At 38.8% G+C, this 72,089-nt stretch overlaps 2 protein-coding genes across 2 annotated transcripts; one reads left to right on the top strand and one right to left on the bottom strand.

Moving 5' to 3' along the window:
- The first annotated feature begins 25,235 nt into the window (after positions 1-25,235).
- LOC110715240 (protein RRC1-like) lies at positions 25,236-59,246 on the top strand. Its single transcript, XM_021893809.1, has 18 exons — positions 25,236-25,619; positions 26,182-26,260; positions 26,343-26,478; positions 26,644-26,689; positions 29,085-29,145; positions 29,230-29,373; positions 30,094-30,204; positions 30,378-30,543; positions 32,651-32,763; positions 32,880-32,948; positions 33,800-34,021; positions 35,047-35,105; positions 35,223-35,307; positions 35,520-35,657; positions 49,327-49,551; positions 49,654-50,441; positions 51,215-51,381; positions 58,960-59,246. Exons 2-18 carry the CDS (start codon positions 26,186-26,188, stop codon positions 59,244-59,246), a joined length of 2,892 nt encoding a protein of 963 aa, XP_021749501.1. The 5' UTR covers positions 25,236-25,619; positions 26,182-26,185.
- A 2,735-nt stretch (positions 59,247-61,981) lies between these two features.
- On the bottom strand, positions 61,982-66,174 carry LOC110715233. The gene is made up of 3 exons (XM_021893803.1): positions 66,006-66,174; positions 65,672-65,912; positions 61,982-62,350 (listed from the first exon to the last, which is right to left on the bottom strand). The coding sequence occupies exons 2-3, from the start codon at positions 65,890-65,892 to the stop codon at positions 62,260-62,262; spliced, it is 312 nt and encodes a 103-aa protein (XP_021749495.1). The 5' UTR covers positions 65,893-65,912; positions 66,006-66,174; the 3' UTR covers positions 61,982-62,259.
- Positions 66,175-72,089: the final 5,915 nt, after the last annotated feature.

Raw genomic sequence — 72,089 nt, 5'->3', positions numbered from 1 at the left:
AGCTACCTCCTGAACAGCGTCGTCGCGACGACACGTAGCCACATTTCGCATCCGCACGAGCTGGCTCTGGAATGCGTCTATGCACCTCGCCATCGCCGTAACCACCTCACGCGAGAACTATCAAAGAAATAAAGTCAGTAAAATGCAAGACAAATATGAACAAATAGCAAGTAAATAACTCACCCGAGTCTGGTGGCGAGGAATCGATCGCTCCACAAAGAGCTGATCCTCGAGAGCCGGAGGAATCATCTTCTCGATAAGCCTGTATGTCCCTTGGTAGTGGATGGAAATACGAGGGGGCACGAACTCAGTAGGCCCAGCCTGACAACAAAAAAGCAAATCAAAGTGAGTAAAATATTACTTAGGGGCTACTTAGCGAAAGGTATAAGATAAAAATCATATCGCCGCCTCCTCAGACAGAACAGGGGCCGGAGCTAACAACGGCATCAACTCCTCCTCGTAGCACCACCCTGGGACAGCATGAGATCGCCAAGAAGTACCAACAGGCGACCTCTCCGACATGCTGAGCATCCTCACGTCATTGAACATGTGACGTGGTGGAGGAGCTGGGACGACAAAGATCTCCGATGAGTGCTGAATAGCAACTCTCTCTCCTAGGTACGCCGCCGCCCCATATGTCCCTAGGAAGAAGCGATACTCGGCAGTGTACTGCGCAGCCAGCCCAGGAACAACCAAACTGCCCCACGGCCGGTATAACACCTCAGACTCCTACAAAGAATGCCTATGAGATAAAGATCTACCAAAAAGCAATGCAAAAATGATAACTATGCAAAAGATCATATCGAGAGGATCTGCTCTCGAACATGGGCGGTAGTCGCCCGGATGTAGCGGCCTCCCCAGCAAGCCCCAACAAGAAACTCGCGTGGTGATGGCCTCACCGACGCGAGTGAAGGAAAGTACTCGTAGAACCAGATCCACAGAATACAAAAGATATCAGCAAATGCTAACAAGAACTTAAAGCCAACTTTTGTGAGAGACAAAGTATACCTCTACGACTCTCTAGAAGCCGGACAGAGCGATGTCTACCGTGTAGGACCGGTGTCGACAGGAGTCTCGCAAGGCACGAAGCAAGTCGGCATATGCCAGGATGGCCCAGTCATAAGTCCCGATCAGGTGAAGATCGCGGACAGCAAGAAGGCAGTAAAGCAGCGCCCTACTACCCTTGGCATGAGAAAATGTCCCTGACAGCAAAATAAGCACAAAGATGCGCACCCGCTGCTCTCAGGTGGACGCATCATCCTCGAAAGCTGCCTCCAGAGTCGACCAGCGAATACACTTGGTGCTGAATTGTGATGACTCCACCTCAGTACGTGCCCGATCAGCAATCGGACCCAGCAGCTCATCAACCTTAGGAGAGTAGGCGCTGATGGTGCTGTCGAACAGTAGCGCAGTAGAACTAAATTATAGTCACGAAATGAGACTGAAGTCGGCCGGGGTGACCATCATCTCACCCCAAGGAAAGTGAAAAGTGTTAGTGGTGTCCCAGAAGAACTCCACTAGAGCACGGACTAGGCGCTGACCTCCGCCTAAAGAGCTCATGGTCTGCGTGGCTTGAAACAGGGCAGTCAGCCCACAAGACTCCCAAAGAAGTCTCAATCCATCATCGACGCCGAAGAACGTCCTGTACAGCTTGCCCATGGTGTCGTTGCCCGAGCCATGGCAACGCATCCTACCAACTGTGATCCCGCGACGCACCCTCTCAGAAATGTGGTGGTCAGGGGCAAAGTACAAAGTCCGCTCATCCCACTCAAGGAAGGGACCAAGAGAGGTGGATGGGTCGGCGTCCTCCTCAGCGGGCTCATGCTCCCGTCGTGTGTCTCGGGACCGTGAACCCGAACCTCGCTGTCTAGCCATACCACATTGTGCAAAATTGACAAAAATTAAGGTTCTATGGTATCTAAGGTTCGCCTAGCCGCATGATACTATGCTCGCAAAAAACAGAGTACGTAGTACTAAAATAGAGCACAATTTCAATTCAAGCATATATGGCTTTTTTCAAGAACCCAAACAATTTCTTGCAATACTATGATAATTATTGTGACAAATTGGACAAGAATTGCTAGCAAAAATATCAAGAACAAGCCACATTGTTTTCCCGACCTTAAGAGGTCCAACAATGGTGAATTGTTCGTTTCTTCACCAAATTGAGTCAAACAAGTCTCAAAATACTCCCAAGGCAATAAACAAACATAATCAAGAAATTTCATGGCATAAAATTCAACAAACAAAGCGAATTAAGCAAAAGAAGTTTTGAATTTTTCAAAAAATCGTGAACAAAACGCACAAATTCAGCAAAAACCGGAGTGAGTTTAAAGAAAACTTACATATATCGGGAAAGTAGATGAATAAAGCTTTGATTTGAAACAAATTTGAGCAAATTTGGTTGAATAACGAGTAAGTTAGAGCAATTCGAATTCCACGGCAATTTTCGAAGAAAGAAAAACAGCAGCAGCAAAAATGACGAAGAAAAAGGATTTATACAGAAATCCTGATGCTGGCTCCAAACGACAGCTTTGTCGCCAGGTGACAGAGTGCAGCGTGTGGAAACAAAGCAAAATCTTGGCGCCACCGACGTTGCAGCGACGACATGGCTCTAAGCCACTCAGGATGGTTATATAGACCTCGTACAGCAATTTTAGGTTCCTTGGTACGCCAGTTAGCCCATATAAGAAATTTGACATGATTTAGTAATCGACTTAATTACAATCACATTAAGTGATTGACCTGATGAATGATCGTCTCACTTGGCTTAAAGCGCCTAAACATTGGCTCACTATAAAAGCACCGACATAATGGTTCAATACAGCAAAGGCACCGACATATTGGTTCACAATTCGGAGGCACCAAAATATTAGTTCAAAAATTGCAAAGCGCCTTCACACTGGCATAGCAAAAGCAAAGGATCGACAGGCGTTGGTCTTCGATAATACTCTTCAGGGTATTGTCGCAACAAATAAGGATAGTTTCAGGCAAAGCAATCTTCGATCGTGTTCCCTGGCTTGCGGAAGATGGTCACAAAGCGTTAGAAGGTCGTTTCAGGCGAAGCAATCTTCGATGGGGTTCTCTAGCTTGTAGAAGTCTATCACGGCGGAATTGGAGGCAGTTGCAGGCGTAGCAGTCTTCAGGCGGTATTCTCTAGCTTGCGGAAGATCGTCAAAACAAAGAGCAGGATGGCGTTCCCTAGCTTGTGGAAGGTTGTCAACAACAGCAATGCAACAGCAACAAATCGGTTACCTTTAGAGACGTGTGCTCGACGGTGCAAGATTGCAGGTATCGGCGTTACAAGAATGATTTGGGATCGTAGAATGTTCTGAATCATTCTCCGTCCCTATCGATACTTTGACTTTTATTTTCGAAACTTGCGTTTCTCCAAACTCAGTCAAAGTGGGGGTTTCTGTAAACACCCATTTGTGTCTCCCCAAAACCAAACCCAGTGATGAGTACCTTTCACGTTGAATCATAATATAATGAAGTGAAAGTGTGGAAAGTCTAGTGTTGTAGTTAGTTTTTATTTCTTTCTCTTTGTTTTTGAAAACCTATTTTAAGAAAATAGCCAATCTAGTTTAGTTTGGTCCATGGCAAGGGTCCAATAATGGTGTAATTGGGTCGGGTTCGAAAAGAGTTTTCCAACAATATATTACAAGCCCAATTCCGATGAATAATGAGGAAGTTATGGTCAAATTACTAAACTGGGCCCGATTTGATCTCTATATGCGGCCCAATGATCTAGAGGAGGACCTATTATGATTTATCATTCCTAATGTGATTAGGATTGATTATAGTCTTCTAGAATCTTCTAGAAGGTTTTTTTGAATCCTAATTTAATTAGCATTGATAAATTGACTTTAATTGACTTTTAAGAGTTTTATTTAGAATAAAAGAAGTGTTTTTAAGGAAAATACAATTTTTCCCTCTCGTACGCTTAAATTTTATCAAAATAAGAAAAAGCGTGGAAAATTAATTGCAGCGCCATACGACAGATCTGTTGTCCGGCGACAGGCGCGTGTTTCACGCTGCAGTCGTGTTTTATTCTTTTCGAAACTCTAATTTGTTTTTTATCGTATCTGGCTGATTTTCTCTATAAATAGCCTCCTAAAACCTCCGTTTTCAATCATCAATTCTCAATTCTTCCCTACCAACTCTCATCAAGAAATTATTGATTACTCTCTCTCTCTCTCTTTTCTAAACTAGCTTTTCTCATACACCATACCGCATTCACAGGATCTAGACACACCTATCCAAGTTCGAAGTTGCCTTCGCCCTAGACGTGAAAGGTTTTAATTTCTAAGGGTTTGGTCCAAAATCTCTATTTCAATTATTTAATTTAATTGTTTGTTTATATTTTCCTTGAAGTTACTAACTCGTGTATTTTGTTATTAGAAAGAGGTACGAGGCATCCAAGTAAGTGCTTTAATTGTTTACATTGTTATTATGATATAGAAATTATGTCTAGGTTGCTATTATGAATCCTAGTCTCATGTTAGAGTGTTTTGATCTTCCTAATATCATGTTTAGGGTAAAGGTTATAATATCAAATAAATCAATTATGATTTCTATGACGCCTTTTATTTTCTTTCCTAATATTCTTGTTAGTGTCATGTTAGGGTTAAAGCTTTGATATTTATTGTGTAGTGACATGCTAGGGTTTGTTATTAATCTTGTTAGTATCATGCCTAGGATCTTGCTATTATTATGCTTTAACATGATTTTTATGGTTATTATCATGATTATAATGATTTTTGTTATAATTATTATTATGTTGCTTTATTATATTATTGTTATTGCTTGATCACGCCTTTTATGCATGTTTAAAGGGAATTGGTACTTGTAATCACGCTTAATAAGATAATTAATAATCTTGTTAAGGTAATATGATTATAATTCAAGTGATCGCCAATAATAGATTTATTTGTGCATTAATATTCAACCAACATAATTAGGGTAAACCTATTGATTGCATATTAGTCAGAAAGCGCACATGAATACGAGAAGAATAAAGTAGAGGCCTATTATTAGGGCAGGTTCAATCTCTTTATTTTAGGTTGGATTTGTACCTTCATCCCCAAACTTCCAGTTTTGGTTCCAGACCTATTGGAGTTAACAATCTCCAGGATCGTTAAGGGGTGTGACCTTCACCCTGTGAACGGTTTACAAGTTCTTAAAACTTGTTGGCGACTCTTTTGCTCTATCTTCCTTCCCTTTGGACGCCACCGTACTTTAGTGTATGATCACAGTGGGGTTCAAGTTTGGGGTAATGCTTGAAATATTCCCTACAATACTAAATCCTTTTCAATTCTCTCAATTCCTTTCTTCTCAAATGGAGGTCTTGAAAAAAAAAATATTTGAAGCCAAATTGCTGAGTTCAGTATTGCAACTCGTCACTTTTTTCTTCTTGCTTTTGGTTTCTTAATTAGTCATGTTGGTTGATTTACTTCCAATTCATTATATAAAAAAAATTACCTTTGACTTTTGTTTTACAGAAGCTAAATGGTCATCTTCCATATTTTATCACTCAACTTATTGGGTGATTAGATTATGGGTGGTAACATGTTGATCTTACGCTTCTTACGCCTAACTTCTCAATTAGTTGTATAATTATCTAACTTAGGCCATTTATTTGTTTATTTGTAGACGAAGGTCGTATAGGTGATTACTCGGGGAACTACTAACCTTGATTCACGCGTTCGAGAGGTAATTTTTAATGGCCATTATCTTTAGAATCCCGTTAGGAAATTGTTTTGAAATATTGTGTGCCAAATACGTGCTTATGTAATTATATGTGATAAGTGTGTTATCGTATGATATATTATGGAATCATATTATACACCGATTTCTATTTTGTGTACTAGTATATGTATTTTCGAAAAAAAAAAATGATTCTTTGACATCATATGAGTTTTTAAAATTAATAAATCTTTGGGAATTAGATGATTGATTATATGTGATTGATGATCTCATGTAGGATGATTATGGACTAATAATACTGAAATTGAAGTATTGTTACTTGGGAATAAATTTTGATTTAAGAAATACTTGTATACAGTGTAATCAGATTATTTTATCTAATAAAATGTACAGTGAACTTTAATCTAAGAAGGGAAATGAAACCCGAAAGGGTGAAGAACAGGTTACCCACTAGTACTTATGGTTGCTACTAGTTGGTTTAAAATACTGAATATTGATGTTAGTCTTCCTCCTAATCACTGGGTATTAGTGAGGGGTGTGCACACAAGGGACATTTTGTTTTATCTTATGGCCATTTGGGGTTTACGCGCGACCCTCTGTAAAGTAGGTGGTGACAGGGACTAGTCCCGGCTTACTTGCGTTCTCTTTCCCTTTCTTAGCTAAAGTAATAAAGTGTTATGTGACAATTTGAATTTGGTTGAGTATTATAATGTCTATGAGACTATATTATGTGTAAAATGTTTTCGAACTAAAATTATTTATTTTCGGGATGGAGTTGGAATTACTTAGTTTATCTGATTTTGGGAATTCTCTCTCTTTTCTTGTTTCTGATTTATTTTGCAGGTTGGTAAGAGGGTACTCGGTTACGTGTGAGGAGACGTTAGAATAATCACGTAGCTAAGACAATTTAGTTTATTTCCGGATTTTATTATTCCTTTTAACTATTGTTTTTTTTAAATAATTTGCAATTTTGATGTAATGAGTATTTCTTTTTTGCCACCACTTAGACCACTTAGTTTATTAAATAGTATTTTGTTTTGCTTTGCATTTATTTTCTACGGACAATAAGTGTAGCAGTAACACTCCCAGGGTTCGATGGTTGGATTTTGAAAGTTAAAGGTTACTCTTATTGTTTTAAGGAAAATTTGATTTAAATAACCCAACCTTTGACGTATATATTTTTAATAATCCAACCTTTAAATTATTCAACAATAATCCAAGCTTTGGGGGTGTTTTATTTTATTAGGACAAAATGACCTTTTACCTGTTCCTCATGTAACTTTTTTTTTCTTTCAATTTTTTAACAAAAAAAAAGGATTAAAAAAAAAACATTCCCAAATCCCAACCACCAAGCTTCCTCCTCCTTTCCCTTAGCTTCACCTTCACCTTCACCTTCATCTTCACCTTCACCTTCACCGTCCCCTTCCTCAGCCACCCCCATCCCTTGCCGCCGATCTACCTCCCCTCACACCAATTCAAGTGCTCATGAATTACTCTCTTTAAAATCTGCCATTGATTGATTACTTCCATAAAAATTCCCAATATAACCCAAATTTCTTCTCTCCCACAATAACCAACCTTCAAATCAAAATTCCCAAGATCTAATTTTTCAGAAAACCAACAAAAATCATTCCTTGGTTTTGGCTAATCAAGATAACAACTTTGACTTTCCAATTGAAAATAAACAACCCCAATTACAAATTAGAAACATATACACATCAATCCTGGCAGATTTCTGCAAATCCTTGTCTCAGAAGAACAAAAAACACCCAAAACCTAAATTGTCATATACGCGTGGACAGGGTGGCCGGAATTTTGAGAAGGGATGGGAAAGAAAAGTAACGTAGTTTGGAGGTGTTCGGGGAAGGAATGAGGAACAGAGGAAGGGGAAGTGGTAAGGGGAGGTTTTAGGTTAGGTGACCTATTTAGCCTAATAAAAAAAACACCCCCCAAAGCTTGGATTGTTGTAGAATAATTAAAAGGTTGGATTATTAAAAATAAATATGTCAAAGGTTGGATTATTTAAATCAAATTTTCCTTGTTTTAAAAAGACTCGAATTTTAGGGGTGTTAAAGATATCCCTCACTTTTGGGACACATTCAATCATTTATTACACTAACCTACATTCTCTCACATCAGAGAAAACACCTGATCTCGGAATCCGAGAAGATCTCACTTTACTTTCCGCACCTTTTTACATTCTCCAACATGTTCTTACTTGATCGTCGGAGGCAGAGCTCCAACCACCTGGAGCCTTCGTTATTTTGCAGGTACAGGCGTAGTCAGACCAGTCTTCGAGTCGTAATTTTCCCGAGGGACAAAAACACCCAAAACAGGGGTGTTACATTTTCTTTCAAGAGCATTGGAACACCATCAAAGAAGAGGTGATTAAGGGTTTTTTAACACTTCTTTGCTACTCGAAGAATGTTATCAAAGAGAAATATGACTTTCATTACCCTAATCCCGAAGAAGAAACAACTAAAAAGGGTAAAGGAATTTAGATCGACAAGTCTATGTGTAGACACCCATTTGTGTCTCCCCAAAACCAAACCCAGTGATGAGTACCTTTCACGTCGAATCATAATCGAATGAAGTGAAAGTGTGGAAAGTCTAGTGTTGCGGATAGTTTTTATTTCTTTTCTCTTCTCTCTGTTTTTGAAAACTTTATTTTAAGAAAAAACTCAATACAGTTTGGTTGGTCCATGATATGGGTCCAATAGTGGTGTAGTTGGATGGGGCTTGCAAAGACCTTTCCAACGATATATTATAAGCCCAATTCCGATGAATATTGAGGAAGTTATGGCCAATTTACCAAACTGGGCCCTGTTTGAGCTTTATGTACGGCCAATGATCTTGGGGAGGGCCTAATATGATTTATCATTCCTAATGCAATTAAGAATGATTTTATTCTTCTAGAATCTTCTAGAAGGTTCTTTTCATTCCTAATTCAATTAGCATTGATAAATTGACCTTTGTTGACTTTTCAGAGTTTTAATCAAAATCAAATAGCATTTCGAAGAAATTATATTATTTTATCCTCCAATACAGTAAGCTTATCAGATTTTCGAAAACGCGTTAAAATCAAGACTGGCGTCCAACCCCAGGCCTTGGCGCCAGGCGCTAGCCATTGGCGCCTGGCGCTAGCCATTGGCGCCTGGCGCTAGCCATTGGTGCTTGGCGCCAGCTAGCCAGTCTTGGCGCCGTTCTGTTTCCTGAGCGTCAGACTCTGTTTTGTTAAATTATCTTTTTTGGCTGATTTTCTCTATAAATATCGTATTAAAAACTCCGTTTTCATTCACCTACAACGAGATTTCATCATTTCTAATTTCAATTCACCAACTCTCATCAAGATTTCCTTGATTATTCTCTCTCTCTCTCTCTCTTTTCTAAACTTTGTTTTCACATACAAAATTCCGCATTCACAAGATCTAGAAACACCTAGCCATATTCGAAGTTGTCTTCGCCCTAGACGTGAAAGGTTTAATTTCTGAGGGTTTGGTCCCAATTCTCTATTTCAATTATTTAATTTAATTTTTTATTATTATTTTCCTTGAAGTTACTAACGTGTGTATTTTGTTATTAGAAAGAGGTACGAAGCATCAAAGTAAGTACTTTAATGGTTTAATTGATGTTATGATGTAGAAATCATGTTTATATTGTCACTATGATATTCCTAGTATCATGTCTAGGGTATTTTTAATATTAAATATGATTGTTACGATGCTTCCTATGTTCTTCATAATATTTATGATTTTTAGTATCATGTTAAGGTTAAAGATTTGATTTTTATATGCTTAGTGACATGCTAGGGTTTGTTATTAATCTTGTTAGTATCATGCCTAGGATCTTATTATGCTTTAATGTTGATATGATTATTTTTAATTATGATTCATGAACATGATTATGATTATAATTGTTATAATTTATGATGATTGTGAATATTATTATTTTATGATGATTATTATCATGATGATTATAATTGTCTTGATTATTATGTTGCTTGATGCTTATTTATTCTTTATTGCTTGATCACACCTTTTATTGCATGTTTAAAGGGAATATGGTACTTGTAATCACGCTTAATAAGATAATTAATAATCTTGTTTAGGGTTAATTTGATTATAATTTCAAGTGATCGCCAATAATAGATTTATATGTGCATTAAATTCAACCAACATAGATTAAACAGGTTTAGGGTGAACCTATTGATTGCATGTTAGTCAGAAAGCGCACATGAATACGATCAGAATAAAGTAGAGGCCTATTATTAGGGCATGTTCAATCTCTTTTAGGTTGGATTTGTACCTTCATCCCCGATTCCTTATTTGGTTCTAGACCTTATGGAGTTGACGATCTCTTGGATCGTTAAGGGGTGTAACCTTCATCCTATGAACGGTTTACAAGTTCCTAAAACTTGTTGGCGACTCTTTTGCTCTATCTTCTTCCCTTTTGGACGTCACCGTACTTTAGTGTATGATCACAGTGGGGTTCAAGCTAGTGGGATTTAAAGGCTTGAAATTATTCTCTACACTATGCAACTCCTTATATAAGATCATCTCGAAATGCATGGTGAATAGGCTAAAATCCATTCTTTCGGATTTGATTGGTGATTTTCAAAATGCCTTTGTCCCGGGGAGGCTTATGGTGGATAACAGCTTTTGTAGCGCATGAGATTCTTTCTATAGTCAAAAGCAAAAATAAGGGAGGTAGGTTTGAAGGTATCTTGAAGATTGACCTTAACAAGGCCTATGATAGAGTGAGTTGGGAACTAATCAGAAGAATCCTTGTTAAAATGGATTTCCCGGGAAAATGGATAAATTGGATTTTCCAGTGTATCTCCTCAATTTCGTATGCTATCCTGCTTAATAGAGAGCTAGGTAATATTTTCAAACCAAAAGCAGGCTTAAGACAAGGAGACCCATTATCACCATATCTTTTTATATTTGTGATGGAGGTATTGTCCAGAAAATTGGTAGCTTTACAAGAAGCAGGGCATTTGCAGGGAATAAAAGTAGCAATAAGTGCGCCTCAAATCAACCATCTATTCTTTGCAAACGACGCACTCCTTTGTTTTAAAGCCACTCCTTCATCTTGTAGATTGGTTAAGAAAGTCTTGGATGACTTCTACTTGATCTCAGGTGAGGTGGTAAATGCACACAAATCTTCTATTATCTTTAGCCCATATACCCCATCCCGGTTTGTTCGTTTGCTTAGACAACCCCTCAAGGTTAAGAGCTACAAGGAGTTAGGCACCTACCTCGGTTGTCCTATGGATGTGGATGGTAGATCAAGTACCAAATTCCAGCATCTAGTTGAAAAAATAAGGACAAAAATTTCTTCATGGAAATTTAGCCATCTATCTCAATCTAGCAAAGCAGTACTAATTAATGGAGTCTTGGTGATGTTAGCACATCATTTCCTGTCTCTATACTGGTGCCCATAGATTATCACTCAGAAGATTAATGCTGCGATTTTGAAATTCTGGTGGTTTTCTTCTTTAGAAGTTAGACCGATCTACTGGAGAAGCAAAGAAGTGCTCTTTTCTCACAAAAACACAGGAGGTATGGGATTGAAAGACATATCTACAATCAATAAAAGGCTACTGATGAAGCAAAGCCAGAGATTATATACTAAACCAAACCTCCTAGCCAGTAAAGTTTTTAGAGTAAGATATGGTAAGGACCCTATCTCTGTTGGATTGTAAGGAAAGAAGCTACAAAAAGGGTCATGGGTAGCACGAAGTTTGATTAGAGCGGTTCAAGAGCATAAGGAAGGAATTGGGAAGAGGATTGGAAATGGTCAGTTTACAATGATTGATTAAGATATTTGGGCTAACAGAAGGAAGGTGCAAAGAAAGAACTCAATAGAATTCCAAAACATTTAGAGAGTCTCTAAGTTAACTCCTAACAGGAAATGGAAAGTAGGACTTATTTGGAAGATGTTCAAAGAAGAAGCAGCAAAGGACATCCTAGCAACACATATCACAACAAGGAACCATGAGGACGAATTTGTCTGGAACAGAGACAAGAAAGGGATGTACAAATTTAAAACAGGTTATTGGTTCATAGAGAACAAAGGATCAGTCCAAATGGAGTCACAAAGAGAGAAGAAATTTTAGAAAGAGTTATGGAGGAGTGATTTTCACCCAAAGGGGAAAATCTTTATTTGGAAATTAACACAAAATATAACTCATACTAAGGACAACTTAGAGAAAAGGGGCATCAAGTTAAGAAAACAATGCCCCTTGTGTTCTTCTCAAGATGAAAGCACAAACCACCTATTCAAATTTTGCGACATCGATCTCAAGAAGGATATGGGAAGCCTCCCCTCTTGGCATCAACACCTCTAACAACTATTTTGTTTATTGCAGGGATTGGGTGATAGACTGGTTCATTTACCTTAAAAAGAACATGAAGATCATTCTCTTCTGCCCTAGTTCAATTCATAGCCACCTTATGGGCTATTTGGTTACAGAGAAATGAGATAACTTTTAAAGTATTAACCCCAACTCAATTTTGGAGTTAGCACAGTCACACGTCTGAAGATGGATAGCAAAAGTGAAAAACAGATCTTCACAAAAGTAACGACAGATCATGATCACAAGCACCAAAGGAAGATTCTAATCTGGAAGTCAGGGTTACTCGCTATCTGTTTGTGTGGATGCAGCTTGGAAGGAAAAGTACAACAGTGCCAAGGGAGAGTTGAAGGCAACTACTGCTTGGGTAGCAGAAGGGAACTAAGGTGCCCAGATGCAGGGAGCGTCTAGAATCTTTGCTCTGACACCAACCCAAGCAGAAGGAATAACAGTTTTGCAAGCAATACGACAAATCCAAGCACAGATAAAGAATATATATAGTTATCAAATCAGACTCTTATAAATCTGGATCAAGTGGAGGAGGAGCTTAGGCAGATCATCATAGATATAAAGGAAGCTGCAGAGATAAGGGACTGTGTGTTATGTATCAAAGTACAACGTCAACTAGTCCATAGAGCCCATGTAAGTACAACAGAATGCAGGAAACATGGTGAAAGTTATTTTGCTTGATGTATTTACCCGTTATTAAAAAAAACGAATATTTGATATAATGGCCTTGTTTGGCAATTGATTGTTGGTTGTCGGCTGATTTGATTGGCTAGTTTGACTGGCTATTTGTATCGCAATTTCTAGCATACTCCTAGAGTACCATGTACACGGTACTCCAGGTTTTATAAAACTCATGTTATTTGGATGTTAACTCTTTGTTACTTCAAATTATATATATGTTATTTTTAAGTACATGTATGTTATTTCGCCATTTTTCTCATTCATGTTCCTCCCGCACTCGTGGCAGGGTAAAGTCGTATCCCCTTAATCAAAAGTAATTCCTAAATCCTCTAACTAATGTAGATAGGGAAGCAGGGCCGAATCCACAGAGAAACGAGTCTTTCTATTCCTAATTAATTAATATAATCTAGATTATAAAGTAACCAAAATATAATAATCAGAGGAAACTAAACTACGAAGATTAAGAATAAGGAGAAAACAATGAATAAAAGGCCTAGAGTATAAGTTCACCAATAAATAATATTCTAGGGTAAAACATAATAATTAATCATCAATGCACAAATTAATCATCATAAAGGGCTTTCACTACGTATTACAACCACACAATTAATTTATCGGTATTAAATCTCATCTCTCGAATCTCGACTTAACCATTTATAAATTAACCTGCCTATTGAAACTAGACCTAAATATCAATTCTCATCTGTCTAATCTCGAATCAATATTGTTAAACTCATGCATAAAAGATCTGCGCAAATCTATACTAGTCACAGAGCATTAAATCAATCAATAGGAAATTAATCTAGCATTGATAATCAACAACAATAAATTACCCCTTCATATTATTTATGGATCCCCACAAACCCTAGAAATAAAACTACTCACACATAATTAAATCTAAACAAATCAAAGTAATAAAACAAAACATGATCAAATGAATAAAATAAATAACTAACATTAAGAGAAGAGAAATCGTTACCAAATAAATCTGGAATTAAGAATAAAGTTGAGAACAAAGTATCAGAGAGAGAAACTCATCTAAAAGCTAAGTAGAGAGAGAAAATCTAAGAAAGAATTAAGAAAGAGTAAAAGAAGTTATCTAAACTCGCTTAACGGAAAAGTATTTATAATAAGCAAGAATCCTAAACTAAAACAAACTTAAACGTCGATAATTAACTCCTAACAATAACACGCGCCCGATCGGGCGAGGTACCGCCCGATCCAGCGCGCCTTTTTCCTCCCAAGTATGAATCTCGCGCCCGGCCGGGCGCGAGTTCGGGCGCCAGCCTTGCTTCCCTCGCCCGGCCGGGCGCGCCTCCGGGCGCCAGCCTCTTTGGCCGGGCGGCTCTCTTGGGCCACTATTTGGACTTCGATTGGGCTTCAATTCTTCGGGCCAATCTGGATTTCCTCTTCGGATCTTGAATACTTGGTCCAAATGCCACGGTATCACATATACCGAGCCCTTAATCACCGGTTCAATGACTCTAACCGGCCCTGGGCTATAGAATCTGGTCGTGCTTCTCCAATGCTCGTAATTACTCCATAATATCTCGGGAAAATGCTCCAAAAGTGCAAATCCCTGCAAAAGTCAACCAAATCTACGAAAACACTAGAAAACACTAATTAGTAATAAAAGTGGCTCCAGAGAGCCAAAAACACTACTAATTATGACCAAGGGACGAGGGTAAAATACTATATAAATTGGACATATCAACTCACTCTCTCTTCCTCTCAGTTACTCCAACTCAAAATCATACACTTTCTCTCTCCTTTCTTCTTCCAATTTTTTGGGTTTTCTAGGAATCAACCTCACTCTCACTCTCTTCCTCGCACTACTCCAACTCTAAATCTAACGTACTTTCTCTCTCCCCTTTTCTTCTTTTAATTCTATGTGTTTCTTAGAAATCAGTTGATTTGAAGGTAATTCTAAAGTGTTTGATTCTCTTCAAGATGCCTTAAAACTCAACACTGCTAATGTTATTTGGATGTGAATTTATTATTAATTCAATTTATATATATATATATGTTATTTTTAAATAATTACATGTTATTTAATGTAAATTAAAAGTAGCATGAGTTGGGGTTGAAGTAATAAATAAGTAAATAACATATTGTTGTAACAAAATAACACAACATTTAGGACGTTTTTCCAAAGTCAGCCAATTTTGGAAAATATTAACCAAAATGGTTGCGTGGCAAAAGTATTTACCAAACTAAGCTTCCAGGCTAAAACGCTGTCTCGGTCAGCGTTTTATGCCTGGGTTTTTTTTAAAAAAAAAACCAACCTAAAAACGCTGTCTAGGACAGCGTCTTTGTTGTTGACTTTTTTTTAAAAAAAATTTGTAATTGCCTTTTATTTATAAAAATGTTTTTAAAAAACAAAAACAGTTATACCAAAGACGCTGTCCCAGACAGCGTTTAACTCTGGAACTATAAACGCTGTCTCAGACAGCGTTTAAGGTTATTAATGAAACGCTGTCGTTTTTTTTCCCTCCAACAGCGTATTTCATTTCATTTCCTCCTCCTTCATTCTCAAACCCCTTCTTTCCCAAACTCTAACTTAATCCCCCTCTCTCTCATACTTGTGCTCCTCCGTGTAGACCGCCGCCGACGCCGCCACCTCCACCGTCGCCCGCCGTCACCTCCACCGTCGCCCTCCGTGTAGCCCACTATACACTCCCCTCACCCTGAAATAGGTATTCATTCAACTTTCTTTGTGTTTTAAATTCTAGGGTTTATGTTGGTGATTTCTAATTTTTATGGAATTGGGTTAAAATGTTGATGAGGTTGAGTTGTTAGTGTTAAAAATGTTGAATTGTTAGTGTTGGTATTGTTGAATTATTAGTGTTGGTAATTGTTGAATTGTTAGTGTTGATAATGGTAGTGTTGATATTGTTAGTGTTGATAATAGTTTGGATAATGTTGAATTGTTGTTGTTGGTTTTGTTGAAAATTGTTGACAATGGTTGATAATTATTAGGTTTTGAACAATTGTAATTACCTACATTGTTGTGTAATAATGGTGATTTAGGGGTTCTTAGTAGTAAATTTGTAGAGTATGTAAAATTTTTTTGTTTGATTGTGGTGATTTAGGGATGATTTAACGGCTTTACGTAAAATGTGTTTTGGTTGTTATGTAGAATATGGCTGGACAAAATGTAGCGTTGTTATGTCGATGGGGAGGTGAAATTTTGTGTAATGGATCAAATGTGGAGTACAGTGGAGGGAATATGGACCTTATAACACTTGAACCGAACATGACTGTTGTTTAGGGTAAAAATTACCCATGACAAATGGACCAATCTGAACCTGCCACGTGCCACGTGGGCCAATCAGCGTCCGCCACTTGTCACCCTAAGAGGTCCAACATGGACTAATCAGGCCACGCCACGTGGCCTCCCATATGCCAAATAGGCAAAATGGCCACCAAGGCCCAAAGTCCGAGAGAAGCCCAATTTGCCCTGGTTAACCTAAACCTAGGATTGGCACGCTTCTCAAAACTATAAATACTTAATTAATCCTCATTAAAGGGGATTCAGCAATTAATGACTCTCACCTAGAGAAAACCAAAACACATTGATCACTCCTCACCTAGAGGAACCAGATCTTCCAACCTTTACTTTTCCGCACTATTCACTCCTCAAGCAAGTACTAACTTGATCGTCGGAGGCGGAGCTCCTACCACAAGGAGTCTCCGTTTGTTTTGTAGGTACAGGCGTCCGGTTCCAGTCTCGGAATTGTAACTCTCCCGCAGGACATCAGAAAACCCCAAAACATTTTGGTACCGTCTGTGGGGAGAGTACTTTCGAGATGGATTCACAGTCTGTACCAGTTCTAAGTGAGAAGCGTCCCATGGACGACCCCCTATTTCAGTCGGACCAGGGCACTGACAATGAAATCGATGTCGAGACTCGCACGGCCCCTGACGGGACTCTCAGAGCTCGACGCACTCGTCCCACCGAAAGGAGGGTACGAGAGGACTGCCTGGCTGGATCTAGTAAACCAACCGGCCAGCCGCTTGATCGTCAACAGGCGGTCGAGGGATCTGCCCCCATCACCAGAAACGAACTTATGACCTTCATGAATAGTTTCAAGGGGGAGATCCAGGAGCTTATCAACAAAAGGGCGACTGATCCACCAAAGGAACAGTCGGCCAGAAGCCCATCCCAGTCTGGGAGGAAGAAGCCTGTAAAGGATCGAGAGGCGACCACCTACCCTAGACCTAGGGAGAGGCAGACGCCATTGATTGATTTGACTAAGTATCACTTCCCCTCACCAGGAAAGTGGAAGCCTATTTGGCATGTTCATCCAGATGGGTCAAAGAAGACATACTTTGATGCTCGAATGATAATCGAGCAAAAGAAAAATCAACAACTGTCGAAGTTGGCCTCAACATCCGACTTCCAAGACAGTCCCCGGAATTCCTCAATGAGGTGTTCCAAGTCATGTTATGAGGACCGGACGGGAGGCACCCCCTCTTGCTTGAGATCTTGAGATCGTACGTGTCCCATGCTTAGACAGAGAGCACCATAAGCAGACGGCCAGGTCTAAACCACCCCCAATTGCAGTTACATGCGCCTAGCATGACACTTAATGGGTATAGCCGGCAAGATAGCAGCCTCCCGACATTCGGCCCGACAGCCAAGTACTACAAGTGTCGTACGGTCGAATTCCAAGAGTTGTATGGATAGACTTGTAAGCTATTCTTATGAACATATCATTATTATGATAATAAAAAAATTTTGCATTGGTAAAGGGAAAGCCGCTTAATTGCTCCACTATCATTATGAACATACATTTTGGTGGAAATAAAGGGAAAGCTACCTAGCGGCATAACTTAAGTATATACATATTACTTAAGTATGAATTTACAAAAATAATATGGGCCACACCCATATCTCATTTTGTATATACATGACGACTAGCTTGTCCATGAATTTTATTGACAAAAGTCCACTAGTTCATTAACTAGTGGAATTAGATTTTCCATGAGTTTGATTTTGTAAAATTTGAGCTACCAGCTTGCTTGTATTATGATGGTGGCCGACACTATGCAAATGACGTTTGGCCTTGATTGCATGAGGACAGTTGGCACTACCAAACTACTCCAGTATTTCTTCAATAAGCTACTCCTTATTAACATAGGCGACAAAGCTCCATTGGAGGGAATTTACGAGCTCCATGTTTAGCAATAACTCAAGAAAAATTATCATTCTTGAGCATTTTAATTAATGAAGTTGGACGCATCAAGTGTTAAACTCACAACATAGCAAGACCGCAAAAATGCTGAGTATGTTTTTTTCAAAAGCAACCAGCGTGCCCCCAACTCCGCAATCACAGGCGACTCTAATGCCGAACCGAACGAGTTTGTTCATGTGTGAACAGGGGCTGCTTGATAGTTGATACCCATGGACGTCCAAGAGCTTTCTTGCGAGCGTAAGACACAAGCAGTACGGCTCCTAGCCGCCTGTTGAGTTCAACACCCGAGCAATGTGTTTTGAGTTCAACACCCAAGCAATGTGTTTTGAGTTCAACACCCAAGCGATGCTGTCGTTATCGATGGGGTCAGCCGGCACTTAGTGGCCGGATGACCATGGAAATGCCGCATAGAGCTACAAGTTGTGATACCTCCGGCTCCGATTATTAAGCTTTAAAATCAAGCTAGCATTGAAGCCGACTGTATTATCAAGCTACTACAATTTCCATGATGAAAGTGAGCTCCACCTTGGTAGGCCAATAACAAGGCATCCGGCCAGTGTCATCAGCCGACACCTACCTTGGTCCTCACCATTAAGCTGGCAGGCGGCAGCTTAGCACATCCTAACACTTGGTGAAACATCCGGTACAAGAGCATTCGGCTACTCAAATACTGAATTGCAAACAGCGAAGAGTGTGCTGCTTCGAACACATACAAAAGGCAACGTCTTTGTTTTTCCAGAAGCATACAGCCAGCATAATCACGCATGTATACTTCAACTCTCACGGTCTGCCGAAAGGAGTAGTGCATGGTTCATAGTAAAGTACTCGGCCTTGAGCAGGCGGCACCTAGTACCAGCCACGAAGCAGCCAAGCGGCTCTAAACCACATTTGGCTATGTATACATAAAATGCATAGCGTGTAATTGCAACTACTCAAGTAAAATGCTGAACTCATGCTCTCGTCTGCCGGCTGCCCACCTTAGTTGTTAAATGGTGTCCGAAATAATTCTGCCTTGTCATAAACTAACCGTGAAGCTCCTTGTTTGAGAATGTGCAAGGTGGCACCTCAATGACGAACTTCAAGCTAGTAAGCGGCATGCTAATCAAACGGCATACCGAATGTATGGTGGTATCATTATCATGGTTTCATAGCCTTTCTCTAAGCTACCAATATCATTATTATGATTATTTTAAAAAGAGAAGACAAGAAATATTGGGAAAGCCGCCTACACGCATGATCACTTAAGACTAATGCAAAGAGTCCGGCGGCATTCGGTTGTTACGATTATGAGTGATCATCCAAGCCAAAATTTGAGCCCAAGAGTATATAACTCACAACTTGCAAGCAGCCTCCAAATAACCGAGAAGCTAATGCTCCTCTTTGAAACCATTCGCAAGAACGAGGCGGAGTAGCCGACATCTAGGCATCCAACAAGCTTGTATTCCAATACATGCAAGCAGCCATTCGAGTATGGACGTTTGAGTAGCATCCAGCATAACATCACTCAAAGTGCCCAGCCGGCATTTAGACATAAGGAAGGCGGCTCTTGGGTAAACAGCTAGTTCAAGTTACACGAGTTACATTGCCGAGTGCCTCGAACTTGAGCATGAAAATAAGCGGCTACCTGAGCAGTCGCATGAACAATTCGGTCATTTAAAGCCGAACCTTGAAATGCGAGATAAATAGCTTGATATTCCGGAAGCATACATCCAACATAAGTAGTGCATGGTTAGTAGCAATGTTATCGGCCAGGAATCAGGCGGCACCTGAATGTGCCCAGTTCCTGTCCAAACGGCACCCTACCTCGGTGATCATCTACGCCCACTCCAAGCCGCGAGAAGAAGTTGGGCGTCCAAGAGTTGTTGTAAGCAAAGAACGCATTTCGAGAGTCAAACTGGCATTATAATCAAGCAGCCATTATAACCGGTGGAGATTGAGCAGCCAACCAAGCTGTGTAAACAGGCAACCCCTCATGATTATAATAACAGTCGGCCCCTAGTTATTGTTCCTCAAGATAGTTCTTAGCAAGCAATGGGTTTAGTGAGACAACCAAGCAGGCGACATCATCCATAATAAAAAACCAGTTAGGTTTAGCGAGGCCAGCAAGGGGAAGCAATCATGGGCCCTTGGCCTCTCAAGGCCAGACACCAAAAATGGCCAATAAGCGGCATACCGAATGTGTGGCCTGGTATAGGGGCTTGTTTTAAGCTACCATATCATTATTAAAAAAAAAAAAAAAGGGGGGGGGGAAAGCCGCCTAATTGCATGGTCACTTGTCATTCTCATGCATGAGACTAATACAATGTATAAGCTTCCCTCTAAAATATTGCCTAAGGTTAGTAAAACCGGCTGTTTAGGCAGCACCCTATTGAAGACCGTCTTCCTTCGTGGATTACCTCCACTTATTTGTATGGCAATTTATCAATCAAGAGTCAGGCGACATGAATAGTAGTAGGCCCTCTATATGACGAAGTCTCGTAGCTATGAAAGCAGCCGACCCTCGACACCAGCCATCAATTTCACCAAGGGACCAAGGACCGGTGGCAAATGTGTGGGTCGAGCCTCGAGGAAAATAGACAGCAAGGTCACAAACTGCATAAAAACAAAGCTTAGCATGACAACCTGTCCCCATTCGAAGAAAGTAGAGTCATCAATCAAAGAAGGAGGCGTCCCAACGTCATCCACCCTCCATGGAAGGGAACTAACTTATCCTCAGAGGGGCATGCCTCCTGTACCTTTACAGTCGGCTACTCTCCATTGAGTATTTCACTCTATGATCAGAGGGGCATGCCGCAGTACCTCTATATCGGCTACTCTCTGCTTTGATTATTTTACTCTATCACTAGAGGGGCATACCGTCTGGACATACAATCGACTACTCTCCATAGAAGATGGCCGACTGGTTCCAAAACAAACGGCCACCCTCCTATACTTAGCTAAAAAATGATCAAGGCCTGGCCGACCCTGTGCCTAAACAGGCGGCTACCCTCCTCTTACCTAGCACCTACGTTCACCAAGAACTATCCAAGGCCACAAGCCGAATGATCAGTCCAGGCGCCAAGCCAACTGATCCAATCTTTAAACTAATACGACATGTCCCAACATCATAGCAGGCGTCCGACGGCATCCCTCCGGATGAAATTCGTCGCAGAGAGCAGCTCCCTTTTGGGTGGAACATTGCTCTATAAACTAATTACACGGCACCTATACGACTGTCCCCAAGGGCAACCACGTAGCCGTTTTTGAGACAAGGATAACTCTATCACTAACCAAACCAGTGGTAGCAGTTGACATCTGAGTCGGATGACCGCCTGTATTACTTGGGATAAATGCAGGGGGTACCTCTTGAGTTAATAGCCAACAAACATTGGCGAATCAAGGGGTCCAGCCGGCCTCCGCCGCCTGGTACCTCTACTACTCAAGCAGGCGTGACGACGACTTAGTAACACCAACGTTAACTCATAGTCACTCCCTCAAACTTGGTATGGAACCTAAAAGGTTTGAGTAGACCACCTGTTTTTTGGCAAACATGGGCTCTCAACCACTACTCCTGCTAGGTTAACAACCTTTGAGTTAATAGCCAAGCAAAACTTGGCGAATCAAGGGGACCATGTATCCGGCTTCCGTCGCCTGGTTTCCCTACTACTCAAACAAAATAGGCAGTGATTGACTAACCTCAAGGTTAACCAGTCGCCCTCCTTAGTACAGAACCTAAAAGGTATGAGAGATCCGCCTGTTTTTTGGCATACAAGGGCTCTCGACCACTATTCTTACTAGGTTGGCTATACTTAAAGCTGTCGTCTATAACCTAACAGGTGTAGCTACTTCGGTTGGACGTCCCGTCTGACGCCTGCTTCTATGCAGCCACCAAAGCAAACGACCAGCCATCCCCCAACGAAATAAACTAAGTACCAAACTTAGTATATTGAATCAAAAGAGGCCAATGACCGAATAATGCTACATGCTTACCCCTTGTGAAATAGTTGACAGTCCACCTGATTAGGGGCTATCTGCATAGTGGGGCAAAGAATCGGCATCTGTCTAGTTCGACGACAATCATTATTATGATTGATTAACTTTGAAAATGTCATACCGCCCAAGGTATCAAATTTTCTAAGTTAATCAAGTCCATCTCCCATTAGAACTAGACAAGATGCCGACCTAGCAAAGCTTCGAGGGTCTAACTTTCGAAAGGAGAAATCCCTCCTGGAAAGAGAAATTACTCCTTCCGAGGGCAAATGTTTAGGGTAAAAATTACCCATGACAAATGGACCAATCTGAACCTGCCACGTGTCCACCACGTGGGCCAATCAGCGTCCGCCACTTGTCACCCTAAGAGGTCCAACATGGACTAATCAGGCCACGCCACGTGGCCTCCCATATGCCAAATAGGCAAAATGGCCACCAAGGCCCAAAGTCCGAGAGAAGCCCAATTTGCCCTGGTTAACCTAAACCTAGGATTGGCACGCTTCTCAAGACTATAAATACTTAATTAATCCTCATTAAAGGGGATTCAGCAATTAATGACTCTCACCTAGAGAAAACCAAAACACATTGATCACTCCTCACCTAGAGGAACCAGATCTTCCAACCTTTACTTTTCCGCACTATTCACTCCTCAAGCAAGTACTAACTTGATCGTCGGAGGCGGAGCTCCTACCACAAGGAGTCTCCGTTTGTTTTGTAGGTACAGGCGTCCGGTTCCAGTCTCGGAATTGTAACTCTCCCGCAGGACATCAGAAAACCCCGAAACAACTGTGACTGATCTGATGAATGAGGTTCACAGTTGTATTGGTTCAAACCCTATGACTGTTGAACTGAACCTTAAAATGAGGTGTGATACTGGTCATGGGGTGCAAGTGTTACCTGTCTCTACGAACAGACATTTGAAAGGTTTGAGGAGCATGGTAGGAATGAAGGGTTTTCCCAATGAGATATATGTAGAAACAGTGCCTATATGTACCCAACAAAGTACTCGGGCAGAACAGCAAGCTACATATGTCTCTGATTACAACACCGCGTCCTTCCAAGAGCCCGCAAACCACATTCCATCGAATGCATATGGGATGGGTTCTTTCACTCGAATGATGCAGGACGACCAATTTCACTTGCCTTTTAGTTCTCATATGGCTTCACCAGTACATGCGGGGGGACGCGTGACAGTGTTCGGCCAGCCTGCTCCGTCGTCATCGAACACCGTGGCATCTTCGCCGATGCAATTGCATAGCTACTTTCCTATGCAAGGTGATGATGGTTCACGGTTTCGAGAAGAGCCAAATCATTTTGATGATGTTGTGAATAATGAATTGTCGGTGTATGATGTGTATGCGGAAATGGATGATGAGGACGAGAACGGAGAGGGGGATGATGAACCTACACAGGTGGAAGATGGTCAGCCTGTACCACACCATGCCCGGGTCCCCCTGATCTGTTTCGAGGTTGTGGAGAGTCACCTACCTGACCGCGTCATGCGACAGTTCGGACTGCAGCAGCCTATTCCCCAGAACTGTGACACTGTCGTGCGCCTTCACGACATTGACCGTCGGGGAAAGACGGAGACAAACTGGGCACTGGAGCATTGGCAGTATCTTCAGCTATGGGAGCAGCGGTTGGGTCATGTCGTTCAGGGTTATCCCATGCAGGGCGTTATGGATCATGACGATCCGTACATGGTGTGGTACAGGCTTATCACACGCCGTTTCATCAACCCCAGCTACACACCACCGTCCACCCATTACCAACCGACACATGACGTCATTAGTGGATATGTGAGTTTCTTTTACTATACTTATCATCCTCATTTTTTAACTTTTTTAAATATCATGTACTTGACTGATCGATGATTACTACAGGCGGCGGATATGGTGGCGATGTATGATGCACTGTCCCTCGCCCTTACAGACGGACCCACCAGAGCCCAGGTCCAGCGGATGCGAGATATGTCCGCGACTTCCTTACGCAGACATGGTCACGATCATCTCATCCAACAGCGGGACGGTGATGATGGTCACTCCATCCATTCGCGGTTCGACCCCGGCCAGAGTAGCAGTGGAGGTGATCCTACGTCGCACACAGAGGCAAAGGAGTACATCTTCCACAGTTCTGCACCCTTCAGAACCCAGGAGGACGCATCGTCCAGCCAGCTCACTCCCCCCCCGCGCCGGAACCCATTCACCACCATTCACCATTACACTCGGCGTCGTCCAAGACGAAGGGACGACAATGAGGCTAGGGAAGGGTTACACCGAATTGATGAGTAGTGAACGTATTGTATCATTGTTTTGTCCTTTTTCCTGGAATGCTGTATATAACGATTGCATTATCAATATAAGACATGCTGGTTGAATGAATCTGTTTGTGTTTTGAAGTTTTGTTTGCTTCTTTATCCAAATCGGATTTATGTCAGTCAAAGTAGATCCTTCAGGGCTAATGTACATTAAACAACAGACATTTGGAATCCATAGTCGAAAATGGGGAAGAAAGGATGGCCCGTGGTGGTTAATGTGGTTGTTCATGGTGGTTTTAGTGTTGTTGGTTGTGGTGGGTGGTTATCGACGGTTGTTGAATGGTTGGGGTTGGTGGTGGAGCTGGTTGAAGTGTTGTTGGAGGTCAAAAGTGGTGGCAGATGGTGGTCGATGGTGGGGGTTGTTGGTGGATTGTGGTGGCAAGAATCATGGCAGGGGGTGGTGGGTGGGGGCAGAAGAAAGTGGCAGATCAGTGGCAAAAGGCTGATTCTGCTGCTGTTTTGCACACCAGCAGAGAAACGCTGTCCCAGACAACGTTTTAGGTCGAAAATAAGACGCTTTCTGAGACAGCGTTTTAGGTACAAGGAAGTTTGTACATAAAGCGCTGTCTGGGACAACGTCTTTGGTATAACTGTTTTTGTTTTTTAAAAACATTTTTATAAATAAAAGACAATTACAAAAATTTAAAAAAAAAAGGTCAACAACAAAGACGCTGTCCCAGATAGCGTTTTTAGGTGCATAAAACGCTGATCGAGACAGCTCTTTAGCCTGGAAGCTTAGTTTGGTAAATACTTTTGCCACGCAACCATTTTGGTTAATATTTGCCAAAATTGGCTCACTTTGGAAAAACGTCCCAACATTTAAACAAAATAACATAAAGTGTACGCAAAGTAACTCAAATATATTGTGTAAGTAGTACCATAATCCACAGTACTCCAGGAGTATATAATACTAATTGGTTTGTATTGACATTTTTGTTGGCTGTTTGACTTTTTATTAAATTAAAAACATGTTTGGTAAAATTGGCTGTTGGATGTTATTAGTAACTTAGGTAGCCAAAAACTACTCCAAATAGCTTTTTCATTTTGGCTTAAAAGACAGCTTTTCAGCTGGCTGAAAAAGCCATTTATCAAACACAAATTTTGAATGTTTGACCAAATGAAAAAGCCAAAAGCCAATCAAAAGCGAATGAAAAATCATTTACCAAAGAAGCCTAATATGTCCGTAATGGATAAATATTGTTACAAAAAAAATAAAATAAAAAAAAAAAATAAAATAAAAAAATTGAACGTAGCCCTACCTGTTTTCCTCCTCTCTCTCAATTTCCCATTCTAGAGCTCTGAACGTTCTCCATTGAAGCGCACTCCACGTTCTCCATTGAGCCGCCTTCTAACATTTCTATCCTCCATTGAAGCAGCTTCTGAGGTAAGTTGTTCTTTCCTTTTGTAATTATCATATCAATTTCACAATCTAGGGTTAGTCCTTGATCTAATTTAATTTAATTGTCAGTATAGTAAATTTAGGGTTCGAATTTTGAACTTATTGTTCTAATCACTAAGGTTATGAAAGATTATAACATGTTGCTACAGAAGAAAATTATGAGCCTGGTTTCACAATTGAATCAAATATGCCTTTTCTCCAAAAGATTATGTGATTTTCGAGTATGGTTTGATGACTGAATTAAATTTGTTTGCTAATGTGTTGCAGAACCCTTTAATTTTAGGATCGAACTATGAAATTGGACCCTTCTCCCTAAACTTGAGTTTGATGATTATCAAGCTAAAATACCACTCCAACTATGCAGCCACTTTTGTTTATAACCCTTTTATCGTAGGAGTCTAGGATGAAAAATGGGACTTTACTCCATGGGTGCTGGGCAGTGCGCCTTCGTACTGCCTCGGGTAGTCGGGAATGGGCTTAGTTGTATAAATGAGCTTGTTTTGTCTCTTTCTTGTACTTACTTTTGTATTGAATACTCCTGAATCAGCGAAATGAGCTCTTTTTCAATTACTCGAAAGAAAACTCCTTTCCAAAAGCATAGAGAAGAAAAGGAAGCAAAAAAGAAGGTACAGGTGTTTATCTGGCTTGAATGTTGATCGGTCTGCGTGGGAAGATAAATATTTATGTTGATTGGTGTTATATTTGCAGAGAGCAGAAGATGAAACAGCTCGTCTGTATGAGGAATTTCTGGAGTCATTTCAAGGAGAGGATGCTCCAGGGTCAAAGGCTTTTGTACGAGGAGGTTTAATCAATCCCAATGACAAAGTAAAAGCTGATTCTGAAGGTTAGGATTATGAGTCTAAGAAATATATTTACAATATATTTGGTATGGTTTTGCGCATTAGCAGTTGCATACTCTTCTTGTTTCATTTGTGTTATGGAGATGCTTTACACTATACTTTGGGTACATTAATAAAAATATGGGCCTTTTATTATTCACAAATGGCAGGTGGAAATTCCAAAGATGGTGTATCAGGTTCAAAGAAGGGGAGTAGGTAATTGAATGCATTTAGATTATACATTGATTAGACAATGTGAGTTAAAAACTATAATGTTGTAGTGTTGTACTATGGCGACATCTCTTAAATAGAATTAGATGTTAGAATAATTAGGTAACAGTTTCCCAGCTCGTTCATTGCATCAATGTACTGTATTTTTAGGCATCTTTTGTATAGCTGTATGGTTTATGTCTTATCCCATGCACTTTTTGTTCGGCAAATATATGGTAGCTCTATTTGTTTGACATGGACGGTTTACTTGAAACCAGCATGCTATGGCCTTGTTCTTTCACCTTGTAGAAATATGTTTGATGAGAAGTTTGGACAACGGCTAGTGGCCAATACATTATGATATGCTGAATTAAGGGTGACTAAGTTCATATTAGCTCAGTAAGGGCAACTGAGTTAATTCTAGATAAGTTCATATTACAGCCAACAAGTTTAGATAATATCCAACATGCCAAGAAAAATTAGATAAGGCCCGGTAGAATATCATGTGATAGAATGAAGCATAATAAAACTAATGACATAGCAGCGAAAGTCTTAAGAAAGTATCATGCTTCTATTGTAGGATTGTAGTTGTTTATCCAAGTAAGAGTAACCGTTTTTCATACAAAATTAAAAATTGAGACTCTAGAGCTGTTATCTTGTTAGCTTTTGTGGTCATCCATGTCTATTGTATGGCTCCTGATGGATGAGATAGAGTAATTGATGATGGTGTGCCACCTTTTTTTCTTTTTCTTTTTGTTAAATATAAGTATAACTTTTAATTCCACTAGTCACATTAAGTAAGCAAAATAATTCATTGTTAGCTGTCTAATTATGTAGTAAATGTTTGTCGTCATAAGCAATAATCTAACTTAATCTTTCTGATACAAGTGGAAATTATGCAATAAGAGAAGTTTTTGATGCAACTGCATGATTTTATTTAGTGAATTGTAGAAGGGTATAATGTCTACTAAACTAAAAAAAAATCCTTATATAGCTCTTGTAAAATGGTTAATTACAACATGTATAGCCAAATTGGTAAGTAGTAATAAGTGGTGGTAAGAGTGATGAACTTGTATGTGTATTTTCCATAAAAGTCTAGGGTTAATGTTGATAATATTGCAACTCTATTCCCGAGTATCACTCAAGTATTTGTTATTCTCTATATATTCCCTTATTCCCCGAATTTGGAGTGTCCTACTTTCATCTAATTCACAGGCAAGCATTATGTAGTGTTGAATGTTGAATTAGTGAGTCTTACTCATTACCATTTCTAGCGGTCGTATAATTAAGAATGAATTTTGTTTACCTTGAGGTAAAGAAGCATCACGGTAGACATTGTCATGGAACTTCCCTTGCAAAATTACATAGAAAATCATAACCATTACCACCATATATCACATACTACCAACTGGGCCATTAATAGTTCTAAATTACATAGAAAGACAATGCAATAGTTCAAACTCTCTTTTTTGGCTTCTAAATTATAACCAACTTAATGGGATGGAAAAAGTTAAATGTTTACCTCAAGGTAAGACAATGCGATAGTTAAAAATTCAGTGCTTTTGAGGAAACTTTATGTATAGGGGCTAAGTATTTTTCTTTAGTATTTCTATTTCCTCTCTGTTTCTAATTCTCTTTTATTCTTACTTAATCTCCATTGTTTGTTGCTAGAGCCATTCTTTTTTGTTAAATTTGTAGGATAGATAAATGTATAGGCTAGAAATGTTTTATATTATGATGTTGTAGGTTATTGAAGTAGGTAAAGCCAAAATGAAGTATGCAGTAGTAAAATAATTTTCACACCTGATATGCTATAGGTTGGAAGGAAATTTAATTCATAGTATAGTGCTAATTATACCCTTAATATATTTTAATGGAAAGAGAAGTGTTTCTATTGATAGGTCATTGTGACAAAGGTGATTTAATGAAGATATTTCTGAACAGGGGTTTCCTCTGGTTGTATTTACCACTCTTTGTCCTTTTATAATGTGCTTTTGTAAACAAGAATGTGTTGATAGGAAGTACTGCGAAATGTTGTCACTGATGTTATGAACCAATACTTATTCCTAAACTAAGGCACTTATGAATGATTATTACATTAATTTTTGACTTCATTGAATACATCGTACATGAGTTACTAAAGTGTCAATTAGCTGAGTTGTCATTTGTTTTTCAACAAAACCTCCTTATACGAAGAAAAAGCATCCCAACATCTTTGGCGAGAAGTAGATTCTTAGTGTGATGTTTATTGGAAAATTGCACAACTTTATATTTAATGTTTTCTTAGTTAATAGATTACTTTGTTTTCCGAGACTACCTATTTTCTCTTATCTTCTTGAAAGTGTTGCTTTTCAACACTGTTGGTGCTTTGCCAAGTGAAATCGATCTTCGCAATTGGCAGATATGTTCCATCATTCTTACCACCACCAATGGCACCTAAAGGCAGAGAATATGAGAGGGAGGTAGGAACATATCATGTATTTTTTTTTTTCCTGGTTTCCAGTTGATTAGAGTTCTAATTCTTAGGCTTTCATTGAAATATACAGGAACCTAGAGAGAAGTCAAAAGAAAAAGAGAAAGGAAGAATGAGAAATATTGACAACTTTATGGAGGAGCTAAAGCATGAGCAAGAGATGAGAGAGAAGAGAAATCAAGATCGTGATAAATGGCGTGATGGGGAACTTCCTACAGTAAGTGGATCTAATTTTGATATAGAATACCCCGAGACAAACTTGCTCTATTTTACTATTTCCTCTTGCAACAAGTGCGACTTAAATGTTGGAATGTTTTTGTGTTTGCCCCAATGCTTTTGCTATCTTGAGACATTAGCTTTTATTGCTTCGTAATGAATAAATAATCTAAATAGGAGCTGCTGATTAAGAAAGGATTTTAACATCTCTATTATTTATTAACATTAAAAATGTGGTGCTGATGCAGAAAGGATTATAATACCTTAATTATATGGTGCAAGATGATTCCACATATTGAGGTTGGAATGAGATCGGCTGGTTTATTTACTTTTGTAGAGACTCAGATACAGAGAGGAGGGAAAGGAAAAGTGAGAGATGGAAGGATAGCTTGTAATACTGTGCATGACTAATTGCTTTTTTGCGGTCTTCACCTTCCATCAATATGAAGGGAGCTAAAAAAAGGGACATAGATTAATTGCATCACAAAAGATAATATTAACTATTTGTTGCTGATGAGTTCTTGCTGATTCATCAATAATCATTCCTGACTTGGTTCGAATAAGAGGGAGGGGGGGGGGGTGACTGGAATTGGTCAATGTTGAGACATGTTTGTTTGGTAGAGCCATTCTTATGAAAATATCTGGTCGATACTTATTCTGTCTAGCACTTTTGGTTTCTTCTGTTGTTTTACTCTGACTTTTATTGTTTACCCTTTGTAAGCCTATTACCCGATTCGATGAGCTGCCTGATGAATTTGATGCTGGGAGGGGTTCTTTTGATGATGGTGATCCACAAACAACAAATCTCTATGTAGGAAATTTATCACCGAAGGTTAGTCTGAAATTGCTGTTAAAACCTTGTCCTCTGAACAATATTTACATGCCTTTTCATTACAGAAAAAACTATATGAACAATCTTAAAGTTTCTAGATTTTGAACATTGCTGTTCTCCAAATATCATTGTATGAGATATTGATGAGACTGTCATTGCTTTACATGATTTAGGTTGACGAGAGTTTCCTTTTGCGAACCTTTGGGAGATTTGGACCTATTGCTAGCGTAAAAATTATGTGGCCTAGGACAGAAGAGGAACGAAGGCGCCAAAGGAATTGTGGGTTTGTTGCTTTTATGAATAGGAGTGAAGCACAGGCTGCTAAGGATGAAATGCAAGGTTTGTTACTTCATTATTTTCTCTCATGCAATATGAGGTTAAGTAACTCCTTGGTTGTTTATTACCATTCTAGTCCCCCCTCCTCCTCCCCTCTTGCCCTCTTTAGGTAATTCCAGGGTATGGAAGTGTGTACTATGATTTTGAAGCTTGACTGTCTCACTCTTGTGTAGTCAGTTTTAGATGTGCCTTCCCTTAGTGGTCCGACTCCTCTTCCTGAGTGGTGAGGAGGATAGAGCCAATTAATGCAAATCTAAGCATGGAATGTCTTCTGCAAAGGCTTGACTGAGGTGAGAAGGGAAACAGTGAGTCTTTGTATGGAAATCTATGGATGAGGTTGATAATGACCAGTTACCATATTTTGCCTTATCATCCAATTTTAAACCTGTTGGTTAAGCACAAGCTAATCTTTCACTTGTCATTGTTACTTGACTTAAAGTCTTAAATCCATCGTACCTTTCTAAATACAAATACTTCAGCTGCATTATTCCTCTATCCTAAAAGCTGGTAATTTCATTTTAGTCTGAGCAACTCTTAATTGAAAATCTAAATAATGAGTCTGATATTGTTAAATCTGGCTGTGTTTGAATCTTAATACCAAGTATTTGTATTTTAAAATTTATTTATTCATCGTATTAAATTGAATAAATCGTCAATCTGGGCATAATCAAATGTGAGTGGTGATATTTACATCATTGGTTGCTTCATGTTTATTAGTCATAGTAGCTTTGGGAATCGAAAGGAGAGAGATTTTATGGAGGGAAGGAAAACTTAAAAAGAGAAGGCTCTTGAAGGGTTTATACGAAAAGTGGTTTTTCTAAAAGCTAAGCTGCATGCAAACATCCAATAACGAATGTCGTCATTCATGAAATATTCTAGAAACTGTATTATGTATGAAATGTCTGATATCTAATTTGGTGGGAGGCTTAACATCTTGGATTGAAACTCGAATAAAAACTCCAATGAAAAAAAGGTTATCACCAAATGTTTCCAATCTGGTGCTTCCGCTGAAATCTGTAGGTCTATTAGTGGAGCACTGATAGTTATATGGGGCTATGTGGTGGTGGCATTTTCTAGGAATTATTAGTTGTTGTATGCTATTACAATAGTTAGGGTAAGAGGATTAGAGTGGGATACTCTAGGAATCTTTCACCATAACATTAAATAGGAAGTAACTTTTGATTGAAACACATGATATAACGTCCAATGCGAGGTGATTCGGGGTCAGAACATATGATTTGGACTAGATGGCAGGTTTATGGAACACCCCTTTGTTGTTACAGATTATTTCAGTTCTGTAAATTGAATATCCTGTACAATACGGCCCAACCTAAGTGATGCGGCCTTGTTTTTGCACCATATTCCCCTCCCTTTGAGATTGGTGGTTATGTAATGTTTTGTTTAGGGGTTTGTTATTTTGCTTCCCTTAACTTATTCCATGCCTATTCCTGAAAGTTATGCTTTGCAGTACCTACACCCCTCCCTATCACTGAAACCTTTCCTCTTAATACTGCATCAGATGTCTTCCCTTACAATAATTGATGTACGGGTTTTTAATTGACATGAAGCAAGCCCATGCTGAGAAGGCATTCGTAATTAGTGATCTTTCTACCATAAAATTAAGTTTTGGTTAGAGTTTTGCTGTTGTACAGTTTATACAGGGTTGATGGTGGGAATAATGAGCTTAATTGAATCCAATTGCCAGTTCTTTTTTCATTGTATGTGCTTTACTAATAGCACTATAGTGAAGCCGTGAAGGAAATGGATTCAGTGCTTATGAGTCAACTAAAATTCAACAGGTGGCCCTTTTTGGCTGTCTCTCAATCTGGGTAAAGTAAGAAACAATAAATAAAGGATTTTGTTTGACTAAACATGTACTTGATCGTGTAACATTAGTTCTTAGAATTGATATAACTGTACACACTTGGTGTGTAGAAAATGGAAGCTATCCATGAGATTTAAGTGTTTTTTGTGCCATATACATGTATTCATTTAGTTACCCTTGTGATTGTGATCTTTTGTTTCACTCTGTCTTTCTTAAACGTTATTTGAAGCTTTTGTAAATGCAAATAGAAGCTGAAATCTGTCTTATGCCAAATTTGTGTCTCAGGGGTGGTGGTTTATGAATATGAATTGAAGATTGGATGGGGTAAATCAGTTGCTCTCCCATCACAGGCATTACCTGCACCTCCGCCTGGCCATATGGCAATCAGAAGTAAAGAGGTTGATTAGCTTTTATGCTAATGTCTGAAGCAAAATGTTTATTCCACCTCCCCTCCCCCTCACCATAAGCTGTTAGAATTGTTTTTCTCAGAGGTTTCTTTTTATTTGAATTATAGGGTGGCACCGTAATCTTGTCTGGTTCAGGCACCCCTGTGGCTCCTGTTTCAAATCAAAACTCTGAGCTGGTATGTTCTATTTTCGAGTTCTTGGTTAACTAATTGTTAATGTGAGAGAGAGGGTATGAAAAGGTGTGTGGGTGTAAGAAAAAAACAGATGATTTCTTTTATATGAATTTGCTTTGAAGGCGATAATTTGTTGTAGTATTTCTTTTGAGAAACTGGAGCCTTAAGCTGTGTGTAGGAAAAATTTGGATAGAGTGAGAGAGGGTATGAAAAGGTGTGGGTTTAAAAAAAAGACGAATGATTTCTTTTAGATGAATTTGCTTTGAAGGCGATTATTTTGTTTTAGTATTTCTTTTGAGAAATTGGAGCTTTAAGTGTTCTTAATGCCTTTTCTTTTCTTTTCCTTTATTTTTTAATTATTACTACCTCCGTTTTTTATTAGTTGACACGTTTTGAATTTAGCACTATTCACACACCTCTCTTTGACCATGTTTTGTGATTTGTATGTGAAGAAAAATATAGTCAAGTGGGACCATGTTAGATTCGACACAATGTATAGTTTCAAAATATCAACTTTTTATAATTTTTGCTTATTGAAGATATTAATAATTGAAATTGTGCATTGGCAAACGTGACTAAAGAAACATGTCATCTAAAAAGAAACGGAGGAAGTACATTTTATTTCTTGTAAAAAACTTATAAGGAGAAAATCTTGTTTATATACAACTTCGGGTTTTGATCCTTTTTCAATCTTCAAAAATGGGTTTATTTCACACAGTTGGTAAATTTATTATTGTGATTATGATATACAATCTACTTTTTGCTACTTTCTTTGAAGAATTCAACTTAAAGGGGGCTTGAAAATGCTGTAATTGTTCTATTATTGTCTGACCCTTTGCTGCTTCCATCTTTAGGTCCTTACTCCTAATGTTCCAGATATAACAGTTGTGCCTCCTGAGGATAGGCATCTTCGCCATGTCATTGATACCATGGCTTTATATGTTTTAGATGGAGGGTGTGCTTTTGAGCAAGCAATAATGGAGCGTGGACGAGGGAATCCTCTTTTTAGTTTCTTGTTTGACCTTGGCTCAAAGGAACATATGTACTATGTTTGGAGGCTTTATTCATTTGCTCAGGTATGTTTTCTCATGTAATTCCATGAATTGGTTTGGTTGTAGGTATGCTTGTTTTGACTATTTTATTTTCCGTATATTTCATGTAATGTTCTTTTGTAATATCAAAAGCTTCTGATCATATAAGCATGTCTATGCAATATCATTTTTAAGATGAGGAGACATCCATAGACTTTCGTGTCACCCTTTCTATTTACTGGCTCATGCATCCACTAGCTCACCCTTATGTTCTGCATTGTGGAAGAATCGACCAATCATTTATTAGGCTATTATGCTCTCATTCTGACAAATAGGGTGTTTGTTAATATTACCTCAGTTTCACATTTTTTGCAACTTTGAAGGGTGCGTGGACTTCTAGGCAAAATTTGTTTGCGAGTGTAAGATAGAGAGAGAAAAATTGGAATGCATGTGATGAGAAGAGAGATAGAGAGAAATAACAAACTAAAAAGGAAAGAAAACATTAGTTGCAAATAATATGTAGCATCCATTTTTTGCAAAAGTTGCAAAATATGTGAAACGGAGGTAGTATAAGAGATTTACATCATACCACACCTCTTACTATACTTCCTGTCACATGTTTCTACCTGTGTAAGATAAAGAGGAGGGTGTGCAGCTACATTGTTGAAAGACTTGAAACTGTTTAGGGGATATTTTTGCCTAATCCTTCTGCTCAGCAACATAAACTGGCTTCATGCTTTGAACAATAATAAAAAAAAAACACACACATATAATAAAAATAACTTTAGTATATCTTACCCCAATGATTAACCAACCGTGAATTATGTTGGGGAAAAAAGAGGACATATAATCACAATAACTTTAGTATTTTACTAGTGGCATTATAACTGAATACTACCAGAGTTTTGTTTTATTCTTCACTTAGAATACTATGTTCAATTTTCAATTCTCTGCTCTTTAAACCTGCTTCGTTTTAGTGCGCTTTGTAGTTTTCAAAGTATTGGGTAAGTGAATTTATATAATGTCAATTTAGGTAAACCTATTCTCTGATGGTCTTTTACTTGTTTCAGGGTGACACTCTCCAGAGATGGAGAACAGAGCCTTTCATCATGATAACTGGTAGTGGGAGGTAAAGTAGTCCCCTTTTTTCATTGTTGCATTAGCAGTTATATATTTCCCTAGAACCTCTGGAAATTTCCTAATTTGCATATTGATATATGTATGTTTACACCATGTCTGGTTTCAGGTGGGTGCCACCTCCTCTTCCCACAGCAAAAAGCCCAGTTCCTGAGAAGGATTCTAGTGCAACATATGCAGCAGGAAGAAGCAGGGTACTTTTTAAAATGCTCTTGCTTCTGCTTTTGGATCATACACAATTACCCATACTTTTGCATTTTTAGGATTTTGCTCTACGTAAAAATCTATTAGCATCATCACTATGCCTTTAAGAAGGCTTTCTTCTTTGATGATAGATGTATGCATTCTTACTCACATATATTTGACCTCTCTTCTAATTTAGGGAACTTCTGCCTTTTATGTGCAGCGTATTGATCCTGAAAGGACACTTACAGACTCACAAAGGGATGAGTTTGAGGATATGCTGCGTGCTTTGACCCTAGAGAGAAGTCAAATCAAAGATGCTATGGGATTTTCCTTGGATAATGCTGATGCTGCTGGTGAGGTATGCTTTTTGTGTCGGTTTGATTATGTGGGCGAAGGTTAAAAAAATATTATGGATGTGGCTTTTAGGATTGTGGCCCTGTAAAGTAAAGTTCTAACCAAGTTTAAAGAGTGAATGAAGAGCATGGCTTGTGCTGAAATAATCTACTACCACCATCTCAAAAGTTCCAATTTTGATTGTTCCATCACTCCATGATATAGATAAGTTGCATTGAATTGTAGATATAGGTATATGTTAGGGGTGAATAAAAATTATAATAAAAGAGTGCAGTATTTACTGGAAAAGAGTGCAGTATTTGCTGCTGGTGAGGTATGCATTTTGTGTCGGTTTGATTATGTGGGTGAAGGTTAAAAAAATATTATGTTAGTGGCTTTTAGGATGGTGGCCTTGTAAAGTAAAGTTCTAACCAAGTTTAAGGAGTGAATGAATAGCATGGCTTGTGCTGAAATATTCTGCTACCACCATCTCAAAAACTCCAAATTTGATTGTTCCATGATATAGACAAGTTGCATTGAATTGTAGATAAGGTGTATGTGGGGTGAATAACTAGTAAATTATAGTAAAAGAGTTTAGTATTTACTGGAAATGGGTGCATGCTTATGTACAGTAACTAGTGCTGTCAAATTTCAAACCGAAACCGTTTAACTGCCCGAATCCAACCGACCCAAATGAGAACCGAACCGATTTAAAACCGTTTCTTTGAAACCGAAAACCGACCCGAACCGCATTTTAGTACCCGAAACCGAACCAATCCGAGTAATTTTAAACCGTTAAAGAACCGAACATGTTAACAAACCGAACCAAATATAAACCGAACTGAAAGAAAACCGAACCGAAAAAGAACCGAACCGTATCTAATCCGAAATCAATTCCAACCCGAAACCGTTTGAACTGGCATAAAAACCGCTTACACCGAACTGTTAGCAAACTGCTACCCGTTTGCACCGAACCATTTAAAAACCGAACTGATTGTAAACCGAACTGCTTATAAACCGAACCGTTTATGAATCGAACCGTTTATGAACCGAACTGCTTATAAACCGAACCGTTTATGAACCAAACCGCTTATAAATCGAACCGTTTACAAGCTTTTTTTGTATGTAATAATAATTTTTTTTTTTGGTGCACTTTTTTATGTAATTATATGGATTAAGTATTAGAAATCTTAGAATATATTTAGCATATATTCCATACTTATCAATTTTTCTTGAGACCATATACTTATCATATTAATTGTATATATCTTAGTAACTTAGTTAATACTAAATTCCCTTAGAAATAGCACTTCGTTAGCTAATCCGTGAGTATTGACTTTAATTTGGTTTTTGGGGAATAATCAGCAATTTTGGTTTTTTGGGCAATTACCTACAATTTTTTGGCCTTTTGGGCCTCATTCATAATAGGATTAATAGCATTAACAAGTTATAAAACTTCTAATTCAACAAGTTTCAACTTAACAAAACCAAAACAAACCAATCCAATCCATACGCATAATTAAACAATTTTTAACAACAAAGTAACAAAATCAAACCAACCAATCCATACGAACAAGTTTTAACAACAGAATTGTACAAGTTTTTAGCATAACAAGATTAACACCAGCACCACAGTCTGCAGCAGAATGGCAGATCAGCAGCACTGCAGACTGCAGCAGCAGAATGGCAGAACTGCAGCGATGGAAGAAGAGCAGCAGAGAGCAAAATGGAAGAACAGCAAAATGGAAGAAGAGCAGCAGCAGAATGGAAGAACAACAGCAGCACAGCAAGTCAGCACCACAGCAAGTCAGCAGAACAGCAGTAAGGAGAAGAAGCAGTCAGCAGTAGCAGCACCCTATACTTATCATTAGTGTAAGAAATGAAGCTACACTTTTCTCACAAAAAAAAAAAAACAAGAAAGCTTGAATTAAGCAACACAATATAAATTAAGCATCAGTAAAATAGCAACATCCATACCTTTCTAATTAGATGCAAAACTTTCATCAATCACCTCTTTACCAATTTCAAGGACGTCTTCTTCAATATCACAATCATAACCACGTAACCAATTTTGTGTGGTAACCAACGCCTCAACATTCTTAGGCAAAAGTGCACTCCTATACTTGTTTAAAATACGACCACCCATGCTAAAAGAAGACTCAGAGGCTACCGATGTAATAGGAATGGCCAAAACATCCCTAGCCATAATAGCTAATATGGGGTACACATTAATTTGAGATTCCCAATACTTGAGAACATCATAATTCTGCCCTTCAATTGATGGTTGACGAGGAGTATTCAAATAATTATCAATCTCCATCGATGGTCGATTTAGGCTATCATCAACATCCTAGAAAAGTGCAAAAAATATGCTTTTATTAAATAATAAAAATTAAGACATACAATTATTATTTTAGTAAACCACAATAAACAGAAAATGATTACCTTGAATATATCATCATCATCCAAGAGACTATTTGATTTATCAACCCCAATAGGGATGGAGGGGGGAACAATTGTACTTGACTTAAAACCGGAACACATAGAAGAATAAAAGTTATACAACTCCAAAAGAGCATCTTTAATCACCTTCGCCTTTTCAACACATGCCTCCTCAACATAAAGCACTTTCAACATATTCGTCAATCGAAAAAGCTTATAGCGAGGATCAAGAACAATAGCTATTGAAAGGATCAAACTATAGTCATCCCAATAGCCCTCAAACTTTTCAAGCATAACTTTTTCCATGGGTGCAAGTTTAGGGTCTATATGGGCTTTAGTTATTGTGTGCTCAATTTTCAAAACACTAGCAAAATACAAATTTGCGGTAGGATATTTAGAAAATAACACAGTGATTTCATAAAATGGCTTTAGGAAATGACATATTTTGCAAGGGTATCCCATTCATCATCCAAAAGTTTGAATTCATAACCATATACTTATCGATAACCACTTTCAAGGCTTCCTTTGCTTCTAAAGCTTTTCAGTATAGGTGGCATTCCAACGAGTCACAACATCAAGACGTAACTTACCATTAAATAGACCAGAAAGAGCATGCTCAAATTGAGTAAGTCTAGAGTTCAAAGAATCAATATATTTACAAACCTCACGCAATTTTTGAACACCACTATCAACTTCTTTCAAACCTCTTTGAACAATAATGTTCAAGACATGAGCTGAACATTGAATATGAAAAAATTTACCATTACAAGGAAGAGAAGTCAACATTAAATCTTTCTTCAAAAGTTTAACCATAACATCCATAGATCGAGCATTATCAACAGTAATTGCAAAAGCTTTACCCCGAAGGTTCCACTCCCCAATAAGTTTAAACACAAATTTTTCTATCTCAGCACCAGTATGAGGAGGACCACAATATCTAAAATTCAGAATTTTAGACCTTAGACACCAATTTTTATCAACATAATGTGCAGTTAAAGTGAGATAACCTCGATTAGTGCATGCTGTCCACAAGTCACAAGTGAAGCTAACTCTACCTTCAATTCCAGAAAAAGATTGCAACAACAAGGACTTAAACTTATCATGCTCAGCAATACAATATTTCAACATAGTGTTTTTACACACATGCATCACATTAGGATTCAGATTCGTAAAAACTTCCCTAAGGCCATGATGCTCCACAATATTTAAAGGATAGGAATGCAAAATTATAGCTCTAGCAAGCAATTGTAAATGACGAGTTTGATTAAACGTAGTATCAACAACACTTTCAAGATTTGCAGGATGGTGTATATTTTTACCTATGCATGCCTTAGTATGAGCTTTACAAGTGGAAGTACCAGCCTTACCTTACCTTACCTTACCTTACCTGGTGCTTTATATTCATTACCGCAAACATTGCATCGTGCATATCTTATTGGAGCAAGACCAACAATCTTATCAAAAAAGGTGTAATGCCTCCACACATCTGATGTTCGTCCACGCTTACTACCACTAGTGGTAGTGACTTGTTGCTAAGAAGAATCTTGATTCTGGATAGTGTTTTGAGAATCTGAAGTTTCTAAATAATCTTGTCTGTCCTCATCATAATTTTCATACCCTTGATCCATTGCTGAAAAAACAGAATCAAAACAACACATTTCAGCCTTATAACAAATAATTGTCCCTATCAATGCTAACACATTTAGGTACTTTTTACTCTAGTTAAGAGTCGAAAACCCATTACATTGAGATGTACACTTAATAGTGAAACCAACAAATAGAATAGAGAGTGAAAAGTCATTAATCCCATATTATTTTTCTATAAACGCTAATAAACTCATATAATTAAATTTCAGTAGCAACCCATTAATTTTTAACTACTAGAAAATTAAATAAGATGAACCCATATTATATACTATTACCACTAACTTACAATTATACAATTATATACTCATTAAGGGGAAATATAACTATAATAATGCAAAACGTAGTGGACAACTATGTTATATAGTGTGGTAGCTTAGAAAACCTAAATTTTAATGTCAAATTTGATTATTGGTCTTTCACTCTTTCCTGTTCAATTCTTTAATCTTGATTCATTTTGATTGATATGCAAACAATAATGCAAAGCAGTCAAGAAATACAACCGTCAAATACTAACTAACTTAAGATAGACCACTAATCAGAGTTATACAGTAAACCACTAAGTTATAATTATACAATTATATACTCATTAAATCAACTACAACTTTAATTCTTCTACTTCATAAATCAGATTAAATCAGTCGCAAGAAGTACGAGGAAGAGAGATATCATACCTGGACAAAAAAGAAAGGTTTAGAGCAACAACAACACTGATAAGCGAGGTTTAGAGCAGCAACAACACCGATGAGTAGCAACAACGAACGAAAGGCGCCGTGAATGAATTAGGGAGAATTGAAAATGAATGAGAGAGACGACAAACGAAGAGGCGCCGTGAATGAATGAGTGAGATCTAGGAGGAGATGAGAGAGAGAAAGAACTAGGAGGCGTGAAAGTGGAATTAGGGTATCAAAATGGTTGAGATGTAAATCTAACCATTGATTTTTTAATCTATGGTTGAGAATGGTGATCCGTGTGTGTTGTGGGGAAAAGAAGCTAACCGTAGATTGTTTTTAATCTATGGTTGAGAGTGGTGATCCGTGTGTGTTGTGGGAGAAAAAATTAACCGTAGATTGTTTTTGATCTATGGTTGAGACTGATTAGATGATGTTCTGTGTGTTGTGTATTCATTTGATCGGGATCAGTCTCCAAGACGCGTATTAAAACATCTACGTAGTATATCTTTATTTTCATATAACTAAAAATTATAAAAACGTTATATTAATAAAATATATAATGATACAAATTTAAAAAGATCACTCATGAAGTCATGACTCATGAATCTCGTGACAAAATTAAGTTTTACTGTTTTATAGATTATTGGTAATTTATGGTCAATATTTTCAAAGTTTGACCCCAAAAATGACAAAGGGACAAAATAAAGGGATGGATGGAATATTAAAATAATAGTTAGAGATGGTGTAGATCATTATACTTAAACTACACGAACAATGATCCTAATTTAATTTAAAACAACACCTCAAGTTATTGATCCAATCAAAATAATGTTCACTAATTTATAGCTTTGTACTAATACATACGAAGTATTTAACTATGAGATGGTTAGATGCTATGCGTTAATGTGTACATACGATCGATTGAACTAATCAATATTACCTTGTTAATAAATCATTAATGTTTTCTTTCATTACACAAATCAAACTACTTTGTAATATCTTCATAATTTCATGAAAATATATAAAGATAAACGAGCCATAATTATCAGTCTTGTTGATTAATCAAGTATCGAATTACCAAATTGCAAATTTCTATTTAATAAGAACTCATCAAATCATGACTATGACACTAGTATTTAAATGATTAAATAAGAAACATATAACAACCTAGTTGTAAAACAATAATACATTAATTCACTAACTTTTATAATCTACTTCGTAATACACTAGTAAGATCAGTATGACTAAACTTGAAACAGAACATGATATATATTTATAAAATCAATGTGAATTTGTTTATAATATGATGCCTAAATATGAAATGATGAAGTCTCGACTTTATATAAAACTTGTTAACCAACAAAAGATTAGCAAATACTATCAAATTTCAAATCAAAACCATTTAACTGCCCAAATCCAAACGACTCGATAAACAATCGATTTTTTGAAATCGAAAACCGACCCGAATCGTAATTTAGTAAACTCGGAATGGAACCGATCCGAATAACGTTAAACCGCAGAAGAACCAAACTAGTTATAAATTGAACCAAAAAAGAACCGAATCAGTTATAAACTGAACCGAAAAAAACCGAACCAGTTATAAACCGAACCAAAAAAGAACCGAACTGTTTCCAACCCGAAACCGCTTCCAACCCGAAACTGTTTGAACCGGGATAAAAACTGTTTACACCGAACCATTAACAAACCGCAACCCGTTTGCATCGAACCGTTTACTACCCGGACTGTTTACAACCCGAACCGAATTAAAACCGATCAAGATTAAACCGAAACCGAATCGAACCGATAAATATTTAAACCGAACCGACCCGCGAGACACTTAAACCGATTTTCAAACCGACCCGATTTAATACCGAACTGATTTCAAACCGAACCAAACCCGAACTGTCAAACCGTTTGACAGTGTAACACACACACACACACACACACACACACACATATATATATATATATATATATACACACACTCACTTTTCGTCTCAGTCTGGTCTTTTTTGTTCTACTCACTTTGTTTTATATTTTTTTTGGCTTACCCCTTTTACAATCTTACCCCTGTGATGTACCTGGTTGAGTCGATGTAATTAACAGTTAATTAAGACGAATTAAGAGGAATGCTTGAGTGCTTTGATTAATTTTGAAGGAAGGTTACAACTATTGGGAATAAATTAATGCCTTGAGGTCATTAGTCTCTAATGTAGCTTGAGGCTACTACTCTCCAATGTTTTCTTACTTAATTTCTGGATACCCTTCCTAAGCATAATGCTAGTAACTTATACTCAAGCTAAATTAACAAGACAAAGTTCCTACATGTGAACATTCATGTAAATAGCAAACAATAATAAAGCAAAGAAGAAACTTGCTGCTAGTTTTCCTTAAGCTCTTCTTAATCAGCTTTGTCCTCATCTTCTTTGTTGTGGTTGACCTCTCTTGTTGTCGCTATCATTCATGATTGTTGCTCCTCTTTTGTGATTTGGACCTTCTTGCATAGACTTTAATAGGCCGACCCGTACCCATACCCTCAATTTGATGATCCATGACAATACTCGCCGCCTCAAGGAAGTCGGGAAACCTTTGCACAATGGTGCCGGCCTCCTCCCAAGTCGCTTCAAATTCCTGTAATCCCACCCATTTGACTAGCACTTCAACCCAGTATCCATCCCCATGCATCCTCCGTCGGGCGTCTAGTATCGCCTCGGGCTCGACCACAAGCTCTAATTCAGGAGTTAGCTATGGTGGGACCGTAGGATTAACCGGTGCTGACCCTATAGCCCGCTTTAATTGGGAAATATGGATGAATTCGACCATCCGATGGTAGGTCCAGCTTGTACGCAACTCGTCTTTAAAGCACCTTATACAACCCATAAAATCGAGCCCCCAATTTCTCATTTGGCCGCTTAGCTAACGACCGCTAACGATAAGGTTGCAGGAGAAACACCTCTTCCCTTTACTCAAAGTGTTCATCCCTTCTCTTCCTGTCGGCATATTCCTTCATCAATTGCTGGGTCTTGACCAAATTGACCCTTAATTCATCCAGCACGTAATCCCTCTCCTGCAACCACTCTTCAAGCGTGTCTACAGGGGTATGACCTCGCCCGATTCACCAAAGTTTTGGGGGATCTCGACCATAGACCACCTTGAAAGGGGTGACCTTGGTGGATGTATGAGGAGATGTGTTATAGGTGTATTCCGCCCATGGTAACCCCTTGGGCTGATCCGCGATGTAGCATCGGAGATAAGTCTTGACCCTTTGTTCACGATCTCGGTTTGCTCGTCCGATTAGGGTGATAGGCTGCTCGTCCGATTAGGGTGATAGGCCGTACTCCATGGTATTCTCAAAGCAGTGCTGGGATGAACTTGGAAGCCATGGGCAGTACTATTCTGTTCTTATACATCACCTTCTGACCTTCCAAGTAAAATTCGTGCAGGCCTTCCTTTCCTTCCTCAAGGCCCAATTTAATTTGGCCAACCATTTGTCTTGGTTAATCTCCTTTTCCAGATCTTCCCAGACCACCTTTTGTGAGTGGATCATTGCTCCAAATTGCACACTAGACTGATCCATCTGAGACAGCATCCGCCACCTGATTCGACGCCCCAGGTCAATATTGAATTTCAAAATCAAACCCAACTAACTTATGAAGCCACTTTTGGTACTCCCCTCCTACCTCCCTTTGTTGAGTGATAAATCGGAGGTTTTGTTGGTCGGTTCTCACCACGAATCTTTGCCCCAACAAATAATGCTTCCACCTCACAATGGCTAGACATATAGCCATTAACTCTTTTTCATATATGGACTTATCACGGGCCGTTAGTCCAAGCAACTTGCTATAGAACGCTATGGGTCGACCCTCTTGCATCATCACCGCCCCTACTCCAAATCGGTTTCTACGACAAACTCCTTCCTAAAATCGGGCATAGCTAGAACGGGAGTCGTGGTCATGGCTCTCTTGAGAGCCTCAAAAGCCTTGGTTGCCTCTTCCAACCAACCGTAGCTATCCTTCTTGAGTTGTGAAGTGAGTGGCGCGGCTATTTGGGCATACCTAGTCATAAATTTCCTATAGTACCCCGTTAATCCAAGAAACCCTCTTAAGTTCCCTTAAATTTTTGGGCACCTCCCACCTTAAGATTGTTGTCACCTTATCATCATCCATGGCTACCCGTCCTCTTGAAATCACGTGGCCTAGATAAGCAACCTTTAATTTCCCGAATTCACACTTCTTTAAGTTGGCATACAACTCATGCTCGACCAACTTTTTTAGGACCATCTCCACATGTTGCTCGTGCTCTTCCTCACTCTTGCTATAGATGAGGATGTCATCAAAGAACCCTAGCACAAACTTCCTCAAGTAGGGTTGGAAAACATCATTCATGAGCAATTGAAAAGTTGCCGGAGCATTAGTCAACCCAAAAGGCATTACTAAGAACTCGCAATGTCCTTCATGGGTCCTTAATGCGGTTTTGTGAACATCTTCGAGTTTGACCTGAATTTGGTGATAACCCGATTTTAAATCGAGTTTAGAGAACACCATTGCTCTATGAAGCTCATCCAATAATTCATCAATTACCGGTATTGGATATTTATCCGGCACCGTTTCCTTGTTTAGGGCCCAATAATCGACGCTAAAACGCCATGACCCATCCTTCTTCTTCACTAGTAACACCGGGCTACTAAAAGGACACTTAGATGGTTAATAATCCCGGCCTCCATCATTTCTTTGATGAGCCTCTCGATTTCATCTTTTTAGGCTTGGGGATAGCGATAGGGCCTAATGCTTATGGGGTTGCTGCCTTGCTTGAGAACAATTCCATGCTCATAGCCTTGGTTTGGAGGAAGCCCATTACGCATGTTGAACAAAGGCCCATACTTGCTAAGAAGCCCCAGGGAGTTCATTAGCTTCATATTTCTCACTGAATTTGTCCATCTTGTTCACCTCCACCAAAACTCCACCTCTACTTTTACAGAGGGTCCTTATCATGGCTTTCAACGAAATTCGGCTACTTTCCAATGATGGATCTCCGACATGCGTCACCGGAACACCGGCAAGGTTGAATTTCATAATATGGGACTTCCAATTCGTGGTCACTGCTCTTAACTTCTCTAGCCATTGCACCCCGAGTATCACATCCGCGTTGCCCAACTCTAACGGTAAGAAGTCCTCGACTATGGTCACGCCACGGGTGAGCTTCAGTCGAACGCCGCGGCATACCCCTTTTCCCCGTACTGTTTCTCCATTCCCCAAAGCCACATCAAACACGCCCCTTGCCTCCTTAATCACCTCGGTTTCTCGGTGGGATATAAAATTATGCGTGGCCCCTGGGTCCACCATCACCACCACCACCACCATCCTTTCCCGGATTCCCCCCTTGAGCTTCATGGTCTTAGGATTTGAGATTCCCACGACCAAACAAAGGGAAACCACAATCAGATCCTCTAATTATTCTTCTTCCCCGCTGTCCTCCATCTCCACCGCCGTCTCCATATCTTCGGCCACTTACAACGGTGGCCGATGCCCCACCTCTCGTCGCAGCGAAAGTCCTTTGGCTCGCCTCTCTTGATACTCAGCTTCAGGCAATCTTCTTGTTTCTGATCCAGCCTTAGAAGTCTGGCTAGAATTGGGCCGGCCCAAATTGACGGACCCTTGTGATTGAGGGGGTTTGGGCCATGTTCTCGCTGGACCCGCATTGCTAGGGAGTCCATAAGTTTGGATTAATCCCGTACTTTTGCTGCTTGCCCCACCCGAATTGGAAACGCCATTATTCGGCCGGAATTTCCATGACCAGACTACCTTTTTTCCCCCATTGATTCGGTTTCGTTCCTCTATCCGACCCGCCAACTATATGGCGTAATCTAGGGTGGTCGGATCCAGAAGTCGTGAGGCCATTTATAAATTGCCCCTTCATTAAGCTCTTAGGGACATCATCCAATGGGAAGGCAAGCTCAATACACTTCCTTCGGTACTCCTCCACTGCCAGCTCGTGCAATGTGCCGGCGTGAGTGGGTCGAAACTCCTTCAGCAACCTGCACCTCAGATTCGTCAGTGTGCGAACGGGTGTCGTCTTTGCTCCCAATGGTACCATTGGAGTGCAGGGCCGTCCATGGCCACCACGGAGGCCGTCAACTTGTCCTCTTCGGCCACCTTGTAAAAATCGAAATACATCTTCGCGCGCATGACCCAATTATTTGGGTCCTTGCCTTCAAAAATCGGTATGTCAATTTTTTTATGTTTCCATTTTACTCCGCCGCCTTCCTCTGGCCAACCACGTGGGTCTCTCCTCCTCCACTCCGGCATACCATATCCTCCTATCGGAGTTTACATCTCATTCTCGTTATGATTTTGGATAGCTTCTACGGGCACTGGCTAAAACGGCGGAGGTGGTGCTCGTTTGGGTTGGACCGCCGCGGCGCGCATCTCCTCTTGGAACTTCTCTCGTTCCCTCGCTGCCACCATCGCCTATAAATCCTGGTCGGTACAGAAACGGTCCAACCGACCTTCAATCCGCACCCTGTTCTCCTCATGTCTCTCTTCGAAGAGGGTCGTGAAGTTGTCGGTGATCGACTTCTGGGTGTCGGCCATTGCTTGGTTCACTGCCTCCGTGACTCCGTGACTGCACGACCAATGGAGTTGCCTTGGTCAGTCAGTTTCTCCTCGATTGACTTCAACCGAGACTCACCTTCTCATCTGCCGCATTGGACGTTGGGTTAGTGATTGTCCCCCGGCCATGACCGACCGCTCTGATACTAAGTTGTGATGTACCGGATTGAGTCGATGTAATTAATAGTTAATTAAGACGAATTAAGAGGAATGCTTGAGTGCTTCGATTAATTTAGAAGGAAGGTTACAACTATTGGGAATAAATTAACGACTTGAGGTCATTAGGCTCTAAGGTAGCTTGAGGCTACTACTCTCCAATGTTTTCTTAATTTCTGGATACCCTTCCTAAGCATAATGCTACTAACTTATACTCAAGCTAAATTAACAAGACAAAGTTCCTATATATGAACATTTATGAAAATAGCAAAACAATAATAAAGCAAAGAAGAAACTTGCTGCTAGTTTTCCTTAAGCTCTTCTTAATCTGCTTTGTCCTCATCTTCTTTGTTGTGGTTGACCTCTCTTGTTGTCCTTATTATTGATTCCTCTTGCTAACTTTCTCCTTGTTGACCGTTGCTCCTCTTTTGTGATTTGGACCTTCTTGCATAGACTTTAATGGGCCAACCCGTACTCGGACCCTCAAGTGGATGATCCATGACAACCCCTTCGACCTCATAATAATTGTAATCTTTTCCACTCTTTACTTTAGTCACCTTTTTATTTACAAACCTACCTTTTTTCATTCTCTTTAACGCTATCCTACTTTTTCAGCTTTCTTATACCCACCTACCTTAGTCAATATTCTCTTAATTTGCGTATCTATTGTATCTAAGTAGAACATAAAAGAACTAAGGGAGTGTATAATATAATGAGGAAAGTTGTATACAGTGTGTGTGTGTGTGTGTTTTTTTTTTTTTTTTTTTTTTTTTTTTTTTTTTTTTTTTTTTTGTGAAAATAAAAACAACTAAAAGAAACTATGGGATGTATAATCAAATTTTTAATTATAGATTTTTTTTTGAAGGTTTGATAATATTATACTTTTTTATTTGTGAAAAATGTTATTCTAATTAAAATCTTTGAATCTTTAAGATTTTGCCAAGGCTTGTCAATTATTGATTTTTTTTTTTTTAGTTTTTAATTTATATGTGGCTGTCCACACGGTGTGATTGGGGTTACTTAGTCTGGGTCTACTCGGTCGATCATGGGTTATTCGGTCGGTTAGGGGTTACCCGGTCAATGTTTTGGCGTGTGTTAGCTTGCCACATGGTGTAGCCGGCCACACCAATAAAGCACATATTATTCTCTAACAAATAAATGAAGTGAAGGGGGAATTCGGGCCTTACACAATTTGGACACCTATATTCTACTCCATCTCCCTTCACTTATATAATAGAGATTTAGGTAAGTTTGCCAATTACAACCTTGTGTCTTTGCCTTAAAATTTTCTATATTTTCTTATTTAATTTTGGCTGTATCTGTACAGCACCCGAATATTTGAATTTTGATTTTTTCATTTTCCATCCCTGTTCCTGTACCTATACCTGTTCCCGTTTCTGACCCTATATTCGTAGGAATGCTACATAGTTTAGAATTCTGAAGTTGTAAAGTTCAAACTTTGTTTAGAATTAGAATGAAAAAATTTGGCTTGTGCCTAGGTTTTTCCTATATTCCAAAAAGGATTAACTGGAACTTTAGAGTTAGTGCAAATTTGCCTAATTTATGACCAACCATCTGATTGGTGCTGAAGAAAGACTGCTAGAAAAAAGTAATTTAGAAAAAAAAACTGATCCAGTTCTAGCCAATCCTAGGATATGTAACACTAGTTTCAATTGTATAAATGGTATTCAATGTTGTTGAGTGTGAATGTTAGTTGTAGTTACTATATTCTCAGCTCAAGGAAATTTTGTTGAATGTGCTATGTCGACTGCAATTGCAGATCTTTTTCATTATACTTTTTTGCCATTCTTAAGAAGAAAGGCGATATCTTCAGTTCTTTTCAAATCAATATAAATACTTAATCCTTGAATATTCAAGCCTAGTTTTATGCCCTTCCAATTTCTCATTTCTTTGATACAAGGTTGGGCTTATGTTGTTTACATTATCTATTTGATTTGATAACCAATGCTTTTGTCTCTGTTACTGGCCTAGCCTGTTTTAGTGATTATTTTTTCATGCCTCATTTTGCGAATACTTGACTTGTATGCTGAGATTGACTAATGAAGGTGATGCTGTTAGCAGAGTTGTATGCTGTCCAATATAAATTGACGGACATCGATGTCTTCATGGTTCAGGTTTAACTTTTGTTGCTTCTTGTATTGCATAGCAGATAGTTGAAGTTTTAACGGAGTCTCTGACTCTGAAGGAAACACCTATACCCACAAAAGTTGCAAGATTGATGCTTGTGTCTGACATTCTTCATAATAGTAGTGCTCCAGTGAAGAATGCATCTGCTTACCGTACGAAATTTGAGGTGACGTTGCCTGACATAATGGAAAGCTTTAATGACTTGTATCGTAGCATAAGTGGAAGAATCACTGCTGAAGCTCTTAAGGTTAGATCTTGATTTTGTAATTGTCAATTTCTTTCTTATTAAATTTCTATTGCATGTTTTAGTTGTCTGATTCTAATCTTGGCCAAACAATTGTAATTGTAGGAGAGGGTGTTGAAAGTGCTTCAAGTTTGGTCAGACTGGTTTCTTTTTTCAGATGCGTATTGTAATGGATTGCGAGCTACCTTTCTTCGACCCAGTGCTTCTGGGGTTATACCTTTCCATTCCATCTGTGGTGATGTACTAGAAATGGAAGAAAAGGTTGGCTGCCCTGAACATTCAACTGATGGAAGCAAGACTAATCAGGATTTAGCCTTGGCTATGGGCAAGGGAGCTGCCATGTTAGAGTTGCGAAGCCTCCCTCTTCCTGAGCTGGAGAGGCGCTGTAGGCACAATGGACTTTCACTTGTTGGAGGTCGAGAAATGATGGTTGCACGATTGCTTTATCTCGGAGAAGCTGAGAAGCAACGTGGATCTGAGCTAGAAGATGATTTGAAATATGTACAGGCCCAACCAAGCTCAGCTAAATTTGCTAATGTGCAGAGTGATGTGCATGTTGAGATGGAGGTTGCACAACTGACAACATGGAACTATTATGGTGATGATGTGGAAGCACGAGAATCTAACTCTCGGCCACAAGAATTTTCCCTTCCGCAGTCTGAAGTGAAATCATTCTTGAAAAAAGAGAAAGCGGAGACCGTTTTGCCTGCCTCAAAGTGGGCTAGAGAAGAAGAAGATGATGAGCCTAAGCAAAGCTCTAGTGGTCTGGGGCTGGGTTACTCATCTTCTGAGAATGACGCTGCAGATGATCTGTCTAATGCCGAGGATAGTGAGTATGCAGCTCAGACTAGTGCTGCAACACAGCCAGAAATAACTATAAATGAAGAGCAAAGGTTTGTCTCATCATCATTATGCTTACGTCCTTACTTGAGAATAATCTCTCTCACTCACTCTCACTCTGTTATATCATTCTCTTTTACCCATGGGATGGAAGCAGGGAATTTTGGCCATTGTATTAACTATTGCATGTTAGAACGTGGTTGTAATTTAAGTCATATGTGTTAGTGTTAGTGGAATTGAGTGGCTTTGGAGCATCAGAATTGCATCCTCTCTTCAGTTTTTCTGTTTAAGCGAGTGATTAGAGCAAGGAAGGCTTTTATACTACTATATTGGAGAAACTTGTGAATGGAGTTATGCTATACTTTATGGAGCAAATAATTCTAATCCATTTCCTATTTTTTTAATTAAAAAAAATTGTATAAAATTAAAACAAAAAAACCTTCTTCTGTTCTAAATTAGTTGACTTGTTTCCTTTATCATATTTGCCAATGCATAACCTCAGTTGTAATTATCTCAATAATCAATAAGTAAAAAATTTATAAAAAGTTTTATATTTTGAAATTACACATTAAATGGAATCTAACAAGATCCCACATGGCTATGTTTGTTCTTATCTATAAATCACAAAAGCTAGTCAAAGTAGAGTTTGTAAATAGTGTTAAAAGTCTGATTGTATCAACAAATTTGGAATATAGGAAGTAATTACTAAGGTGTTTTAGCTTTCATTAATACACCATTATTTACTAATGTTAGATTCCTTAGCCCTTGTATGTTGTTTTACAATGGAATCTTATACGTGTTTTGATGTTTGGCTACACTTGTTCAGACAAAAATTGAGACGTCTAGAAGTTTCATTGATGGAATATCGGGAGTCTCTCGAGGAACGAGGTATCAAAAGTTCGGCGGAAATTGAGAAGAAGGTTGCAATATATAGGAAACGTCTAGAATCAGACTACGGGTTGTCGGATTCAAGTGAAAATCTTCCCAGGATTAGTAAGTTTTTTCCTCAAAAATTTAAATTTTAATAGACTTTTTCCAGAAGTTGAAGCTAATATTCTTTTATCCAAAGAGGAGATCCCAAAGATATGTTACTATATACTTCGTATGTCCTAGGAAAGAAAGAATTTCCTTCTTCATATATTGCATAAATCCACTTTCTTTTTTCACAACTTTAATACAAATATAATGAAAATGTCCTATTTCTTTTTTTAACTACTTAATATATATTGTATGTTCAGCCCCCCTTTCGTGTTCTTATATCCTGTACTATAATGAATTTACTTATCCTTTAGTTTTAGTTTGTATGACCAATAAGTACTTGGTTTGGTGTTAAGCTTTTGTATCATAACCTTGAAATTTAGGGGCACTTAGGGGTGGGGATTCCATTTCTCTTTCCCTCACTTCCAAGAGGCCTTGTCTGCTAAATTGGGCCAGGTTGACCTATGATGGAATCTGGTATGGTAGTGCACTTCCTCTTTCCCACAATGTATTTATTTATTATTTTTTAATGAAAAAAACTTTTTACTCTTCTTATTTCACGCTTGCCAACTCATTACTTCAAGTGCTTATAATTTTAATTATCAATGTGTAAAAATTATAAAAAAATGATGATATGAATGTGTAAATCGAGCTTAATGTATCAAGATCCCGCATTACTACATTTTCCCTTAACTATAAATCTATAAAACTCGCCAAAGTGGAGTATTTGAATAGTGTAGAAGTAAAAGTGTTGTAAGTACCACAACAACAAAGCCTTAGTCCCAAAATGATTTGGGGTAGTAAAAGTGTTGTAAATAATATATAAAAACGCCCTAAGGAAGTTTATAAATAGGAAAGGATGTGATAATTAGAAGGAAAAATGGGAGGACATCACTTGACACTTGTCGTTTTTTAGTTTGTCTTTATTTTACAAATTTAAAAAAAAAAAATCAGCCTCCATGCTATAACTCCATCTTCCCTTCACTCTCCTCCCACCGGGCTGGGGTTTGCAAGGGGTTGTGGGTGGGTTCTGGGGAAAAGAAAGAAGAGATAAGAATGGGGACTGCCGGCGTAGAAGGGGAAAGCATGGGTGGGCGCGAGAAGGTGTACGTTGTCGTGGTAAGGGTGGTGGTTAGTGTGGTGTGAGGGTTGTGATGTGGTAGGGGCTATGGATGGGGGTGAAAATGGAGGTCTAAGAAAATTCGTTAGAAGAAGTAAAGAGTTTAGGAAGGAAATTAGAAAGGTTAACCTATTTAACTGGTAACCTGTAAAATAGCCTATTAAAAGAAGATTAATGACCAAAGTGGGTTTGCCTCGTAATAATCAAAAGGTGGGATTATTATTGTCAGACCGGGTAAAGGTGAGATTATTTATTTTCATTTTCCCTAATTACAATGGATGTGACGTGTTTTGAAAATGCCGAATCTTAATTTTTTTTCAGGGGAAACTAAAGGATATCTTGCCTTTTCACTTGTCAATTGTGATTATTTTATTGCAACTAAATCACGTGATTTTGATAGATTGGTGATTTCTAATGGAAATTTATTCATTATTTCCTAATTATATTATTGATCCTTATTGTCTTAGGGGTTAGCTTTTCTTTCGCCCGCTTTTTGTTTTGAAGCCAATTCTTGTAAAATTTGATGATGACTGACATTGCCACCTCCCTGCCAGTCACTCGGCTTTGTTAAAAACATTTTATATTGTTGCCTTGGTCGCATTATTTAAACTTCAAGTACCGAAAATGCTTTACATTTAACTAACATTTTTTTTGTGATTCTTTCTTTGTTTTGCATTTATCATTCAGCCCAAGTCTAACCAATAACCTTGTCAGTATTTCCAGGAGCAGTCTACCAACACTTAGGTTTTCTTAATTATATTCAGTTGGCTTCTAGGTGAAAATTTCCTACTATGCTAAAGAACTTTTGCAATAGGAGATAGTTTATATCTAGTTTGACGAAGTGATTTATGTACATAGTTTTGGAGCATTGGTGATGATGCAATTAATCACGGAACACATACTATAATTCTCGAGTTTGTATGTGCTTGAGGACTACTTTTTATTTTTTAAAATTTTTATTTCAGGAAACACTACAGAACAACCTTATATCATTGTTTGACCATTTTTGTGACTAAAAAAGAAATTACTTTTAAGTAATTTGTTTTTGAAAACTTAATTCTCTTCCCCTATTTACGTTTCCTATGCTCTTCGCCCTGTCACTGATTAAACTCAAGTGCCTTTATCCTCTCCAGTAAGCACCACCTCTTATTCATACCACTAGTCAATATATATCTCCTTCTAAGAACTTGTTTTGTACACCCGGGTATGCCTTCCTCTAGGTGCACCCAGGGGCATTTTCGTAATTTTCCACTTAGTTTGTCCTGCTGTACTTTCTCCCTCTTTCCTCCTCTTTCACGATTTAATTCATAAATCTCTTCAAATTATAGAAATTGAAAACAAAAATTGTTCAACAAATTTGTAGAGCATAATTGATGATGAATTTATCAAATACATATAAATCAAAATAATTCCTAAATTTAAAATTAAATCAAACAAAGATCGTAACGTTGAAGGTCACACCGGAGTTCAGCAACGCGAAGGTGGTGCAACTCCTCAAGCTACTTCCCGACATCATCGCCGGAATTTTCGCCGGCGACGTTGAAGGTGAAGCAGCGTTTAAAGTCTCTATAGATGAGAGGAGTGAAGTGAGAGAATGAGTTGCGTTTCTGGAGAAAGAAAATTTTGTGTTGATTGGAGAGAGCATGCCTTGCTGCTGCTGTCGAAACAGGTTGAAAACAGTAGATTTATTACTTATGAGTAGGGGAATAAAGACATGAGAGCCTAGGCGCGAGGCGCAAAGCGGAGGCTCGCGCCTCTTGGATACGAGGCGCACCTTAAGTGCCCAAAACCTTATAATTTACTTCTAGACCAAGATATAAGCCTTAAATAATCAAAATAACATATTATAAATGCATAAATTAACAAAGGAACTACAAGATACCCTTAAAAGGCGCTAATGGCATGAAACTCTCTAACTAAAAAGCAAATCACACATTCAACATAAAAAGTAAATCAAGTAGAAAGAAAAGCAAACATAGTAGGTCTTCAAGCTTGTTATATGGCATACTAAGACACTAGTAATCCATCTCCTCATCCGATGAATCATCATACACATCCTCCTCTTCTTGATAAGCCTCATCTCCACTTACATCCTCTTCCATCTCATCATCATAATTCTCATTATCATCATCATCATCTATCACAATTGTATGACGTGGTTTAGAAGTGGAGCCACTAGCAATTCCCTTTCCTTTATCAACTTTTGATGCTCCTCTAGTAGCATAGAAAGGTTCATTAGCTCCGGAGGCTTTACTAACTGTACTCCAAGTCAAGTCCTCCCCTTCAAATATAAAATCATTCTCCTCCTCTTCTTCCATTCTTCCAAGTAGCCACTCATTGCTTTCATCAATTTCATTTAAGACAATGGGATCAATGGTGTCTTTCCTCTTGTATCGCCGTTGCAATGCTCGATTATACTTGACATAAACCATGTCATTTAATCGACTTTGTGCCAATCGATTCCTCTTTTTAGAATGAAGCTGTAAAAATAGAATAATATAAGCTATTTAATGTAATAAAATAAAATCATATTACATAAATCAATAAAAGTGAAGGTACAAACCTGTTGAAAAACACCCCAATTTCTTTCACAACCTGTAGCACTTCAAGTGAGGCTAAGAATTTTGATGGAAAACATTTGGAGATTAGGAGTTGTTGCACCATAAGCTGGCCATCAATCTGCCGGAGATTTGGTCTTCCTTCCCCTAATTGCCATTGTACGACCAAAGAGACCGGTAGCATTCTTAAATTCATCCAACTCTGCAAGTATTTTATCTTGAGTTTCCACAACCGGAACTAGCCTTTCAATACAATCATACCAACCTTTCAAAACTTCCTCACAATTTACATTTACGGAATGATCATAATGAAGTTCCTGATTTAGATAAAAACCCGCCGCATGCAAAGGATGATGAAGTTGACTATCCCACCTTTTATCAACGATCTCAAATACCTTAATGTAGTTCTCTTCTCTTAATTCAAAAGTCTTCGCTATAGTCTCTTAAGCTCTATCCATGGCTTCATAAATGTATCCCATCGAAGGCTTTTTCTCACCATCGACAAGTCTAAGAACCTTAACAAGGGGACTTGTTAGCTTAAGAGCATACACCACATTCTTCCAAAAGCTTGCTTGCAAAATATAAGTTGCAATTCTCTTTCCTCCTGCTTCCTTTTGCCACTTGGAAGCACTCCATTCTTGAGAGGTTATCATCTTTCTCAAGTTGCCCTTTTGCTTATGAAATTGAGCTAGTGTAATGAAAGATGTTGCAAACCTAGTAATTGATGGCCTATGTAAATTTCTTTGTTGTGTGAACTTTCTCATCAAGTTCACCAGAGAGGTATGATTATAAATATAGCCATTGATGAACATGCACTTCTTTAGTGCATTCAAAACTCTTGGTAGTTTGCCAATGTCTTCTAACATCAAATCAATACAATGAGCAGCACAAGGAGTCCAATAAAGATGAGGTCTCTTGATTCAAGTTTTTTTTCCTACAATTCACAAAAAGGAAAAAAAAAAGTATTAAATAAAAACTTACAAAGCAAAATAATTAGTAAAATTTAATTGAACATATCACAAGAGTGACAAGACTATTTACTAATTCATACCGGCTTTGACATAATTGGATGCATTGTCCGTCACCACTTGAACAACATTTTCCTCTCCAATATCATCCACCATCTTATCTAGAAGTTTATACAATAACTCCGCATCTTTCACAACATCCGAAACATCCAATGATCTTATGAACACAGAACCCTTAGGAGAATTGACAAGGAAGTTTATAATATCCTTTTGGACAACCGAATCACGCCATCCATCGGATAAAATTGAACAACCTTTACTTGCCCACTCTTTCTTGTTCTCCTCTACTTGCATCTCAACATCTTTCACTTCTTTGTTCAAGATAGGAACTCTAAGCTCATACATACTTGGTGGTTTTAATCCGGGACCATATTGACCAATAGCTTCAATCATTGCTCCAAAGCTAGCATAGGTAGCCGCATTGAATGGAATTCCCGTATCATAAAACCACGTACCAATTGTCCTACAAGTTTTCTCCCTTAACTCCTTATCACAAGCACCAAAAATTCCTTTCCTTTCCTTCCTAGCTTGCATTACTTCTTTAGGAGTTGAAGTGATAAACATATCCAAAGGACCTTTGTGCCTAGGCTTCTTAACAACTTTTTCACGTTTTGTGACAACATCTTCCTCTTCTTCATCAACATCATCCGTTTCAAGTTGGGACATGCTTGGCATCATTTGACTATCCACTTTTGCTTGAGCTTTGTTTATCATAAAAGTCTTAACTTCCTCCCTCACATGTTCTGGACATTTAGGACATTTAGTGACATTTCTAAAGTCACCAACTAAGTGTTGTTTTAAACGATGTGCCCCTCCCTTAGTCACTTTACCACAAAAACTACAAAGCCAATTAACTCTATTATTAGGTTCCGGTTTTCCATATTTTCTAGTTGAGTCGGGATCGGATGATCCGGTGGAAGGAAGAGACTCTTCATCCATGCCTATAACAGAAAACAGTATCAATTTCCGTCAAAAAAAAAAATAAAAAAAAAAAAAAACAAAAAACAATAACAAAATAAATATATATACAGAGAAAAACAAAAAAAATTGGAACCAAAAAACTAAAATAAATAAACTGGAAAGCCAAAAAAAAAAAAAAAAAAAAAACAGAATATAAAATCAGAACACAGAAGATAAAAAAACAAATTTTAAAAACACGGTTAAAAGATAAAAAAAAAAAAAAAAAAAAAAAGAACAAATAAGGTATACAATTCCTCAAAAAAAAAAAGCAGTACAAAAAACGAAAAAAAAAAAAAAAAAAAAAAAGCAAGCTAACCTGGTTTTCGGCGAGATCCACCACAGCTTGGGTCGTTTCCGGCGAGAATCAGCAAGTTCCGGCGAGATTTGGCAGGTTTCCGGCGAGAATTGGTTGAGACCCAACGAGAATTGCCTGGTTTCTGGAAGCTAGGGTTTTAATTTTCAAATAGATATGTTTTCTCTCTCTTCTATTTCTTTAATTAAAGCCTGGGTTTTTTTTTAATAAATTGTAGTTGCACGTGTCTTAAACGCGCTTACATCTAAAAGGCGTCGCCTCACAGCGCCTCACGCCTCAAGGCAAAAGCGCTTGAGGCGCGCGCGCCACGCTTTTACACAGTGAGGCGCTTTGCATACCGCCTCGCTTCGCCTCGCGCCTCAAGTGTGCCTAGGCGCGCTTTTTAAAACTAAGAATATTGTTTTGCTCATTTAATAATAAATGAGCAAATTATTTGTTCATTTATTAAATGAGCAAATTATTTGTTCATTTATTAAATGAGCAAATTATTTGTTCATTTATTAAATGAGCAAATGAACCCGGGTTGTACGGTACACCCGGGTGTATATAACAAATTCTATCTCCTTCCACATATCACTATGTTCTGATTACACAACAATGCAATAGAAAGGGAAGGGTGAAGATGTTGAGCAGCAACAACCAGTTGGGTGTTAAGCTAGTGAACTGTGGCAGATCAGGGGCCAGAAACATCAGTGGTTGTTACAGAGCATAAGCTTCCCCTATATACTTTTCCTCTGCTCCCCCCCCTTCCCATTCGTCACTGCTCAACCCGAAGTGCCACCAACTGAACAGCCCTCTTAACTACTTTAACTACCATTCCATCTCCACAGGCCTGCACCACCAGTCGATGCATCTCTTTCCCCATATGGGCAATATCACAATGTTTCTGATAACACAGATCATTATAAAGGAGGGGTGTCAATTAGCAACAGCCATTAGGGTTTTCAGTTGGTTAATAGAGTCATGTCTGGGGCAGAAGCTTTTGTGGTTGTCATAGAGTATAAACTGGCGACTGCAGCAAGTCAGAGGTCATAGGGTTGGTGTTGTGGTAGCTATATGTGGTTGCTGAGATGGGGGTTCAAAGGGAGGATGGGAGGGGGGGGGGGGGCTTTTTATGCAGTGGTCCTGACTAATGGTGTGGGAAGGCGCTGGTGGCTGGTCAGATGCTGTCATTTTTTTTGAGATTGTACATGGTGGAGGACTGGATGGTATAGAGGAGATACCAAGATAAGCGATTTTCATATTATTTTATTTCATATAATATTTCTTTTAGTGAAAATTAAATGTAAGTTTATAATATTTGTTATATGTGGATGGTATTGTAAAATTCGTAAAATGAATCACATGACATTTAATGAAGGGGGAAAAAAGGAAGAAAAAGCACCATGTTTCCTAACATTATGTTTGTGCATTTTTCTTTTATAGCATGTGAGATAATCTATCTCTCTGTGGCTGATTCTGAAATTTTCAAAATTGATGTTTATGTTTTTATGTTATGTTCGTTGTTCATTCCCTCATTAGCTTGGGTAATAAAGCTATCGAGTATGCAAAAACTTAAGCTTAATTGATTGCTTTACTAAATCATGCTGATGTGCTGTTTCAACAATGTTGCAGAAAGAACAGTGGAGAGAAGAGACAAAAAAGATGATTTGCGAGAATCATCTCGAAAACGGCACCGCAGTACGAGTCGTAGTGGGAGCCCACCACTCAGAGGATCGAATAGAGAGACGGAAGATGCTGACAGGGATTACCGTGCTAAGGACAGATCTAAATCTCAAGATTCAGACAGTGAAAGGATCAAAAATAGAAAAGACCTTGAGAAGAGTGGTTATGAGAGGGATGATCATCAGAGAGATAGGGGGCAAGATAGAGACAAAGATAGAAGACGAAGAGTAAAGTAATTGATGAATTTGGCCTTTTCTTCTGTACTGGCTTGAGTCTTGAAGATGGCTCTAACTGAAAGTTTGCGAGTTACAAATGGATGGCTTTGTGCTTGAATGAAAGTATTCATTTAGATGTATAAAATTTGCAGTTTTTCACCTTTGTTAGATTTGTCTAAAGTTTAGCTGTGTTGAGTAATTGTTTTATATGAAAGAAAAGTCCTCATTCATGTGTTATCGGTGCTTGGTCAAGTGGCTGTTTTCGGTGCTTGGTCAAGTCCTGCAGCTGCTTCTCACTTAGATAAATAGAAAGGCCATAGAAGGATTATAGTTGTGTCTGGGTAAGGCAAAAATAAAAGTTCCAAATTGGAGGTTTAACATCAATTTGCCCCTCTTCTGGTCCTCCAAATACTGGGACGGTTAAGCTTGGTTTTTTGCTCAGCTTTGGGCTATTTGGTTGGCTATCTTTTTCTTCTCCGGATATGATATTTTGGATAGCTGCAGATTTAGTCGCTAGAAATTCACAGGCCTTTTAGTTCAAACGCCAAATTTATTTATGCGTACCTATTAATAACTCTTCCTCTCCAGATTCTATTTGTGCGTACCTATTAATAACTCTTCCTCTCCAGATTCTATTTGTGCGTACCTATTATCTCACATGTCTATTGGAAATATATTCTGAGTCGGTGGATGTGTGTTTAATTTTTGACGGCGCGTGGTCGTCATTGGACAATTGTACTGGTATGGGTTGGATTCTTCGGTCGTTTGACTCTTCGCAAGTACTTGGAGGTGGTGCCAGGGCTTGTTACTCAGCTTCAGATTTGCAGGCAGAATTCCAAGCATGTCTGTGGGCACTATAAATGGGTATTCGGAAAGGCTATAGTCGGATTCTCATGTACACAGATTGTTCTACCTTATTGTACGTGCTATCTGATTCGGGTTTAGTTCCCATTTCTTCGACGTGGTTATTTCATGAGTCATTATGTGTGCAGGCTTACAAAGTTTCCTCGTTTTTGGGTTAACTCGGCTCATTGGTTGGCCACGAAACCCCGACGTCAGCTTTTGTATTTTATTTTGACTTGTTTGTTTATTAGCTCTTCTAAAACTGAAAAAAAAAAAAACAATCGCAAAGTTGTCTAACTTCTACTTTGACAAGTTTATCCCTGATATGCTTATGTAGTCATGTTGGACTTTTCCATGGCAAATCATTCACAAATTTTATTTCTGATAAAATTCTTTAGGACCTTAAGCTTGCTAATGGCTTTATACAATAGAAGTACAGACTTTTCTATCATTGCATATCAATAGAAGAAATTTGTTTATCATTGCATATTATTATGGCGAACCTAATCTTGCTAATGGCTTTATACAATTAATTTCAAAAGAAGAAATTTGTACAAAAAAAAGAAATTTGTCTATCATAGCATATTTGTACAAAAGAAGCTTGCTTAGGTTAGGCCATATTAATTGCATATTAGGCCATATTAATATGCAATGATAGGTTAAGCCACGAATGCCTAACCTAAGCTTGCTAATGGCTTTATACAATTAATTTCAAATTTCTTCGTTTGGTTGAGGAAAAACTTAGTTCAAACTAGTGTACTACTAAATTTTTTAATTAACTTTAAAATATATTGGGAAATTCTTTAATATGACCTTTGATTATTTCAAGTTACATTTAGAAAATATTTATTCCGCCCTGTTTTAAAATATGTGGCCCATTTTTCAAAAAAAAAAAAAATATGTGGCCCATTGTTTTTGTATAATAGAATCAATTTGTTTTTGTTGGTATTTAATAGAGAAAATCAAGTTTATAAGTATGATGTACAAAATGTTGTTAATCAATACGGTTATTTTAGTAAATTAATGAGGAGTAGTTTGATTAACTGGAGGCTCCTCTTACCTAATATATATCTATCTATATCTATACTAACTATTTTAAAACACAAACCATCATCCCCATCAAACCACATGTAAATTTTATTTTTCACCAATGCACATGTCACCTTCATTCATTAATTAATCTCCTTTTTTATATTACAAAAAAAAATAGCTTTAATTCAATACATGTATGATTGTTATTTCTTATTTCATTCATTTTCTCCTAACTTAATATATTCTACAATTACATTTAATTTTCACCTTTCTTCTCTTTTATAAACTATTTATTTTCCAATTAAAACATATTATATATATAAAAAAAAAAAAAATTATGCTATACACCTTTAAATATTCCGTGCATTGCACGTGCCAGAAGACTAGTTTAAATATAAGTTTTAATCTTATATCAAAATCACTAATTTACCCCTAGTTAGCACAACATTACTAGTTTAAATATAAGTTTTAATCTTTATCAAAATCACTAATTTACCCCTAGTTAGCACAACATTACTACATAAATCTACCATTAAATCCACCGGAACCACCCCATCATTAATCTCACCATTGCTTAGCCACCACCACTGCTACAGCTAGAAGAATCACCACCGTTTAGGCCCCAACACCACCCACCCTTAGGCCCCAACAACAATTTTGCCATGAAATAAACTTGGATTATTTTTTATCGACATCAACTTGGATTTTCTCCTTGTATAAATAAGAGGAATTTCCCAAAAATATATATATTTTTTCTTTTACTACCTATATAAAAGCTACTATTACATTTAACCGCCTTAAACAAATTTTACTTTGTTTTACTACTTTTAAAAGCAAAAAGTTTTGATTTTGTTACAACTACTCCCTCTGTTTCTCAAAAGTTGACACACTTGAGAAGTATTTATCTCAATGTATATTATTGACAACTACACTAACGTGCATTAACACCTTACAAAACCAGACATGAATAAAAAAAGAGAATTTGACTCCCATAATTTGAACCCTGAGAATACATTCCAACAATCTGACAGAAGATGTGACGCTGGTTCAATCAACAAGAGATGGAAATAAAATGTAGGCTCAAACCATTAAAAGTTACAAGGTATTTTAGATGCAGTAATCTTATCTCACTCATAAGACGGAAGCCACAATTAAAACTCTACTTGTTACGTTTAGACGCACGCCTTCCTTGTCCCTTCTTTGGAGGTCCTTTTCCACGACGCTTCAACATTTGATTCTTACTCAAGCGCCTGGATGCATAGTAGATAAGTCAGCCAAGATATATAAAAATCAAACCTAACGATGAAATATAGAAGTATGTACATCAATACATAACTATGGGCCACAAATCAACATTGATCTATGCATATATGGCACAATTCAACTATATTTTGTTACTGTCTGGTTAGTAAAAGTACAACTCAGTTTAGTACTAGTATTCGAATGCTTTCATTTACTTCTGCATGAACTATCACTGAACCATTGCTAAATTAAATTAAAATTGTTTTAAAATGATAAATTAAAATAGAAATAAAAAAGAAGATTAAAATGACTGAATAAAGAATAACAAGCTATGGATAACAGCCAAAAGAAAACCTTTGAGTAAACTTAAGACCAGTTCATTCACAAACAAAGGCCTTAAGAGAAAAACAGTGACTTTTTTACTTCAGCTTGTCACACTTAGGTCATACACATTGCTCTTAGCAGCAAGTCATGGCTATTCGACAACATTTTCAAGATAAACAACTACACACTGTAAACTGGGAAGAAAAAACTTCATTTTGCTTCTTTTGCCCACTTTAACAGTTCATTCAATTCTTTCTTATCCAAGAAATTTGTTTTTGAAAGTAAATGGATTTGATGAAGCAACAAAGAGATGGCTTTAAATAGATAATTTCGACCCATACATAAAACCTCATTCTGTACCTTGTGCTGATTCAAGATTGATGTACTATCCTGCATACCTTAATTGTTACCGAAAGTTACAAAGCTACTCTGGAAAATTTTCAGTGTTTTCCAGATCTTTTCAAACTTTTATATCACACCAAGATAACTGAGACCATGAGGTTGTTATACTTGATATATAACTATACAGAATGATGATGGAGATATGGCAGAGGTGTTGCACATTGATATGCCACCTTGTCATTTGATGATATGTAAGCTTGCATAAATATTCAAAAGGCAAGACCTCAAGAAAGATTTTTGAGAAATCACTTAGGAATTCATGTCATTTCTTCCTAGGTAGACCATATCAAGAACATGCACAAAATAAATTAGTGACCTAGGTAAGACAAAATTCAAACTTGCATTTTGCATATTTTGCCACCCAAGTAAAGGTAGTAAGTATGCTCTTGAATGCTAGAGATTTTGACAAGGTAATGCTAGAAAAAAGGATGGATTATGTACAAGAAATGTGAGAAGTTGCTCAGACATAATTTTTGATATGGATTTATGCCTCACTTTATTCAAACATTGACATGAAGATAATTTCTTTACTAAGGCTTTACTCTAATCACCTTGTGTAGGTGTTCAAATATGAATCTTTTATGCTGTGATGTGGCAAGTAAGGTTTGGTCTAATTCTCATGCCTAAATCTTTATATTTTTGCAGCGTCTTAATTTTGTCTTTGAAAGTCATATCTTTATGGTTCTCTCTGAATTTTCTTGTTTTGGTCTAGCTGGTGTGAATTTTTCTAATCTAATTTGACAAAATGAGTAAAAAGAATAAAGTGATGAAAGCAAAGACCAACTCCTAGAAGTTGCCTAATGGATTTCTTACCAAATTAACAAGATTAACTTAATTCAATGGGTGGCCTTGCCAATTAAATCTATCTATTGATGCAAACAAGAACACCTCTATTCCATTGACAAGTTGAAGAATTCACCAAACAAGAGTTTGTTTAAGACTTAACCCTGTGTTGAACTTGATATACTTATGGGTGCATAACAATGTATAAAATGTGTTTGGTGCAATTGATGAAGTGTCTAAGTGCACAATAATTAAGAAAATTAAAAGGATTTATATAAGTAGTATCAGGTGGCTTTGGATTACTTTGTGTTTGTACAAGTGCAACCTTCTAAATTTTGACAGAAGATGAGATTTTTCCAATTGGCCCAAAAAGATAGGAAAAATTGAGTGAAAGCTTATTGTTTACCAATATGTTGCTTGAATATATTTTACAAGCAACTATATGGCGAAAGGGAATCTGGCAATTTATTAACATAGATTATCAGATTTGTGATTCTAGATTCTCACTATGTCACTTTTAAATTTCCAAGTGAGTTGCACTGTCTTAACTTTTATCCATCTTCATTGACCTTTTACTTCCTTATTTATCCCCACTACTTATCTCGTCACAAGTTGCTAGAATTTGCATAATTTTGAAGTTTCAATTAGTCAATAAACATAATGTTATTAGTATTAATAATCTTCATATATCATCACCCTTCATCAATTTCATGATTTACTTTATAATAGTAACTCGAAAATTTGAACAGTAATAGTTACTTATTTGTTGCTACTTTTTACCGGCCATTCCTACATAGCTATTTCAAAATACTACAAAACTCCACTGTCCGTGTAATGGGTTACTGATTGCATGTTTTACATGTTCATTAAAAAAAAAAAAAAGTAAGTTTTGGGATGCAGCCCAAGCCAATCATGTTCCGTACCTTCTAAACCATCCTTTAGTGCCTCAGAGTAGGAAATTAACTAGGGTCATTGATCTAAGTATCCATAAAATGCATTGTCTTAGTATAAAATTTGAGTTGCTGAATTTATATTTGGGATGCATTGTCTTAGTATAAAATTTGAGTTGCCCCTGCTGATATACCTACAAACACGGCCACTATAGACCTTGAGAGATAAACATAAAAGCCAACTTGTAGACAACATTATTGAGAACCTAAATTTGCATAAAGTACCCAAATGTTATATAGTAATTACTGATTACTTCAACTTGCGACTCTCTCGAAAAACAAAGAAATTGAAGACTAAGCATACTTCAATCCAATCAATAGCCACTCTTATTCAAATTTAAAATACAAATATTCTATTAGTATGTTTGGATACTAATGGTGGTGGGAAGCCACTTTTCTCCAATATAATTATGAATTTCTTCCCTTCCCCTCCCTTTCACTAATGTATTCTTACAATACACGACACTGTTGTGTTTGAAAAGAATAAATGAGCTTGCATTTCCCCCTCTAACCCTTTTCCTAATACGGAATAATTTGATTAATTAAAAAGTACGGAATTCAATCCCTACATTTCCTTTATGTTCCACTCCATTCCTTCCCTCAACCCATATCAAAACAGAAACTAAATCCATCACTTTCCCTCCCCGTCTCTTACCTTTCGATTCGTCCCATTTAAACCTACCATATTTCTACTCATTGTTACTCAATTACTTAACAGATAAACACCGCAAACAAAACTCACTGAACAACAACACAGACAAAAGCATTGGCGAACATTCGAACAGATGGTAGACATGTATAACCAAGTAACATAATGCCAAAAGACGAACAAAGAAAATGAATCAAGAAATGAAAAAGTAGTAGTTATACTCTTGTTGTTGGCGATCCATGATAAGAGGGTCATCATGCTTAACATCGTAAGGGTACCACTCAGCAACTTTGTCACCAATAAGCTTCTTCCTAAGTACCTTATGAGCGGATCGTTGGGCAGTAAGGTTAAGGACATGCCCAAATATGTGTGCCCTTGCTTCAGCCACTCCTTTCACCACTGCCGATGCCACCACATTCTTTAGCGCTGCCGCCGAACTCATCAATGGCAGAATTCTTAGACCTAAAATTTATAATCAGAATCAATTAACCACATTTTATAAAGTTAGGGAAATCGTTCAATAACTCATCAACATTCGTAGAAAAGACCTCTTACCGCAGAAGTTGCTTCAATGTAGGAGTGAAAACTCACAAGATGCTGTAAGGAGGATTTCAATGGAGGCGAGGCAGCTTAAAACTGAAAATATTTCAAATGGGCAAAAATAATTTTACTTTTGAAGCTAACATTGTTTTGTCTTACACAGGAGATGGGCTTGCGGTGGTTGACCCAATTCAACCACCTCTAGCGCGATGGTCAGCCTTATTTGGAATTGTCGGGGGATTAAAAGCCCAACTACCCCGATTATTCCCATTTTGAAAAGACTTGTTGGGTCTTTTGACCCGGATTTCATTTTTTCTTTCGAAAACTAAAAGTAATTCGGATGTAGTCTTTAATCGTCTTAGAAGCTTAGTTTTAATTTTTATAAAGGTGTCAATCCTAGGGATCTTAGTGGTGGTTTGTGGCTAGGATGGAAAAACAACACTTTGTTTGATGTTGTTTTTGTTTATGTCAACTTCATTGTTGTAGATGTCAACGATATTATTAATGGAAAATGGAGGTTGATTTTGGTGTACGGGGAACCTAGTACTTCACAAAGGGGGGAAGTTTGGGATTGTCTCAATGAATGGACTAATCCAAACATTAATTTACCAACCACTTTAGTAAGCGATTTCAACCAAGTAGATACACAATTAGACAAATCCGGGGAGAAATTGTCTTCCACAAGAGGTGCAAATTTGTTTAATGAATGGAAAGCCTTAAATCATTTACATGATATCGTTTATGAGGGGCCTAAGTTTACTTGGTCTAATGGGAGAGAGGGGAACGAGCTAGTTTTAGAACGATTAGACAAGGGTTACGCTAATCCTTGTTGGCTAAATAAATTCCCACACGCTCACATCATACACAACCCCATTCAAATCTCGGATCATGCTCCAATTATTTTTAACAATCAACACTCAAAAAAGAAAAAAAGGAGCAACTACAAATTGGAACATTGGAGCCTTAATTACAGTGAATGCATAGAAGCAACACAAAGGGGATGGCAGGTAAATCAGAATGGATCCCCTATGTACAAACTAATGCGAAGAACTCAACAAGCGAAAAAGGAAATTAAGAGGTGGACTCTTGATAAAATGGAGGAGTGGAATGGGACTTGGGATAAATTTGAAAAAGACTTATTAGAGGCCCAATTAATCATGGAAGACGAAGGTAATGACGAGGAGTTTAAGGAAATCAACAAAAAATTGGAGGAATACTCTTCGAATCTCGTTGTTTATTGGAGACAAAGAGCAAAAATAAATTGGAATTATGCAGGGGAGAGGATGGAGAATGGATTACTGAAGAACATGAAATTGCAGGGATAGCAGCAAACTACTTCAAGAACATATATGGGGGAAGTGACCCTCCTATTAATGGCACCAGGAGGGGTGAAATTGAACAAGGAGTTAGAGGAATCACAAGAAATCTCACTGAGGATCAGAGAGATATGCTCTCCAAACCGTACTCAAGAAAGGAGATCAAAAATGCTCTTTTTGCTATGAAACCGTGGAAAGCACCGGGGACAGACGGGATTCCAACAGGTTTTTATCAAAAAAATTGGAACTGGATTTGATTAGGGGATTTTGCTCCCACCAATCGGAATGCGCCACGTGGGCCAATCAAGTCCTGCCAAGTGTCCCCCAGTTGGAACTGTCAGGGCTTGCCACGTGGCACACGCTTATTCGTCCACCTTGGACCTATTATGTCATGACACGTGGCATACTCCATGCCTAATGGAGAAACCGGCCACCCAGGCCCAACTTTCGAGGGAAGCCCAATCAGCCCTAGGTTAACCTAAACCTAGGATTGGCACGTTTCCCAAGGTTATAAATACCTCCCTTAATCCTCATTAAGGGAGATAACACGCTAAAAACGCAGATTACGCACATTAAACACTCTCACCTAGAGAGACCCAATCACTTTAATTTCCGCATTAATTACTCCTTAATCAAGTACTAACTTGACCGTCGGAGGCGGATCTCCAACCATCCGGAGCATCCGTTTGTTTTGCAGGTACAGGCGTCCGGTTCCAGTCTCGGAATTGTAACTCTCCCGCAGGACATCAGAAAACCCCGAAACATTTGGCGCCGTCTGTGGGGAGAGTACTTCTGAGATGGCATCCAAGTCTGTACCGACTCCTAAAGAGAGGCGTCCCCTAGACGACCCTCAAGTTCAGTCGGACCACGATACTGAGAATGAATTTGAAGTTGAAGCTCACACAGCTTCAGACGGGACCCTAAGGGCCCGACGTACCCGTCATACCGAAAGGAGGGAACGGGAACATCTTCAAACTGGAAGTGAGCCAGCAGGCGCACCGCCTGTTCGGCAGCAGCCGACTGATGGGTCTGCTCCCATCACAAGGAACGAACTCATGACCTTCATGAGGGACTTCAAGGGAGAAATTCAAGAGTTGATCAACAAGAAGCCGCCTGCTCTGGACAAGGAGCAGTCGGCTAAGAAACCCTCCACTTCACTGAAGAGGAAACAAGTTCAAGGGCGAGAGGCGACCCCTCATCCTAAATCTAGGAAGTGGGAGCCACCTGCCCTTGATTTCACAAAATACCGTTTTCCTATTCCAGGAAATAGGAAACTTGTTCGTCATATTCAGGCGGACGGGTCGAGGAAAACATACACAGACGCTCGGCTACTGCTAGAGCAGAAGAAGAGTAGCCGATTGTCAGAGTCGGCCTCTACTTCAAACTTCCAAGACAATCTGCGAAATACCTCGATGAGGCATACTCAGTCGTATCATGAGAGTCAGTCAGGTGGCACCTCCCGTCAGTCCGGCTTTCATAGCGACCAGGCGGTACCAAACTTACCGTTTATACCGCAACAACAGTATTTTTTACAGCCACCTCCGTTTGGTGGACATGCAGCAAAAAGTGTCCAACCTATGGACTGGCAGCTACGGTTGCTTAGACTTGGTGAACAGCCGTCGGCCTTCTCCAAGGAAATTACTGAAGCCGCTCAGCCGGCCAAAGTGAAAAATGTATTAGTAGGCGCCTATGACGGCACTGCTAACCCAGAAGACCATCTGATGGCATTCACCAACCTGATGTACCTTCAAGGGTTGGATGATCCCACTTGGTGCAAGTGTTTCCCAGCGACTCTCAAAGGAATCGCACAACAATGGTTCGGCAACATGCCGACTGGTTGTGTAAATAACTTCAAGACGCTTGCCTACTTATTCACCTCCAACTTCGCCATGAACATCCCTGCGAAGAAGACGACCCTTGATTTAGGAACAATTCAGCAGGGCGAGAAGGAGGGGCTTCGTTCTTACATCAGGCGGTTTAACCTGATGAGAATACAGATTCAAGGGTTACCGGATGAAGTAGCCTATACTGACTTTTTCAGAGGTCTCAAAGACGGGTCGACCTTCAAATTTGATTTGGTCCGAAAGAGGGTGGCGACTCTTCAAGAGGCCTTGATTGAAGCGGAAGCCTATATACAGGCGACTGATCTTTGTACGGTAAAACAGTCAGACGGGAAAAGGTCCAACAAAAGAGAAGGACGACATAAACAGTCGTCAAACAAAGACGAGAAGAGAAAAGAGGTCTGGGCGGCTGATTCCTCTAAACAGCTGGCCCAGAAAAAGAAAAAAGAATTCAAACCATTCTCCCCAAAGTATGCGTTTAACAAGGATAGCCAGTTTATCCTAAAGGAAATCAAGGGACGAATCTCAATTGAGAAGCCGGTCCCCATGAAGGGTTCTGCAAACAACCGGAACCAAGATAAATTCTGTGCTTATCATGAAGATGTTGGTCATCACACCAATGAATGCATCAGTCTCATGCGGTATCTGGACCGCCTGACTGAGCAAGGTGATCTTGACACTTATGTCAAGAAATCTACGGGGAACACTTCCTCAAAAAAGCAGTCGACCAAAAAGAATCAACAGGCCGACAGCTCCGATACAGATGATGCAGTCGTCTACACCATTGCAGGCGGCTTCTCAGGAGGCGGCCCCACTATTAGGGGCAACAAAGACAACATCAGACGGTTAGATGTAAATTCCGTTCACCAAGAACGACCCTCCAAAAATTCATTTCCTGAGATTGTCATCACTGAAGAAGATCTAGGAGGGGTAAGAGGGCCGCATGACGACCCTATCGTTATTGAATGTAAAGTGGCCAACCAGAGAGTTGGCCGAATCCTCATAGATACCGGAAGCTCCTCAGATCTCATCAGTAGCAAATGTCTGTCGAAACTAAAATATCAGACTGACTGCATACATCCGGCATCATACCCTTTAGTAGGGTTTGGAGGAGGAGTCGTCCATCCAGTGGGACGAGTGGATTTACCCATCCGCCTGGGCGAAAAAGGGGAAGGACGACACATGGTAGTCCGGTTCCTGGTAGTAGAAGAACTCTCGGCCTACAACATGATTCTGGGACGACCAACCCTGAATAATTCCAAGGCTGTTATAATCCCATCTCTTATGTTGCTCAAGTTTGAGAGGGATAATGGAACAGTCGGGTCCCTAAGGGGAGATCAGAAGATGGCCCGAGAGTGCTATCTCTCGGATGTCAAGCCCACTGTTAAGGCCACAGGGTCGAGTGGTGGAAAAATAGACCTTGACAATGTCAAGGAGAGTGCGCCTGTTCAAGAAGCAGGCGGCAAGAAGAGAAAGGCATCCCAGACAGGGGCCGCAAGAAAAGACAGAAAATAGCAATCATTGGCAGAGGAGCGGTCGGATGAATTCCGCCCTCCGCCGGCTGGTGAGCATACGAACTTGATCTTAGACGATTCACGTCCTGAGCGAACAGTCAAAGTTGGGACGACTGCTCTGAGAGTCCTGGGTGACGACTTTCACAAACTATTGAAAGAATACAAGGACATCTTTGCATTCGAAGTCCATGAAATGCTAGGCATTAGTCCTGATCTGGCGGTACATAAACTGGCCGTGGATCCGAAAAAGAAGTCGGTACGGCAGAAGAAGCGGAACCATGGCGAAGAAAGAAGTCAGGCGGCAGCCGCCGAAGTTAAAATATTACTTGATGCAGGGTTCATTCGGCAATGTTACTTCCCAGACTGGGTTGCAAATGTGGTGCTTTTTAAAAAGCCGAATGGTCTTAAGAATGCCCCGGCCACTTTCCGGCGAATGATAAACACTGTGTTCTTTGATCAAATTGGGAGAAATGTCGAGGCATATATTGATGATATGATTGTCAAGTCTAAACTTCAGAAAGATCATCTGTCGGACCTCCGAGAAACTTTCGCCACACTCAGGCGGCACCATGTCATGCTCAATCCCAAGAAATGTGTCTTTGGAGTTAAGTCTGGGAAATTTCTCGGATTCCTTATCAATCAGAGAGGAATAGAGGCGAACCCTGAGAAGGTGCAGGCGGTCATCGACATGCAGTCGCCTCGTACCATCCGAGAGGTTCAGAAGTTAACAGGTTGTATGGCGGCCTTGGGAAGATTTCTAAGCCGATCAGGCGACAAATGCCTATACTTTTTCCAGGCAATTAAGAAAAAGGCAAGGTTTGAATGGGGGCCGGATGCTGAGGCCGCCTTCCAGAAATTGAAAGTTCACTTGCATTCCTTGCCGAGGCTGGTCAGCCCTTTGCCCAAAGAAGTACTCTACATGTACCTGGCCGTCTCTGATCATGCGTTAAGCGCTGTTCTCCTTGCTGAAAGAGACGGCTGTCAGCTCCTGGTCTACTTTGTCAGTCATGTACTGAAAAATGCCGAGTTGAGGTATCCCTTAGTGGAGAAATTTGGTCTTGCACTCTTCATGGCTGTTAAAAAATTGAAGCCCTACTTTTTGGCACATGCAGTCGTCGTGTATACAGACCAACCTATCAAGCGGCCACTGACCATCATGGAGTCGTCAGGCCGAATGATCAAATGGGCCATATAAATACAGAGCCTCGAAGTTACTTTCGAGCCTAGAAAAGCAGTGAAGGGGCAAGCCTTTGCTGACTTTATTGTTGAGATGACTCGTCCTCCTGACTCTCAAGTTACAGACCAAGTCTGGAAGGTATATGTGGACGGAAGCTCTACTTCAAATGGTTGTGGAGCAGGCGTCATATGTCAGTCGCCAGAGGGCGACAGGTACGAGTATGCTTTACGCTTCAGTTTTCAGGCCTCAAA

The sequence above is a fragment of the Chenopodium quinoa genome, unplaced genomic scaffold (genome assembly GCF_001683475.1).
Source record: "Chenopodium quinoa cultivar QQ74 unplaced genomic scaffold, ASM168347v1, whole genome shotgun sequence".
NCBI lineage: Eukaryota > Viridiplantae > Streptophyta > Magnoliopsida > Caryophyllales > Amaranthaceae > Chenopodium > Chenopodium quinoa.
This window is presented reverse-complemented; position numbering and strand designations above follow the sequence as displayed.

Bases quoted from the DNA above. Each gene is read 5' to 3' on its own strand.
- LOC110715240 (XM_021893809.1), top strand. From the start codon at position 26,186: ATGAGCTCTTTTTCAATTACTCGAAAGAAAACTCCTTTCCAAAAGCAT. The intron at 26,479-26,643 runs GTTAGGATTATG...CACAAATGGCAG, and splicing joins AGTAAAAGCTGATTCTGAAG to GTGGAAATTCCAAAGATGGT. The intron at 50,442-51,214 runs GTTTGTCTCATC...ACACTTGTTCAG, and splicing joins ACTATAAATGAAGAGCAAAG to ACAAAAATTGAGACGTCTAG.
- LOC110715233 (XM_021893803.1), bottom strand. From the start codon at position 65,892: ATGAGTTCGGCGGCAGCGCTAAAGAATGTGGTGGCATCGGCAGTGGTG. The intron at 62,351-65,671 runs GTATAACTACTA...CTATGCATCCAG, and splicing joins ATGGATCGCCAACAACAAGA to GCGCTTGAGTAAGAATCAAA.